Here is a 70,092-nt window from a genome sequence, read left to right as displayed (position 1 = left end):
CGTAGTAAAAGCTCTTACAGAGCTTATGTTTGTTGTTGACAATTGAACACGACGTTAAATAAAGAGTATTTAGTATTATTATATTATTTATTATAGAGTTTAGACTTAATGACAAAGTAATAAGTAGAAAGACTTACAAGATTGTCCTTTCTTTGGTCCATCTGTGAACAAAGACAAGAGAAATTTAAGGAAGTAACAAAACTGAAATATTTGTTCTGCACCTTTTGGTTACTTCTAGCTATATATTAATTTGAGGTTCTTATATACTGCTTTATCACAACCTAGTTCATAGGTTGTCTCAAAGCAGTTTATAAATTATTATCCATGGTTAATTATAGGGCCTTTGCAACCAGCCAATATCTTTCTCAACTCCCTGGGGGAGCATGCAGCTGGTGCTGCCATTTTGGCACTCACAGCTAGCATTCAATAATTCTAGCACTGCCCAATCATGCACTCATTTACAGCTGAATAGACTGAAATAAGCTGAGTAAAGAATCTTGCTCAAAGATACAACACAGTGCTGTGACTTAATTGACTCAAACCGGCAACCCTTCGGTCATGAGCCCGGTGCCCTACCACTAAACTACCATGCCTCCAAATTTTATCATTGCAAACTGTCAGATCAGGTTGGTCTGGTGGTGCAGTGGATAGCGCACTCGTCTTTCACCTTTTTAAGTTGAAATATAACTACCTTTAGTGCAAAATGTCTTTGTCTTTTGACTTGTAACCAACTGAACATCAGAACAGAGAAACCAGATACATATTTAACAAAAATATCTCTAGCTACTATACATATTGTCTGTATTTCTGGTGATTCTTTTGTGCTATATACAAATGATCGTATAATATATAAGATTTTTGGGATATATCCCTTTTTGTTAAACAACTCTCTATCTAAGGAAATTCTTAACACCTTTGACAAGTTACATTTCTGTTCTAAATATTGTATATTTGAAAAAGACAAATAAGATGTGTAAAAAATTACACAAATTTATCAATACACTACTCCAGTAGATATAATATAAGAGAAATACTGTTTGTCAGTTTCGTTTGAAGACTAGACTTTAAAACATTGTCACAATCAAACAATATTGGTTCACATTATTGTAACAGTTATACATCATAGGCTTGAACCCTTTCACCTCTATGTAACTTTCATAAACTCTACCATGCATTGATCTGGATGAGTTCATTATGGTCTACAGTGGTGAAAGGGATAAGACCAAGAAGTTCTTACTACAAAATATTAACCATTGCATGGCATTGCCACTACAATATATATAACCCTACCAAATTCAGTTGGCATTCATATAGGCTATGAATACCAGGGACCGATTTTTGACGTCATCATTATTATGACGTCATAATTGTTACTTTTGATACCACTGACCCTCTCCGGGCGATGGCTGTTCTATTCATTGAACAAACATATGTACATTATTTGAACTAAATGCTGTATAATAAGTTTTTATGAGATGAGATGAACAGATTCCAAAAATGGTAAATATAGGTATTGAACTGCTTTCAGTTGGCATTCATAGGCAATATGAATGCTGCCTATGAATGCCAACTGGACAAAGATAAATCCATCATGAATCGCTAGCTAGCATACATCATGTTGGATTTGCCTTTGTCCAGTTGGCATTCATATTACCTAAGCAGTTCAATGCTTAAAGAAAGAGGAAAATGCAATAGTTGTGTTGTTTTACTCCTCCCATCCCTTCCCTAACTTTTTTGTGGGGAGTATAAAAATTCCTATAAAACTTATATAATTATGGTGAGTGTATTACCTGTGGTATACTGAAGATTAGTGTCGACAGGGAAGACAACCTCCAGGCTAAGATCATCTGCTATCATGCAAGGGACTCGTGTTGAGGAGTATAAAAATATACTAAAAGCAAAACAAAACATTTATTAAACCAGACAAGTTAAATTGAAAGCTACATTTCTTGTACTCATTATTTCTTCCGTTTTCTTAGCTCTTCATTGACGTACAATAAACTGACAAATACTTTTGTATATAATGATGTAACACATTGCAAGCATCTTCATAGGTTGATGTATAATTGACCTACATCAAATGGTAAAGAAGAAATGCAAATGCAAAAAAATAATTCCTTAATTAAGGTTAGAGGTCAAAATTGGGAAAAAATATTAAAGGACTGTAACTCTGCATATAGCAGGGTAAAGACTTGATATTCTACCATCCCAAGAGGTACTCACAAACATCATTGGCAACTTAAGGGGTGACAGGGCATTTTAAGATAGTAACTGGGAAACAGATGCACGTTAAGGGACATAACTCTGTCTATAAGTAAAAACAAGACCCAATTTCAATATGAGGCAGCATGCCCTCCCAAGAGGCACTCACATAAAAAAAATCTGACAATAACATGTGATGACAGTATGTGATATATCTCAAAGTTATGCAAAGATGGACAGACATGCAAATGGATTGAGTGAAAACCTATAGCACTGCCCGTAGTATCAGTTATAGGGATGAATAAACAGGATAAAACCTAATTACTACACACCAATTATTGTTTTGTTATCGTTTTTTGTTGCTTAAGACCTTTGCATTACCTTCCAGGTTGTAAATAATGTCACTCTATTTTGACAGAGCAAGTGCTATATTAGAAATCCACACACACAAAATATTATACAAACCTATTCAATTAATTATTGATAAAGGATCAATAACTGTATTGATTAAATAATGGTTACCTTATTTAGCTAGTTAAATGAATTTTATTCATATGTCTATAGATACTTACGCATGATCTCCTTTTCTTTCTATCAGGCAAATATAACGGTCTAATTTGCCTTCTGAATTTCCAAGTAACATCTTCCCTCGTAGGCAGTGATCCAGTTAAGGTATTAAAATGGAAATGTAAGTGTGCATGCATGCAGCATATAATAGATATACATATCAATTAAAGTGAAATGGATTTATTTTTATTTTCTTATTAGCAATGTTAAAACTATATAATTATTCAAGTTTCAGATCGGGCACTAGTAAGAACTATAAACCCCACTACAATTGTTTTAGTCAAGAGTTCTGACTTATGTAATTTAACACATCTGCATTATATATAATTAACATTACTTGGGCATGTTATGTACATGCATGTATGAATTATATAAATATGATCAAGTTAGTTGATAATCAATGTATGGTCATATTAAATAGGGATAATTTAAGCTCTGAGTGTGTAAATAACACAATGACTATCACAACATAAAACTTTCTAAAATCTGCCACAAGGGATACGTTTTTTACGTATCTAGCCCGAGTGTCAAAAGTCACACCGAAATTAAAATCTTTTCCTGACATTTGTTGTGTAAATCTTCAAAAGGATATAAATACACATTTTTCATTCGAGTCCAGTTTCTTCTGAACAAGAGATAAAGCTGTATCTGATGACATTGTTTTTTTGTTTTTAAATCCTCTTCTTAGTTTTCAATTCTTATCTAAGGTTGTTGAAAGGGACATGACACAGAATCGAACAGAACACGCTGCTTGACTGACCATGAATAAAGCTAGCTACATGTCATTACAACCGAGTTTCTCTCCCGCCCACTTTAGCGCATAAAGAAACAGCTGTCACAACAGCAACACACTTCTAAGACTCAGCTCCTGTTGACGTGACCGTGATGAGAAAATCCTTTTTTCTGCTATCTGATAAACTATATATAGACATTTAAATATTTCGAAAACATGTAGATTTTTGTTATTACGTGTGGACACAGCATACTATAAATCCTTCGATCGATAGATTTGAGACGTGAGATTAAAACGAAACACCCAGCGAGTGTATCGTTATGTTGATGTTGTGATAGACAAACTACCCCTAACTCATTTGTTTAAACCAGGCTCGAAATTTTAACTGGCATATAGTTAAAGGAAATCGTGTGACATAAAGTCTGTATCTGGCTACACTCTTGCCTTGGTATGCACTATGCAGTTTGTGAAATATGTCTCTCCTCTGCAACCATGAAAACCGTCTGCACCAAAACGGAAACAGGAAGCGGATTCTTTCGTTGAAAGCGGACTTTTTGTTTTCGAATATTACTATGTCAATTCCTTAATATCTCATGTTTGGTGTTTTAATTTAAAGTTTAACGCTATTTTGAATGAGTTGTATTACTAAACTTATTTATTCGGTTAATTAAAAAAAGGTCCAGCCGAAATACGAAAATACGAAAACAAAAATATTAGCTCCGTTATTATTGTCAAATGCGTCCAAGGCGACAGACTCTCGCGGATTTACAGATGACATGTGCCGGGATATTTGTTCTCTCCTACAGGATATTTTGATAAGACGGTAAGGAATACAAACCTCATGATATTGATAAAGTTTTACAAGATGAGTGCCATCGTGACATTAAAAGATATGAAAGTTGAAAAACATTTAATTTGAAAACTTCAAGACAAAGGCATTTGGCTGTTATCCAAAGGATAAGCCTACCACTACCAGAACAGCAGCACAATAGCATGCTAGTCTACCAACAGAGACAAAGGGAAACTTGAAACTTTGTATACTGATCCGTATACATTATTGATACTTTACAGGACAAATTCGGTGATATTCCTTCACTTACTTATAAAAAAAATGTTTGTCTGGAGCATTTAAAGAAAACTGGACATAAATAACACATCGTCACATGTACACACAAATACTATTCTGATTATATTGAAGTTTTGATTAATATCGTCAAGATCTTATAATTCTTTTTTTGTTAAATATTGTTATCGTCAGTGCAAAAGTAAGGTTTAATGAGAAAGAAGTCAGGTTGATGGAGCTCCTGCACCCTAAAGAAGAAAAAGAAGATCGAGGTTCACTCATTCTACTCCTAAGGCTGCAGAATGAAATTGTGTTCAGCCAAATAGGCAAAGAGCCATGCTTGGATCCAGTAAAGTGTTAGGGCTCTAAGCCCCTGCCTTAGAAACTTCTGAATTTTCTTTATAAACTTATTGCTGTATTTTTCCCATTCCCCCCACCCCAATCCGGGTGTTAATAATTAACCTGTCCAACTTATAAAAATCATGGTAGAAAATTTAGGATAAGTTTTCACCTAAATGTCTTAGAATTTATCATGATAAGACTGTGACCAAAATATTCATTACACAAAGTTTTACATTTATGTTGTGACATATCTTGTACTCTATTATAATCACTAGTTATTTTTTTAAAAAGGATTATTTCTTGTTAAAAAGTGACAAAAATTAATGTACACAAACCGAAATACTGTATTTGCCATAATTAGCACCCAGGGTGCTTACCTATTGGCTGAAGGTCTGGGTTGGGGGAAGGGGGCGATTTTTAAGATAACATAGGTTATGGCAGTTGCTTGTGTCAAGGCAACATAACTGTCTGACATAATCCAAGTGAAAATTTCAAAACTACTCTCTATCCCTTTTAAAAAAAAACGTTTGACTGGAGAACAGTCTTGTTAGCGAGACAGTAATTTCATGCAGATGTTAATTGTACATACTGTAGTAAGTATGTTTTGTCAATGAGAAAGAGCCAGATGGAGGGTGTTTTGGAAAGGGGCGCTTATTATAACAGCATTTCAGTAGGACATTGCCAAAAAGGGGAGGGGTGTTAATTACAGCGATTACAGTAATGATACTGTATGTATCTATAAGGTATATTGTTATAATTCTGGTATAGATCTAATATAATATTTTCATCTTATCTTCCAGAAAGATCCTCAGTCCAGAAATCTAGGGTGAACAATAGCACAGGGTGTGCTCCCTACAAGGCTGTACCATCATTTCGTTGCCATAAATTTGTATCCAGCTTTACATAACTATGGCAAGAGAAACGGCAAACTCTCGGGAACAGGCAAAACACTACTTGTCAGCACACAAAATCCCACAGATGTTTGAAAGCCTTCTGAGCTGCCTCATGTTGGAGAGACCCGACGACCCAGTCATTTATATTGAGAAAAAGATGGCCGAGATTAAGGAAGTTGGACTCGAAAATGTCAACTGGGAAACATTTGTATACCATCTCCATCCCTACAGGGACATTGTAAGGCGTAGGCATGTTCATGATGGAAGTAAATTTGATAAGGAACGTGAGATTGAAGAAACGTCAAAATTGGAAATAGAAAGATCAAAAGCCGTTAGCCGAGGCAGTGACTACAAGCCTGAAGTTTTCCAGCTCACAGAGGCGGCTCAATAACCAAATGTACCAATTAGTCATATCCTATTGGCTTTTATCTGTAAAGTATGAGGAAACAAGATTGTTTTTTATTATATATATATAAAAAAAGTATTCATGTTTATTTAATAGTCCGTTTTCAACTCAGGCTATCAACACAATCCGTATATTTTATCATAACCTAAAATGTATGTGAAGAATGGTTTTGCTATTATTTAAGAGTGCATGATTTAATTTCTAGTACACACAAGGATGTATATTGGTAAACCAGTTTGACAGTGCGGATCCATAGTAAGAGAAATCTGGTAATTTATAAAGACGTCTGGTTTTGTTTTTATATCCACACTGGTTGAGAACTTTTTTTCCAGATAAAATATCTTATGTCCATATTGTTTACTGTTTATACTGAGGTACCAGCATAGCTGCTATATGATATGGTCTTGCGTTCTGACTGCTAGCTGTTAATTGTGATATTGCGAGTCAAAATTGAGAAAACGTGCTATTTTTCTCAAACAATGTGATATCTGTAATATTTCTTGGCGTCATTTGCAAAATACAGAAGATCTAGAGTCGAGATTGGTTTTGCTGTGTCTTTTCTTTTACTTTTGTAGCAAGTATTCATTATCACAACAACTTTACACAAATTGCTGAACCATCTTGCTGCGTTATCATTACTTGTTTTTCAGTCATGTAATATGTAAAAAAAACATCTCTTTACTAAAAAAAAGACCACCTTTTAACTCATTCACCCCTGAAATTTCATTATGAACTTTTACAACCTTTGAACTGGAAGAGTCCAAATGTGTCTTCAGGGGTGAATGAGTTAAGCATTTAAATCATATTGGATATATGTTTAGTGAGAGATTTCAACTTTTTGTAGCCTAGAAATTATACTATAGTCAATAGGTTGGTTGGTTGGTTGACAGGTTTATCGCCTACATGACTCCATCCATGCAGGTTTCGTCTCACTGACGGAGGTCGGTGTTCTGTCGGCTTATAGTCAATATTTTCAGTGGGACATTTATACTGCTATTAGCTTAGAAAATAACATCACAGTCAAAAATTCAGTGGGGCATTTCTTAATAGAAATAGAACTTCAAACTTTACGAATTGGCGAAGAACGCCAAAAGAGTTCACAATTGTCTAAATATGCATTTATTGGGTAGTTTACAAATATGAAGGAAATTCAGTATTAAGTATATCGGTACATTATGAATGTAGATACATGTAGGTAGGTTATTATTATATAATTGTAGATGGGTACGGATCGCATATAAGTATATTATTATATAAGTAGTAACTGTTTATATTAGAATCTGTAAAATATTATTCAAAATTTTGTGATATTGAGTAATAATTAAGAAGAAAACGCAGATTATTGGCACTGATTTAAATTTATTAGTCATAAATTATGAATGAATGGTAAAGGGTTTAAATTATTGCCAAATCTATGATGGAAAACATCTGTTCTTTTTCTAAATTAATTTCAGACATAATGGAGATAGCAGAATGTTTAATTGATTGATTTTTATCTTCATTCATGATGGCAATCTGAAATCAATTATCTTAACAAGTTGGCCAATTATCGGGATAAAACTAAGAAATGATTTAGCTATATGTAGTAATAACATTAGTTTAACGTAGCTTGTAGACCCAACATTATGATTTTAGCATATTATTTGTATGAAAGCATTTGATACACAAGATTATATGGAATGGGATGTTAAGATTTGATCAGTAAAACAGAATGTCACTTAGTGATTGGAGCGATGTTGGTGTCAATCATTATTTTTTTTATCTATTTGACAATCTTTGTATGATATCTTAAGAAATAAACTAGTCTTTCATTATTGAATTCGGAATTACATGAATTAAATTTGAAATCTTGAATTCAATAGGTATGAGAAAGCAGAGATTCTTGCCAAGGTTGTTGTACACTAAATCTTATAATTAGGGTAATTGTGATCTCTGGGACGTATGGCTTTTTAGGGGAAACAATATGTTTAATATATTTAACTTAGAACCATCTTTTTTTTTTTGGCAGTTGACATATAAATATATTCAGAATTTTGAGCTTTGATGAGCCCCAAGTTGATTGTACAAACAGGTTTGCACTTAGTTTTTCTGTTTTTGAATTTATTTTAAAGTGTCAAACAATTCATGGACTAAAATTCAGAAGTTTATGATTTATCTCTTTTGCATTCGGTTAAAATGTCCCATCTCAACAGAAAATGTTATTGTGTGTCGCTTGCGATCGGCAATTTCAGGATTATCTCCCCTTATCAATAACTGCCTGTCGTTGAACCGTCTGTGGCTGGTAAACATGTTAGTTATGCTATGATTTGGCAACGACAAGTTTATCAAATGTCAGTGTATTGTTAATAATAATTCAGATTTCATAAAAGGAATTCCTAAAATCATTGAATTTTACAATAATATTGAACGAATGAGCCTGGATTTTAAATTCCTATCTTGCATTGAGTTTGTGAAATACACTCATAATTTTCAAAAATATCAAATCATGTATTGTTCATATTTAATTCAGTTTAGAAAGTTTTATACTTTTCTTTCTTACCTTTCAGAATTCAATTTTTGAATGGATTTTTTAAAAGTCAATGTATGTACATACTGAACTTTTTACCGAGGAGGGTTTTAGTTGTATATATTGGTTAATAAACTGATAATGATTGGAACAATAAATGCCAAAAAGTATACTGGAGGCTTCAGCTTCAACTGGAGGATGCTTCAAATAAGTGTGATATCATTTTTTTAGTATACATGATGTATATATGTGTTATGAATTGTTAACACTTTAGGGAACCATTAGTTCACATTATTGATGACAATAACACATTCAGTGAACTATAAATAGATTTTGTTGTAAAAGAGGATCCTTAATTTATGGACATGCAGTTTTTATTACAATTTATTTTTCATTTAAGCATGGGTTTTTTTTAATTGATTTTTTTTCCGACTTGGATAAATGTGTTGAGCTGTTGGATAGAGTTTTACCTCAAAATGTGTGTAATTGTTCGCCAATTTGCTTTGTAAAAATAGGATATGTTGTTTTCAATATGACTATCAAACCATCATGGATTGGTTTCTAAATATACACTTTGATAAAAAAAAATTAAATCATTTTTAAAATGATAAAAAGTGGTGTTAATTTTGTATCTGTCAATGTTTATTTTCATGTTGCTTTCCTTGTGATCTTCTAGACCTTAGCTTTTATAATATTTTTTTTACGAACTTTTGACCTCTCTGTGATAAACCAAGGGGAGATAATTCTTCACTGTGATAAAACCAAAGGAAATATGTTTTTCTTTTGTGATAAATCAAGGGAGGTAATTCTATACTGTATCAAATCAGGGGAGATAATTAATCACACTGCATAAAGTGCTTGTGAGTGTTTTTGACGTGCACAGAATTCTTCTTTTTCTACAAGAGTTTATTGTTTATTCAACATTGCCACTAGGTTTTAATAATACAGAGTGTGCAATATCCATCACCCATGCACATCATAAGATTTGCCTTTCAGTCATTTATGATCAGGTGATTTTAGAAATTTTTATTCATCCCCTGAATTCTCTATCAGAATCAACATTGAAGCAGTCAGAAACATCTTTTTATTCTATGTCTCTTTTTCTTTTGCAATATTTGTTTTTGATTTATGCATCAATGATGAGCCTGTATTTGTATACGTGTTTACTTCATATATTTTTCTTAATTCTAAGTTTAAACCAGTGAATCATGTTTCTTGATTTATAAAATAAATATTTTTGAAAATGAAAGTTTTATTTGATTATTGCTCCATTAAACATAGCTTCAGATATTGTCAGTTTTATATGTAAACACGGATTTGTGATAACAAATTACACAACGTAACAGATTGTTAGAGGAGATTCCTTAAGGCTGTATGCTACCCTATTTGATAGGTCCATGAGAATGCATGTATTTAGAAGTGTTGGGTAATTATGAATAAGATAATGTAAATTAAAAAGTTGTACAAGGGAGATAACTCTAGCAAAAGTTGTAGCTAATGTAGCATACATCCTTAAATCAATTTGCAAAAATTTCAAAGATGCTGGAGTAAAAAAAACTATTTGCATCTTTCTAGTTATTCCAAACAATGCTTCCAAAAATTATGATGAATGATAAATTTTGATAGAATCATGGTCAGTGCTTCAAAGGTCAAGTTCAAGAAAATCCAAGAATTACAAAATTTAGATGAATTAACGTTTTTGTCATGACAAACGTCATGAGCAAGTGGTTTCTATATCTGTGATACCCAGATACATGTATATTACACAATATCTGTACCTGTTTACGTGACATTATCCGACGCTATATCAAAGTAAAAGCATTTCTCTTCCTGTTTCCTCATTCATAATGATAAAGGACAATGTTAAGATCAGTAGTGATAGTATCCATGTGAAGTCAAAACAAGAGGCCCAATGAGCCTGCTTTTCTCGCCTGGTATTTATCTCACACCTGTAACTTTAACAGCTGACCAATCAAACAACTTTAAATGGACTTGATTATACTACAGGTTGAATATCAATTTGTTACAACAGTTGATAATTCAGATGAAGTCATTCAAAGGTTTTAAAAACAAATGACCTCTATGACCTTGAAAGTAGGTCAAGTTCATTTATCCCTGCATGCTACTGGCCAAATAGCATCACATTAGGTCTTTTGATGATTCAGAAGTTCTTAAAACATTTAACCCCTGTGACTTTAAATATCAGTGAAGGACTTTCATTTGAACAAACCTCAAACCTTCATCCCAGCATGCTACCTGCCAAATATCATCACCTTAGGCCTTTTGGATATTCAGAAATAGTCATTTAATATTTTTAGCTCACCTGGCCCTAAGGGCCAAGTGAGCTAATTATGCTGTGGTGCAGCGTCTGTTGTCAACTTTTTACTTTAAACAACTTCTTCTGAATAACCAAGAGGTCCAGGCTGATGATATTTGGCTAGTAGCATGCTGGGATGAAGGGCTCCAAAGTTTGTTCAAATGAATGACCTTTGCCCATTTTCAAGATCACAGGGGGGTCAAATATGTTAAAACCTTTAAACAACTTCTTCTAAATAACTAAGAGGCCTAGGGTGTTGATATTTGGCCAGTAGCATATGCTTGGATAAAGGGCTACCAAGTTTGTTCAAATGAATGACCATCGCCTATATTCAAGGTCACAGGGGTCAAATAGGATGAAATCTTTAAAAACTCCTTATGAATAACCAAAAAGCTTCAGGGTGATGATATTTGGCCAGTAGAATGCGTGGATGAAGGGCTACGAAGTTTGTTCAAATGAATGACATACACCAATATTCAAGGTCACAGGGGTAGATTGTCTTAAAAACCCTTAAACAACTTCTTCTGAATAAACAAAAGGACCAGGTTGATGATATTTGGCCAGTAGCATGCAGGAATGAAGGGCTACAAAGTTTGTTCAAATAAATGACCTTTGCCCGTATTCATGGTCACAGGGGTCAAATATGTTGAAATCTTTAAACGACTTCTTCTGAATAACTTAAGCATCTAAGTCAAAACACTAATATTTTGCCTGTATTTTCACTGAACAAGCTTTATAGACCTTCATCCTGGCATGCTGCTGGTGAAATATTATTACCTTTGACCTTTATGTTATTCAGAAGAAATTGTTTCAAACATTTTTTTGAACATTTGATCCTTGTGACCTCGATAGTAGGTCAAAGTGCTTCGTTTTAACAAACTGATAAAAATTTCATACCAGCATGCTTTTGGCCAAATATCATCACCTTGGGACTTTCGGTTATTTAGAAGAATTTAGTCGTTTAAAGATTTTAACACATACATGTGACCTTTGACCTTGAAAGTGGGTCAAAGTCATTCATTTGCACAAACTTGGTAGCCCTTCATGCAAGCAAGCTATTGGACAAATTTCATTTTTTCAATAGGATTTAATAGGATATTAGAGGACACAGGCATTGCTGCCTTTATATCCACATCAATATAATTTGAAATGCATTTGAAATCTGATCACCCTGGACATGTTGATGGTTGAGAAGGAGTTGTTTAAATTAAAAGTTAATGCCACAGAATAAGCTCACTTTGGACCAAATAAGCTAAAAAAAAAACACAAAGAAAGATTGCATTTGTGAAATTTTTTAATTTCATCATCATTAATTTATATTTGAGATTTTGTAATACTTCTGGTGTATGCTCAGCAGTAAAATTCAACTAAAACATCATCTCAGGATTCTTTTGAAAGACCATCTCCATCAAGTAATAAATCTGCATGTTTTATAAAATGTGTGGCATGCACAAATTGCATAATATTGCAGTTGTTTTTCTGGTAATGTCAAAATAATTATGTGCAGCCATATCATAGAAAATATATCTTTTGAAATATATTTTTCAAACAATGACAAATTTATTACATGGATTGTACAAGTTTTTTGAATAATGATATATCTTATACATTATGTTGTACGTTAAAATTGTAGAATGTAATACTTGAAATTTATTCAGCAGTAAATTTGACTAAAACATCATCTCGGGCCCTTGTAATGACTATCTTAATTGTGTTATGTAAAATTTTGTAACATCTACACAGCTTATTTGACAGTGGTACAACAAAAACTATTTTATATATTTCAAATACTGATGATAAATTCAGCAGTACTGTTTGGCCTAGTACGCCAGCAATCAATGGACTAAGAAATCTGGTTTAAAAAGTAAACAGTAAATTTCAATACTACATGACATTCAGCAGCAATTGTTTGGGAATGTACAAATTCACGCTTTTTATAATCATAGGTTTTAATTATTTAAACACATCACATCAATTCATAGTAAAAAGTTACATAATTCATGATTTACAACATTTAAGAAAGCTTGAAATGAATTTAATTTTTCAACCTGTAAAGGTTTCAATTCGCATACACCGTTGAGAAGAACCATATGAAAATGCATATCTTCATTTTACATGAGATTTATGAAATAAGTTTTTCATTTTAGAGGGCTTATGCTGTTCGAAAAAAAAGGGCAAGTGCCATCAATTTCATATTGAAATTCATGATTTTTTTTATCACAGTACCAAGAAAGATACATGCAATAAAAACAAAAATCCCATGAAATATAGCGCACCAGGCAGGCACTTTTGTAATATTGCAATACAAGAACTTTTGACTTTAATTGTATGAAGCAGTCCTATGAATGGTGCCATCACGAATGTAAACTACCGAAATGAAAATATCACAACTTTAGATGTTATATCATGGAGAAACTGAATCAGATTTATTTTCAGACCGAAGGTTCTGTTCCAGGTCCATTTCGCTAGCAGAGATCAGTCGTGTGCACACGTATTCAGAGAAAAGTACATACAAGTAAATGTGGATGATGCAAATTTAATTTTCATCTGAAGATGAAAGAAAATCTGAATTGAGTTTTTAAACTGTGAAGGAATTGACTTTATGGTATAAATTGATGTACAATTTTTGTCCTGTTGTAATGTATATTACACTGTGGTATCAGAGATTGGATTTGGATAGAAAGATCAATATAAGATGTTATTGCTGTGTGTTAATGAAAGTGTGTCAGAGCTACAATTTTATTCAACAGACTTAAACAAATTGCGATTCAGAATGAAAGCAAATCACTTCAAACAATTAAATCAACTCCTATTCAAACAATTAACTACCACACAAATCATGAAATTGTTTTATCGATTGTTTGCATGTGATTGAAAGTGAAAATGTTAAAAAAAAATGTTCAAATATTTCTATCATAAGGTCCTTTCTCATTAAAAAAAAAAAACGAAATAAAAAAAATATATTGAACATTCCATTTTTCACAACACATTTACTGTCAATAGTAAATCGGATGTTCATTTAAAATCAAACATCACAGTCTTAGATTGTCACCAGCTATTAGAAAGATGCAAAAAATATCTTTAAAAAAACACCTCAAATGATGAATAAAAAATATAAATCTTTACTTGGTATTTCAATTTATGGATATTGCAAACTTCTGCCTGTTTTGAAATACATATATTGCTTATGGTTTAAATTCCAAACTCTTTGTGTACATATAAGCAATTGTGAAGTGCATACCAAGAAAAAAAAAGAACATTTAGATATTCAATTGGTTTTGTAAACTGGTGACTTGCAAAAATAAAACCAAGCGCAGCAGCTGTATATGACATCAACCATCCTGACAGCGTCAACCACATCAAGAAAAATTTACTTCATGCAGATTTGGAAATTCCGAAAAACTGTTCAAAGACTTTGACATCTGTTTCTGAGATTTCACGAACTAAAATGAGTAGTATGTATACAACTAAAATAGTACATCATGTTGATAAACATTTCTTTAACAAGTTTACGATCAAACTAAACACTTCAAAAATCTTTGAACTCAGAAAAATTATTTATTGAAATTCGGCTTCTTTTTCTGAACAGGTACGTAATACATGCTGAAATGATTCGAAATAGGAACAATGGATATATCTAATACTATAAAAGTTGAAATGTTCGTGTGTGGGAAATCGTCATGTTTTTCGCATTGAGTAAAATAAGCATGAAAATATCCACATGCGAATATTGATTTATAGATTATAAAGATCACAGATTAATAGAATACATAGATTGCAGAACTATTGTTAGCGCAAAAATTTCCACAATGGTATTATACAAAATTCTGTAACAAGTAACAAAACATGGAAAGACATTTTAATACTTTGGTTTACAAAAGCAATGTGTACATTGAAGTAAAATTAAGATTTGAAGACTGAAGAGAACGATGCAACAAAACAAATTAAAAGTCTGAATATCTCCAAAAAAGGATGTAATTTTTCTGTCAAATTTTTAAAATGACTTGGAACTGACAGAAAATTGTTGAGAAAAAAAAATCAGCCTTTTAAAAACTTAATTGTCTTAGACTAACAAGACAGCACTGCTTGTAAGTATTTATTTATCTGAGAAGTATAACAATTTAAAGTTTGTCTGCCCCTAATACTTATAAAGCACTGAGGAGACAAGACATTATCACAGACAGCAGAAATATATACAATGTACATGTAAAAAGTCATATATTTAAAAAAATGTAAATATAATTTGTAAAATTAAAACTCTCTTAAAACAATTATATCCTTCTGATACAAAACATATACATCTTAAACATTAGCAACAATTATTGACGATCTTTAACAATCACACAAATTGTTTGTACAAGTCTTATATCAAATACACTACAATACATATGGAAGAAATTACAACAAATTGAATGTGTTTATATATGGATAGTTTGTAGAAAAAGTTTCATAACATTGGCATTTAGAAGTCGACTTAAATATTGTGGCTTAAAATACATTAATATCAAACTTTTGCAAAAAAAGTTTAAAACTGATATACATTCATGTCTGTGATTTTTGCATTAAATGCAGGTTTTATAAAATATTGTGTGTTATTTGACATTGCCTGTATACCTTTATAAAATGTAAATACAATATTGATAAAACAATATTTTACACAGGTCTGGAAAAAGTCGAAAATTAAATTTTGTAAAAATTGATAGATCTCTAATATAAATTTGATAGAGGAAATTTCTGTGAAAATAAGTCCCGCCATTGTTAAGCTAAATGATTTTTGAATCAATCGTTTAGATGGAATTTGTTTTTAAAAAAAAAAGACAACATTAATTATCTTTACTATTCAACAGACAAAATTCTACGTATCAAAATTGTAGACCTATCGACCATATTTTAGGCCACATATTTTGTTTACAGTGTAGCACATGTATTTATTTACATAGTACTGACATTTCAAGCAAGTTTTAAACCAGGAATACAAACACCAAACATTTGTTGCCACATTTATTTTCTTAGGGCAACTGATCTGTTCATGCTTACATGTCTAACATGCTTAGTACAATGTATATATACCCTGGTATTCCGCTTGGTGTATCAATTTTTCCTATCACATTTAAAATCAAATCTAAATATATTTTACAATATTTACAACAACATTTAGCTTTTGATTACCTAACAGTTTTCTTTAAAGAGAATTCGGGCAATAGTATGAAAAAATATATCAAAATTAATGATATATAATTCTGTACAAAAATAATTACTGCATTGTATTTCTGACATAGTTGATGCTTATGACTAGCAGGCTAATAACGAAATCTGCTAAATAATTATTAAAGTCTGAGAAAAGAAATTCTAAGAACACTCAAGCAAATGAAAATGCAAGTTTAAGCCAATAATACTAATCGCAGCTTCCTGTCAAACATTCGAGGGAGACTGATCATGAATATTGTAGGTATGCTCTGATAAAGTCATTGTAATTGACAGTCCCTTCTAAGCTCTTGTCGTAATACGACACCAGGTGATAGAATTCTTCCTCCGAGAGATTCATGTTAAATTGTCGCAAAACTCTACGGAAGTCCACAGCTTCTACGTTTCCGGAATTTCCAGGATCTATAGAACGGAAATTGCGTCTCATTTCTTTCCAATTCTGCATCACACAATCCCGAACCCTGACCATTGCCTCGTAAAACTGGTTAGATGTTGGGCCGGTTTCAGTCTGGAAACAAAAAGACCATAATCGAAAATAATTAAGTGTAAATATAAAATGGAATATACAACAATTCAGACTGTTTCACATATAGATACATAACGATGAAAAAAAACATATCAATAGAAAAAATAAAAAAAATAACAAGTGTTAGCTTTTGCTTTTGAAAATATTTTTTCCATAGATTCCCCAGTCATTAAGTTTTCTTTAAATATAAAACATTTTTAGTATAAATGAGATAAACATCCAGTGCATTATGCAAAAACATATAGATTTTTTGAAATTTGCTTTTAATATGTATTATGATCTTTTCAGGACAAAAAATAACGTTCAGTTCATACATGTATTTACATATATATATATATATATATATATATTTTTTTTTAAATATTTCTGTATTTTTTTATGCACCTAAAACAAACAAAAATTCATGCCTTAGGATGAATTTTGATATTTCACTTACTTTTTGTATTAAACCGTGATTTTTTTTGTTATTTACATTCGTTTTTTAATTGAAATTGCACAATACCGAAAACGTATCAGTACTCACCGTCACTCGAGTCTGTGGTATCTGTTTCCGTGACATAGATGACCCGACTTGCTCTCCGGGTTTGAGGTTGATGATGAAATGTCTAAGGAAGTCCACATAGGAGAAAGTCCCATCTTCCTGGATATCGTACTTTGTTAGCAGATCGCTAAGGTCATGCTGAGGAATCTGGACTCCAAACTTGTCAAAGATTTCTGCAAGTTTGAAAAATTTCAGAAATGATATTTATTTTTACATTATATTATTTAAAATTTGTTTGTATATATACATGCGTATATATGCGTATATATACGCATTTTATTTTTTAATTCTGCTTTCTGCTAAGTCTGACATGATTCAGTTTGATAAAATGTCACTGTAAAATTGCAGTGATCATCTTTGTGATGTCTTTCATACGTGAACATTTATTATAAACAAGGCCTAGAAACTAAAATGATTCATGTGACAGTATTTCTTCAAAGGAAAGGTTGAACCAAAATATATGGAGTAACATTAATTTTAATTTCATTTGTATTTTTTCCTATAAATTTGTAAGTTTCATTAACACTTTTTGATGCCATTGATTTTCTTATCTTTATTTTTTGAATCTCAAGGCCTGATATTCTTTTAAAAATTTCAACACTAAATATTTACCCTCATATGTGGCATTGCCACTATATATAACTCCTACCAAATTCAGTTGGCATTCATATAGGCTATGAATGCCATGGACTGATTGCTGACGTCATCATTATTATGACATCATAATTGTTACATTGGATACCACTGACCCGCTTAAACGAACACAGTTATTTATTAACTTTGTCTGCGATTTCATGTGCTTTACACATTTTCGATCTCACATTGTAAGAATTGTAGTTCACATTTGTTAATTCTGGGGAAAAAATAATTACAAAAATATTTTCCAGACCATGTAGTTTTCCTTATGGTATTTAACACTATGAACTGATATGTAATTTCCCCCAGACTGCCTCTTGTTTTACCCAGTATATCGTTGTTGGGGATGGTGCCGGTGTTGTTACGATCCTGATTCCGACACAACCGCTGGACCTCCTTCCAGTGGCGGAAGATGACGTCCTTGAGCTGCTGCTCCCCTGACTCCGCATTGATCATGGGCGTGGCCATGCGAGATGGTCCTCGGGACATTCTAGTGCCTGTCTTCCTCATATCAAGCTATTAAACAATATGATTTAATTCTTTCACAAACAGAAAATCCTAAACAGTTAACGTTTTTTCATTATGCACATGTTAGTACATGTAATGCAAGTTTAACTGCGGGAACTGTAGCTTCTAGGCCCGATTTTTATTTTTTATTTTTTATTGTATAACAATAAGAAGATACGGTTCCCGCAGCTAATGAAAGTTCAGGTATACATATACAGGTTTGTCTTCGGAACATTAAAATCATTCTAGAATCAACCTATTTATGAGATTTCCATTTGGATTTATTACGAACTTAATTTACCCAGTACAGTATGCTGGGAAATTTTCGCCAGTCAAATGCCTATAAAATCAATTTTTGTCTTTTGTTACCTTCGCCCTTCACATTTAATTACTTTGTATATTATGCTGTTTTTTAAGATTTGCTGTAAAGATAAATTTTCCTTCATTTCGTAGGGCGAAAAAGACCAAAATTAAACTGCAGCGAAAAATTCCGGGTATTCAGTAATTCACAATAATCCCCTTTCTGTTACCTGTATGTGATACTTTCCCATTCCAAGAGGTATTCACATTACAAAATTTAGTAATTGTAGATGACACTGGTGTATATGCGATTTGCCTAAGACAATGTGATTGCACTGATCAGGACAATAGGGTGCTCTCTTTCCATCAGTTCAGCAGTTTTTTTGTGACAAGAATTGACAGAAAGAGTGCAACCTATAGTCCCCTATGGTACAGGTGGTACTGGTGAAGGGCTTATAAACTAGTTAAAAGGACTCTTCAAGGATTCCAGGTGAATTAGATTTCTTGAAACATTTTCACAAAGATTTTGTCTTCAGTTGAATTTCTCAACAGGAACAGCTTCACTCATTAAAGTTACAGAAAAAATCTTAACTTACAATAAGTAGTGTTTATAAAACAGCAGTCAGCTGTCTGACTCCAAATTCCTTGACCCTTTCACCCCTAGGTAACTTTAGTAGACTCTACCATACATTCATCTGGATGATTCCATTATGGTCTACAGTGGTGAAAGGGTTAATTATTTCAAATTAGTCCTCACCTGAGTCATAGAGCGTGACATAGCCCTGGACTGTGGGCGTCGTCCCATTAAGGTGGAGGCGGGGCGCTGGGGGAGGGGCTGTAGCTTGTCCATTTCCTCTGGGCCGGTAGAGAACTGCTTCATGAACTGTTTGTAGTCAATATTCCCGAACTCATTGGTCGGGATGTAGGCCATCAGGTTGTCAAACTTCAACAGAAAAAGAAAGCGAAACTATAAAGTCAGAAAATGAGAAAAAACTTACACAACTCCAACTGCAATCTTGCCACAGCTGAAAATGAACTTTCTCAAATGGATCAATTTCAAATCAAACATAAACATTGAAATATTCAATCTCAGGTAAGCAAGACAAACTGTTATCAACGGTCTGTGTTAGTAACACTGTAGTAATTTAAACCAAAATGCCAACCCTGTTTTTATGTTAATGTTTTACGATAAATTCTGATGATACCATACATGCAGTATTTCTGAGACAAAATCTTATACAGACACCCCTAATGCTCCCTATCCAATCTCCATCAAAACATATTAGAAACATCAAAAGCATTGCAAACAACCAATGGTCCCCTACCCCAAAACAAACTTTGGTATAAAACTAAAAAAACTAAAAAAATAGTAAGGTACAACACCAAATTTCAGCATGCTACCCTCCTCCATCCCAAGAAGTACTCACATGCAAAATTTGGTAGCTGTAGGTGGCCCCGGACAATGTGATGAATGGTAAACAAAGGGCCATAACTCTGTATATATTGACATAACATTCTGTTACCCAAAGAGATAAACATTTAAAATGGTAGTTGTAGGTGATATGAGATATGTTCCAGACAAAGTGACACTAGGCCTGACTAACTACTGTATACTGAGCAATGTTCACTGCAGTTTAATTCTCGCCTTTTTCGCCCATCGTTATGAGAGCAAATTTATAATTACGGCAAACATCGAAATTAAATCAAAAGGGCTAATTAATTATAGGGCGAAAAAAGATTTTATCGTCGAAGGGCGAAAAATTTGACCAGGCAAAAATTTCCCTGTTTACAGTATTCCGTCTTTTCGTATTGCAGAGTTATCTGCTCTTGTGAGCAGCAATTGATTGATTACGTCATTTTCTCAAAAATGTATGACGTTACTCCCACAAACAAATGAGCAGATAACTCTGCAATACGAAAAGATGGAATAATATATTTTCTTGTAGTTCTATGGTATTGGTTTGGAACTAATATAATCATTTTCTCTGAGCCATCCTTCATTATACCCCTTGTAGACATATACCTACTTCTCCCTTCCAACCCTGAATTCCCACAAAAACGAATTGACGTTTCTCCTACTCCTAAAGCTTTAAATGTTGTACCTGCTCCTCGGTGATCCTAAAGGCCGTCTTATTGATGACTTCTTTAAAGTCTTCCTTGGTGACGACCCCGATTCCAGCGTAGTCGAGGTCGCTAAAGGCTCTAGCCAGTGTGTTAAAATGGCCAGCCACAGTTTCCTTCAAGCGAGTCTGTATTTCTTCCATAGAGTTGAGACTAGGTGTCTGGGCGTTGATGGTCTTTGTTAGATTGGTGAGCCATCTCTCAGCATCCTGGGAGGAAATATAAATATACGATAGGATAATTATAAAAACTTCTTAACTCTATACATGTATATATAATTCCCTCCTGTATTGAGAGATTGTCAGACAATCCAACTGTAATTATCCTGTAATAAGTGTTAAATAACCCTACAGGGCCAACGTCGAATATCTGACTTAAAATAGTGGGTTAGATTTATTACAGGGTAATGAAATATCATTTATTTTGTAAAAATTTTTGCATTTTTACTGAACTGGAATAGATATGGGTGGGCTTATTGCCAATAGTTAAATGAGTAATGGAGTAGAATATGCTTTGTGGAAATTAGAACAAATGTTTGCCGTCATGATAATATCACTCACATTGCGGTTGGCGAAAAAGGGGATTCAGTTTTATGAAAATTTCCCTGTATACACTTTCATTTAAATATCATAGATTAATGTTTTTGACACAATTTTGATGTTAGAGAGTACACATAAATTTTGCATATTATCAACATTGAAATTTTCTCCTATCATTTCACAGGATGATGACTTGGTCACTTTTAAAATCATCCTCTGCATAAAAAAATTATACTAATTACTGATTTGTATTAAGGTGGCTTTAAGCCAATTGCAAATTCACCTCCACTATAAGCAAACTCTTTACAAGCACTTGAACTAAGTTAAAAAAAAAGACAGATTGCATTCCAGGTAAGGGAGACTACTCTCCCTTTGACTGACCTCGGAGCCGCTGAGGGTGTTATTATCCAGGAACATGAGATAGTTGACCTGGTCCTCCGTGATCTGTAGTCGACTCTTCAGGTATTTCCACTGAGCATCCGTCAGCTTGAACATAAAGATGTCCAGTGTTCTCCGGAAGTCCGCAAGGGGTATCAGTTGTGTGCTATGTTTATCAAACGCTGCAAATGCCTGAAATGAACATGAAAATGCATAAAAAAAAAATGCCATTATATAACCCTCATGTTCAACAGTGACTTGACTATGATATTTCTTTTCCCATTCATTTTCAATTCTGTCTGTAAATGAATTTTTTTATGGACACTCCCACAGAAAAAAAAATCCCTCCACATGTGATGTACTGGGTATCCAGACTTAAAATTCCTGCTGCGAAATAACCTTTTCTTACACTAGGGTTGAGACAAGGGGATTACACAGTCATAATGAATTACAAACACAAGGTCATGTCCACAATGTATTGATTGAACATTAACAATGCATATGTGACAACAGGGTAAAAGTTAAGATGATCCTCTGGCCTCCTCTCCCCAGGGGTGAAATTTGCAGATCTCAATGCCCAGCAGAAGATTCTTAAGTTGCCACAAACATTTAGCAAGAAAGCCTCATGTTCGGCAACTGAAGAGTCTTCCCCTTCGGGTTGAAAGCCCTTATTCCCCATCCCATCTCACCCTAAGGGAGTTAATTACCGGAACATATTCTAATAATCCCCCCCCCCCTCAAACTTTTAAAATTTTCATCCCCACCCAATTTTAAAAAAAACCCACAAACAAACAAGAGTACCGCGGGGCAGAACAATATACGCCCGTCGAATGCCATATAGTGTTATAAACTTTCTTACATTGAAATAAGATCTGCATCATTCTAAGAGTGGTTAGCTGACATGCTATAAAAAACGTAGGAGAAAATCTCAGGACCAAAAAATCAAATACTGAAATAATCAAAAGGCAATAACTTTTGAAAATACTGTTGAACCAAAATTCTTCTCAAGGAAACACAACAACATATTATGATTATTTAGCCTACTAAGTTTCAAAGAAATCCCTCAAAAAATGTAGGAGGAGATCTCCGGACAAAAAACCAAATACTGAAATGAACAAAGGGCAAGAACTTTTGCAAAAATTGTCGAATCAAAATTCTTTTAAGGGAGACACAACTTCATATCATGATCATAATGTATATGAAGTTTCAAAGAGATCAGTCGAAAAATGTAGGAGGAGATTGCCAGACAAACAAAAGTTTATGCCGACCGGACGGACGGACAACCCCATACCATAATACTTCCGTCAAATTTGACAGGCGTATAAAAAGAAAACATCAACAAAATGCCAACAAGAGGGGTCACAAACCCATTCTGCTTACCCTGCTAAGAAGGTCATAATTTTTGGACACCATCTCCCTGAGACGTCCTTCAGCTTCCTGGGGCGTGATACCCATATATTGCGAGACTTGGAACTCGGGTGTTCTGTTACCGTAAGCAGACTTTCGCCCATCCTCGAATGCCCTCAGGAAGGCGTCGTAGTTCAGACGACTTCTGTTCGTGGGTAAACCAATCCTACAGGAAAATATCTAGAATTAGCTTTGGCCTAGTAAAGCATAAATATGAGCATCTGGTATAAATGTCTTGGAATTTTTGTTTGCACCATGACAACTTATATATATAGATTATGAAATAACAAATACGTGAGACTGACTGCTAGGTCTTTCAGCCTTCTTGCACTTCTGAAGGTGGATTCCATAAATAAACATATCAAAATCTTGATCATAAGCCCGATTTAAAAATATACCTTGTATTCCTTGCAGTCAATTTACTCTCAAAACTAAACTCATTCACCCCTGAAGACGCATTTGAACTCTTCCAATTCAAAAGTTGGAACAGTTAATTATGCAATTTCAGGGGTGAATGAGTTAAGCCACCTATGTATTTGTCATGTTCGCACATACCAGGTACCTTGTATATGACATTAGGGTATATTCTGTTTCTAAAAAATTCAACGAAACCATTCACCCTTTCACCACTGTAGACCATAATGGACTCATCCAGACGAATGTATGGTAAAGTCTACTCAAATTACCTAGGGGTGAAAGGGTTAATAACTATTTTTTTTAACTGAAGGATATCTATAAATTGTGCATGTTTAACTGTTCTCAGAGTTCATACTATAGAGTACAGGTGAACTGAAAACACATGATTTTTTTCACAGAAAACAAGAATAAATTAAAAGCTATTAACCTGTCAAGAAGGAGGAAAAACTCTTCATCATTCATAAAGAAGTTTAAGTCTGTGAGAACTTTCTGGACGTCTTTGACGGAAAGCGAACCTTTCTTTTCTGTGTCATACTGCATGAAGGCAGCATAGAAATCCTTGTAGTGGTCCCTGATCTTATCTCTGTAAATTAACAACAAAACTTTAAGCATAAACTTTGTAAATATAAAACAATGGAACTATATTAGTATATCAAAACTGTGAATATCAATTATTTTCTGGAAACATTCATTCACATTTTTATAAGATAATTACAACTGGCATTATATTTAAAGATCTATTGTGTATCAATTAATTTTGTCAGTATGGCAGTTTGCATAGTTGTATTCAGAAATTAAAGCTTTAACTTTCCAAAATTGAATCACTTAAAAAGTAAAATTCTGAGTATATTTAAAACTAATTTATTGATTTCAATAAAGGGTTAGGCTTTTATTACTTATTTGTATTTTATGTTTCAATTATCAATTAATTCAACTTTTTCATACATAAAGATCAAGCATAACACTATTTATCAACCTCGATCTTCAACAGTTGTACACAGTACGGGGGGGTTAAGTTTTCTTCCAATGTTTTTCAAAGTGTGTATATATTTTACATTTCATCTTTCTCTGACAAATGTGCAAACATTTGCAAGGGTACCTGAATTTATGGATCTTACTGCCTCCTTGTTAATCAACAACTGTTTTTTTTTAGATGCTGGTAGTCCATTGATATCAATAAAAAAATATTTTACTATTTAAGGCATTTTATGTGCAGTTCTTAAAGCGCATACCTCAGCTGTCGCTCCACCTCCTCCGCTGACATAAACATCACACGCTCCGCCTGGTGTTGCGTGATCCTCTGGTGTTTGCCCAGCTGTTGCTTGTTGTGATCAATAATGTATTGTTTACTGTCATTTATGATTTTACTGCTGGTACCGATGATATCCGTGGGTGTGAACTCTGAGGTGCCCAACTTCGCCAGGAAGTCTTTGTGTGAGAGGAAACCTTTTCCAGCACTATCATACCTGATATAATAAAAAATAATTTATTCACATAACTATTTAAAAAAGATATACACACTATACCTAAATTAAAATAAAAAAATAAAAAACATTTTATTTTTTTATTTTTTTTAAAAATAAGAATTAAACTTAGGTGTTTGCATGAGTACGTTATAAGATATTTTGTAATACAAAAGTTGAACCCCTCTACACAATCGTTTGTTTTCCTTTAAATTCAAGATACTAAAATCTAAAGGAAATATTGTGATTACAATAAGCAGTGTTATAAGTGTGTTAGATGTTTCATCAAATGCTATTAAATCGGATCCACTTTTTTTAAAGTTTTCCCTTTCCTACGGTATCATCAGCGTAAAAGTAACCAGCTTCATCCCAAAAACCGCAGATATAACATGATAACACTCAGAGAATGTGTTCGGACAATCAAGTTTATATCAAAAATATGTTTCGGTCTGACTTTTAAAAAATGTGCTTAAAAGTTGTTTCAGAATGAAATCTAGAGGAAAGATTGTTATAATAGCACAAAACGAGTTCAGACAATCAAGCGTAACCTTAAAAATCTATCAAAAAATGTTTCCGAAAAAGATTGTACTTTCACTTTATACATACATTGCCCACAGACTCTTGAATTCCTCCGGTGACATGGGTAGGACAAACCTAAACAGTAAGTCTCTCAGGTCTCGTTTTGTAATGATTCCTTTTCCTCGCGAATCAATACTGATAAATGCCTGAAAAACAGCACAAAAATTTGTGATTAGTCAGACACCTTTGATCAAATCAGCTACATCGATGGATTTTTTTATTAGAGCAAGCTCTGCTTCCTTAATACTGGAAAAAGACATCTATACAATTATATCTGTTCAGTATGTGTGGATTTTTTTTTATACAAGACAGGTGCATTTATATGTTTATATTGCCTGCAACTACAATACAGAATATCGTAATTCATGTGATGTACTTTGGAACGATGAATTGAATTTTCAAAAATATGAAATTTAAAATTATATTGACAAAACCTTATTTAAGCCGAGCATCTGTACCTGGGTATATACTGATAAGATTCAACTGATTTCTCAANCCCACCTTCCATAATAATCCCTATAGATTGATGAAGTGACACAAGGTGTTTAAATTGGCATAATAAACCTTCATACCAACTTTAGCAAACAAAGCTGACAAAACCTTAATTTCGACCAATCAGAAGACAGATTTATGTTACAGCACCACCGTTATAATGATCAGGGTGATAAAGGGAGGTAATAGGTACTGACCCCTGCTATGTCCTTCCATTGCTGGTGGACCTTCCGTTTCAGTTCTCCGTGGACCTCCGTGGCGGTCAACTCGGAGGTCGGCTGTGTATCATTATACCTAGAATCAAAGTCGGGACATAATTGATTAATAGCTTACTTGACCTCTAGAGGGTTGTGAAAATAAATTGATTTCCTTACTAAATTAATAGATTAAAAATTGTTAAAAGAATTAGTACTAATTTCATAAAGTATTTTGTCAAGTCAATTTTTTTCCCCATTCATTTTCATATAAAATTATGAAAATACTTTCCAATACATTGCATCTGTTTTTATTTTCTGAGTTATATATATATATATATATATATATAGTTATTTAGCCAAATTCTATTTTTATGATTATTCATTTACAAAATTGTATATATAGTTTTGAAAAAGATCTAAATATTGATCTTTTATATACTTTTGGTAATTTTTTCTAATAGTACATAAATGTGTCATTTTATCTTAAAGTAAAGATTTGTTAATATGTTTTAAATATCTTTTATTGGTGATCTTGATATTGTTTTGTAAATCCATAAGTTTTTTAAGACTCGTATATGGTATTACAGCCCAAATAATACACTGAAACTAAAATAAGGCACACATATCTTGTTATACTAGATACCAGTAGATATATTCAAGAAAAAATATCTGGAATATTTAGTTTTTGAATTTTAATTGCTAGAATAGCAAAACAAGCCATGGAAAATCTGCTGGATTAGCCCTTTCACCACTGTAGACCAAAATGGACTCATCCAGATCAATGCATGGTAGAGTCTACTAAAGTTACATAGGGGTGAAAGGGTTAAGTACACAAACAAAAACATATACTTCTCACTTTTTTTTTTTTTTTTTTAAATAACCAAACTTTTAAGTACCTGGTAAGTACACTTTAGCACTTGAAATGTGAAAATGTCACCATGTAATTGCATCAGTTCTTTAAACAATAACTTGCCAACTCATCAAATCATACAGAAGCAGTAATATTTTTTTTTATTAATTCTACTGACCTATGAACCGAGTTAAGCCACTTGTGACCTTCAGCGGTGTCCCTGATCTCGAACCTCCGTAGGAAGTCTTCGTACGTTATCCGTGACTTGGTGTCTATGCCCATTCGTTTACACAGTACTTCATACTCATTGTCCGACATTATACACATAAACGAATCCAAAAGTCTACGGAAATTACTTTTTGTTAGAATTCCATTGTGATCATCATCAAATTTATAAAAAGCCGCACGTAAATTCTGAAAAAAACAAATAAAAAAATATTAAATAAGAAATTTGAAACAAAGAAAATATCTCACATAAATTGTTTGCTAATCAATGATATAATATTTAATAATATTTTTGGGTATGATCATTTCTAATAATATTTTTGATTACATTTCTGAAAAATTATGAATACTGTTATGCCTGGAAACTTCCACTCAGTGAAATATTCGCTCTTTACCAGTAAATCCTATTTTCGTCAAGTATCAATTTCGCCTTTCACATACACTTACTAACAATGATATTCTGTAAGTACTCTAGGCATTAGCTGATTTGATAAATTCAAACCTTTTTATGAAAGGCAAAATAGACGAAAGTTAAACTTGGGCGAAACCAATATATAAAAGAAATTTACTTTATATAAGGAAATTTCTGCCCAGACGAATTTTCGCCCTTTGACAGTAAAACCCATTTTCGCCCAGTATTAAATTTGCCTTTCACATTTAATTACTATATATATTATGTTGTTTACATATCATACTTGCCAACAATTTGAAAGTTCCATTTGGGAGGAGATTCTGCATGGTCAAAATTAAAACATAAATATTATGTGTGTATCACCCCCTAGAGACAAAATAACCCTTGAGAATGACATATTTTGAGTTGTTCTTTCAGATGAAATCAAAAGGTCTTAGAATATAGGAATAGTAAATTTAAGGGTCCAAAATCGGGAGTCTCCATCCTAAGTAGGAAGAGTTGGCAAATGTGACGCATGTTCGCTGTGAGGATAAATTAACCCTCATAACAGAGGGCGAAAAAGGCGAAAATAAAACTGCAGCATATTCAGTTATCCCGTTTTTAAGTCTGATTCTCATTTTTTTTTATTTTTTTTTTATAATGACAACTTACAGCGAAATTCTCCCGAAGCTTGCCAAGAAGCCTTTTCTCAACCTCATCAGCTGACATCCCATACTCGTCTCCCCTGATGGGGTTGACATGGTGATTTCCAGAACGCTGGACATCATCACCTGGTCCATGGTTCCGCGGGTCCTCAAACGCCTGGACAAAGTCACTGTACATCATGGACCCATTCCGGAACCCGATCTGGGAAACAAGATCCTGGAAATGGTCGTCCGCCATTGGCATTCCCATGCCCGCCAGTACCTGTTACAAAAGGGGAAAATGGGATGAAGACTTTTGTATCACTCGGCTTCTTCATTAGGCATTCAATAGGCTCATCCAATATCTACAGAACCTTAATCAAGATTCCACTTCATTTTAAAACAATAAATGAAATTCATAAGAAATTCTAGCCATTAGTTGGAAAGAAAACTTTAAGCTGAGTTTCTTTAATCTATTATGAATAAATAGAACATAACTTGAGACCTTGATAGACAATGAATTATTTGTTTCATGGTATTTTCAGTATAAAATATATCTACAAAACCGTATCGTATTTCTGCTTCATTTCTATTAAAAAAAAATCCACAAGAAAATCTAGCAGTCAGTTGGAAAGAAAACTTTAAGCTGAGTTTCATAAATCTCTTACGAATAGAAAATAACTTGAGAACCTGACAGACAATAAATTGCCTGTTTTGCAGGTTGTTGATAGTATTTTCAGTTCTTACAATGACACACCATTGTCGTCATAGTTCCATGATTGCCACATGAAGTTGGGAGGTTTATATCATTATACTTTTGGTAGCAAATTGCCAAGCTGATATATATTTTCCTAGATAAAACAAATCTGTCAAAATTAGACAATCAATGCTCTCTTTTATTTTCTTCCTCATAGCTATGTTACTTGAAGTTAGTTTCCAGTACAGGACCTCTCTCTATAGGTCCTCTTCACTTGACTCGACATTGTATCGCACCGAACTTTGAGTTCCCTTTCAATCGGTGTTGTAAAGTTAGATTTATGATTTTCTTTAAAAAGTTAAAGGCAAAGTTGAACTGAAAAACCTGCCAGTGGTTCCTAATGGATGACACTTTTAGTCATAAATGTGGGTGGATCATCAACTCTTAAAATGACAAGTTGGTACCCCATTGATATGTTTTCCCAACATAAGTTATTACTTGGCTGAATGTGTTCATTTAGTTAACCTTCAACAGTGACCTACCTGGTTGGTGCTATTAGTCCAGCTTGACANCTTGAATTTTTTTCAAAAAAAAAAAAAAAAAAAAAGAAGAAGAAAAGAAATCACTCAAAAAGTACCTGTGCACTATACACGAGTGCGCACAATACACAAATATTTACAGAAACTGATTTGTGATCATTGTGACCATGTGTATCTTACCTCTCTGAAATTGCGTTTGTTCACCTTGCCCTTGCCACTCTTATCAAAGGAGAGGAAGGCCTGGCGGATCTGCATCTTGTGTTGGGACATCCGATCCTTTAGACGAGCCATCACTTCATCCGCCGTCATGTTGTCCGTTTTGTGTTTTGCCCTCCGTATGTTTCGAATTTGTCTACATGTGTAGAAAAAGCATAATGACCAAAATGTATTCACAAGAAAATGAAGTAGATATCTGTCTAGTTTTCTGAACAATGATAAATAGCACTGGCTAAGAGGAAAATCCTGGTTGAATCAGTTACAAAAGGCTTAAATTGTCCATTGAGCCTCAAAAATCTAGTTCAGTATACTGTAGAGGTCTTTAGTTTCAATGGGGGTCTAATTTTCTTGACATTGACATTAACAGTTATATGTAAAAATTGAATCACACAAAAATTATCAGAAATTCATTATGACTGACCTCACCAAAACACAGCTAACATAATAAACAATAGAGTATACTGGTTTTAATGAACACAAATCACTGCAACAATTATTACAATCATTTAAGTGTGGAAGCTCAATGGCATGGAAATTAGCAAGGTCAGAGTTCACATTAGACCAACCGCTATGATGCAAAGTTTTTGCGACAAAAAATATCCTGCAATTATTCACTCTGATTACTTTTTCACCAAATTTTTAACACACACAAACAAAGAACATTACAGTACTTGATTACTCTAGTCAAATATTTACTAGGTGTAAAAGATGTGCATTGATTAGGTTGCCTTACAAGCATCAGCTGTAGGGAATTTCCCTTTAGCTCAGCGGTAGAGCATTGGGCTGGAGAGCCAAGGGTCATGGGCTCGAACCCCAGCAACAGCACTATCTTTATCACTATTCCTCGTCCTACTACACCAGGTAATAAAATCTCTTAGACACTACAATGAGATTGCATCCGTTGTAAAATACTCATATTACCGTACTCACCTATCTAGCTGGTCTCTACACCGGAAGTTTTCCCGGACGTGACTTTCGTCGTGTATTTGTGTACTGAGTCCGAGAAGATCTCCCGGCGTTACGTCAACGTGGAGTTTCTCCAGGAATTCTACGTAGTTCACTTTACTGTTCCCACAATCCTCACATCTCTGTAGCATACTGAAAATAAACAGTAACGAGTTCTGATCAGTTACATCAAAAAATGTAAAGATGTTCCATTCACATCTCATAATCAGTTGAGGGTAACCTTTTTTTTATATGTGCAAACTTTTGTAATGTCCATCAGTTACTGTTAAAGTATGATCAGACCAAATTTCTGCAAAATTACTGATTCATTAGTCTGTCAGATTCTAAATTAGATCAATTCATGATATTTCTTTGTTCTATTAAACCCCTCCCCCCATTATAATTACCATATAATCTAAACCCATTTTTTTCTTGGGCCAGCTGTGCTAAGACACCAAGCAAGCTGAACTGTTTTTTTTTTAAGATCAACTGATCCACAAAGACTCGCAAAAATTGACATGCAGTTCCCGAAGAGCTGTCAGAGTCTAGATTAAAATAATTCATTGTATTTCTTAATTAGTTCCAGTAATTTTACTCCCATACTGATCTGTACAACTATTTTTCTGCCGCCTGTGCCCAAAATGAGATTTTCAAGACAACTGGTCCTAACAGTCAAGAATTATTACCATTTTTCAAGACCAAAATCTAACTAGAAACCAATATTCTATCAGCAGGACAGGCAAACACCTCTAAAAATTAATATGAAAATCTAATAAGGGACTTCGAAGTCCATGATTTTTTTTTACAATAAATGTCCACAGTTTTATATGTTTAATACTTACTGACTAAAATGCTGGTCAGAGATGGGTAATACATAATCGTCAATGACCTTTTTCATTTGTTGTTGGGTAATATAACCTTTATCTTTATGATCAAAATCCACGATAGCACCAGAAACTGATTTCCAATTCTCTGTGATCTTTTCACGTAAGATTTCTTCCACCTGGAAAAAGGCACAATATTCATTTATTCATTATACCAATATACATATATATATATACCTTAGTATACCAATATAACAGTCTTTTATTCTGCAGTAAGCCAACATGTGACCTCTGACTAAAAGTTTGGGGTGGGCTTATTACAGAGCAATTTTATTTATTTGAATTTCTACTACACTGCAATATATATGGGTGGGCTTATTACCAGGCATGGGCTTATTACTAGGCATGGGCTTATTACCAGGCATGGGCTTATTACTAGCTATGGGCTTATTACCAGACATATATGTTCTACTGAACTGCAATAGATATGTGTGGGCTTATTACCAGGCATGGGCTTATCACCAGACATATATGTTCTACTGAACTACAATAGATATGGGTGGGCTTATTTCCAGACATTAATGTTCTACTGAACTACAATAGGTATGGGTGGGCTTATTTCCAGACATTAATGTTCTACTGAACTGCAATAGGTATGGGTGGGCTTATTACCAGGCATGGACTTATTTCCAGACATTAATGTTCTACTGAACTGCAATAGATATGGGTGGGCTTATTACCAGACTTGGGCTTATTACCACACTTATACGTTCTACTGAACTGCAATAGATATGTGTGGGCTTATTACCAGGCATGGACTTATTTCCAGACATTAATGTTATACTGAACTACAATAGGTATGGGTGGGCTTATTGCCAGGCATGGGCTTATTTCCAGACACTAATGTTCTACGGAACTGCAATAGATATGGGTGGGCTTATTACCAGACTTGGGCTTATTACCAGACTTATATGTTCTACTGAACTGCAATAGATATAGGTGGGCTTATTAAAAGACAATTTATATGTTTCTACTCAATTCTGAACAATAAATTTCTTTAGCGTAACATGTCACCTAAAGTGATTTTCACATTCTATAGTTTTAGAAATAGAATCTTGAAGCTGCAAGTGTGATATTGAATTAATAACATCAATGAGAAACTTAAATGTAAGGTAAAACAATAAAATCTTGATTAAAAATGTCAGAAAGAGTGACTAATAATACACCAGACATTCAGTTGTGACTTGTTAAATCATCAATCACTCAATCCCATTCTCCCATTATTTTCTGAATGTTTCTTAGAACAAATTTAAGCTTTTCTGTTCAATCTTGTCACCGAATATATTGTCAATTTAGAGTTTATATATCAAACTTACTGTTTCCCATGCCATGATAGCAGGTTTGGGATTTTCATTAAATCTATGTACAGAGTTAAGCCACTTGTGTCCCTCCGCCTGTAAAATAAAAATAAAATAAATTTATTAAAGTTCATCAAAATTTTAGAAATATATAGAACAGTGAGTGGCAACCATAGGAAAATCAATAGTAAATCAATCAAAGGCTGTCATAACAAAATAAACAATACCTATATAACTATTTATCTTGATTAGAGAGCCAACACCAAATGTCTCCAATACCATGAGATAAACCTGCACCAATCCGCACACCAGGATTTAGCTGATGTCAACTCCAACCTCATAGTCCACTTATATTTTTTAAGGGCAGGTAATTTTCTACTTAATTCCTCAGAACAATTGTTTTCCTCAATCATTTGCTAATATTCGTGTTTTTTTTTTTTTACATCCTATTAACAGCGTTGGTCATTTAAGGACGTGCCAGGTTTTCGTGGCATTTGCTAATAAGAAAATTTAGTTTTGAAATTTTAAATTATCAATATAAAAAAATATATTTTATATTGATATAAAAAAAATAATTCTCAGATGAGCATGAGATCTAGAACATTTGAATTTAATTTGTAAAGATATTTTTTTATCACAGGGAATAACCATTTTTTTTTTTTAGTACTAGTTGGCAAATTTTAAATAAACATTCTACTAGCCTCAACAAAGGTTGAAACCTAAAACCAGAAAATATCATTTTTTTTACGAGCCAAGTCACAGAATATACTTGCTCCAACATCAATCAATTGCAAATGTACACCCTAACTATCTCTATAAGGCACCCCTAGCCTTACTTGGTTGCTATTTAGATGTTCTTCACTCATTCACCCCTGAAGTTTCATATTGAACTATTCCAACCTTTGAGTTCAAATGTGTCTTCGGGGGTGAATGAGTTAAAACAAATCATACAGAAATGACACTTTGACTTATCTAATGTTTAGGGAAGGAAAGATATACCTACCAGCGATTCAGTTTCCTCAAACAGCCCCAGGAACTGATGGTAGGAAATATTGTTCGTATGTTCAGGGTCCAGCTTCAGCATCAACTGTTTGAACTGCTGGTCGTCCAGGCGGAACGTGAACTTTTCAATTATGTTTCTTAATTCTTTCCTTGTCACTCGCCCTTTACGACTCTGAATATGAAGAGAGAACATTTTGATAAATGTTTTCATTAGAAACAGCTTGGAACATAATGAAGCAAAATTTTCTACTATAACTTAATTAATCAACGTTGGCTTTGATTGATAAAAACTGCAGATTAATTATTTGACAACCTTCTTGGGTAACTTGGATATTTGTTAGAGTTAGATATTTCAATGTTACCAAACACATTGAGATATCTTAAAATTTACAATACAGGATACAAAAACAAAAAAAATGAAAAAACAAAAATTTGACACAAGTTCATTGGCACTGGTAATATAATTATATAAAAATTAAAAATATGAACTCAACAATTTCTTTTTTAATTTAAAATCATCAAAACCTTGTTGGCTGACATTTTGAAATGTGAATTTTTTACAATAAAAATTAAAACATGAAATCATTAAATGTGAATTTTTGTTAAATTTAAAAAAAAAAGAAGTTATAAGCAATTATGGAATAAAGTTGTTGTGAAGACTGAAGACTGCTTTACTTTTAATTTTAATTTAAATTTTTAAGTTTTGGTTCTCACCATAATTTTTCACCCTCCGATAAAATTTCTATATCCCCTATTCCTACAAGATCATATGATAGGCTTGTTTAAAAAACAAATCTGTGTGATGGCATCATTTTTTTATTTTAACACTCGTCAATTCTCTGAGTGCAGTGTCTCAATTTACGAAAACATCACAGATGCAAAATTTGAGTGAATGAGTCTGATGGTTAACAAATGCATCGAAAAATCAAGACTAGAATGTAGATCTGGGCCCACTTGTATAAAACATCACAACTCTTGAGATTTCCTCAAGTCCAAGATTTCCCATAGACAATACATTGCTTGAGATTTTCCTTAACTTTGAAATGTTTTATACAAGTGGGCCCAGGTTATGTTTGGAGCTTGCTACAGATTTTAGTGAAGAAGGATGTTACAATAATCCAACTTACGATATCAAACTGTAGGAACGCTTGCTTGATAGAGTGGTAGTGATTGTGTACATGTTTATACAACAGTCGCCATATATCTTCCACCTCGAACTTCTGCATCTCTTCGCGTATGGGAAAAAATCTGTAAAAAATCAAGAAATGTTTTTTGAATATCTCAAAATTTTAAGTTTCCTTTGTGGACGAGAAAATAACGTATATAACATCAATAACTGTTAATTCAACTGCGGTATTGACAACAACATATTCTGTCTTTTGTTTTTGCAGAGTTATCTGCTCTTGTGAGCAGGTATCGATTGTTATGTCATTTAGTTTGTGAGAGTAACGTCATACATTTTTGAGAAAATGACATAATTTTCTCACACAAACTAATGACGTAGCAATCTATACCTGCTCTCAAGAGCAGATAACTCTGCAATACGAAAAGACGGAATATAAACACAGTGATAATACTGGTAAGTCTCAAAAACATTTCTTTCAAAATAAAAAATTGTGTTTGTCCTTTTTGAAAAACTTCATAAAATGTATAACAGATTTACTTGAAATAACTGGCCTTTTTTTTTAGAAAACTTTTGACAAAGATGCATAGGTTTCAACCCCTGAAACCTCCAATGAGGGAGATCTCCCTCATTCCACATTTCCAATGAGGGAGAAAGTATGTGAAACTGCTTTGCTCAATTTATCTTTCCCTTTTTATGTATCAAAATAACTCCAAAAAGCATTCATTTGATTCAGACACACCACCTGTTATGGTCATTACACACACCCTGCAGTAACTAGGAGATCATTTGACCACAGGATATAGATTTTGAACTTGTGTGAGTTTGGACTAGAATAACAGAGAGAGTTTCGAGGGAGATTGGTAATTTTTTGTCAAATCAGGGAGGCTCCCTCCTAATGAGAGAGGTTTGACAGCTATGACGATGGATTAACCATTAATTAATGCAAATCTTTTAAATATGACCTTATTTGGGGTTTGTCGCTGATACTAAATTTTCACTTAACCCTTTGAGCCCTATGTAACTTTAGTAAACCTACCATGCATTGATCTGGATGTGTTCATTATGGTGTACAGTGGTGAAAGGGTTAAAGGATTTGTTTTAAAGAATTACGACAAAAATTGGTGTACTTACTTGTGACCAGGTTTTATGGGTAGGGTTTGACCATTTCCTGGTGCTTGAGCGTCCTGGAACTTCTCCAAAAATGCCTCCCACGATATCTTTCCGGTGCCCCGGACATTACATCTGTAGTAACAATAGATAGGCATTATTTTTAGCTATAGATTATTATTTTTAGCTATAGATTATTAATTTAAAGATATTGTTCTAAAATATCTTAATTTTTCATTGTTTTTTAAAATATCTTAATTTTTCTTCGTTTTTTAAAAATATATATATTTTTTCTAAATACTTTAAAAATATACAAAACCAAAAAATGCCTGAAACTTTCACAGGTATGGATAGCAAGGACATAGTGATACTTAAAATAAAATATTAAGCACATTGTATTTTCAGTACGAACCACCTTCAGTAAAATTTTGGAAATGAAATTATTTCATATTTTTACTATAAACATAAAAGAAAATCACTAATATCATAATTCTGGTAAATATCTTTGGTAATATTCCTTAAATAAAATTGTTAACTTCCCCCCACCCCCACCCCCATTTTTATTATGATTGACAGCTAACCTTTCCATGAGCTGTTTAAAGAGTGGGTCTGACATTGGAAGGGTGAACTGAATGAGGATGGACTTAAGATCATCCAACTGTATAAACCCGTCCAGGTTACGATCAAATGAAATAAACATCTTCTTCAGGTTCAGGTAGTTCCGTCTCATCTGTAAAATGTTTTTAAAAAATCATTCAATAATGATATTTTTTATAAGATTTTATCATTGATTGAAACCAAATCTTAATACAGTTTTGCCATCTCACTTACTGGTACATCTATATTGACATTAAATACAATACAATAAAACCTGTATTATGAGACCACCTATGGGAAGTCCAATAAGTGGTCTCTTAATACAGGCAGTCTCTTAATACAGGTGATCTATTAACACATGTGGTCTCTTAATACAGGTGGTCTCTTAACACAGATGGTCTCTTAATACAGGTGATCTCTTAATACAGGTGGTCTCTTAACACAGGTGGTCTATAAATACTGGTGATCTCTTAACACAGGTGATCTCTTTATACAGGTGGTCACTTAACACAAGTGGTCTCTTAATACAGGTGGTTGCATGAGCAGGTTTGACTGTATAAGCATTTAAATCACTGAATAGGTACCTACCCTCAGTCTGAATTCTGCCTCGATCTGGTCGAAGCCCATTTTCTGTATAGCCTGTTCATCCTCTTTCCTTTGTTTCAGGACCACGCCCCCCATGGCTGGAGGGACAGGTTTCTGGGGCCATAGCAAGGCTGGTGAAAAAAAATGATATTGATTCATAAATTATACAAGTTTGTATTGATTTTGAGATGAAACATATGCCTTATGGTCAGGATGTGGAGTGTTTTCAATCTGTACGGAAATTTCAAAAATAATTTAGAATATCACTGTGAATGTTACGTACAGGTTGCAATAGGTTTCTTTATAATAAAATGTGAATTTTCCAAAGAAAATAATAAGAAGAAAATGTGAGAATTTTTATTCTATTGTTGATTAATGACAAAAATGTTTGTTTTTTGTAAACAAAACATAATTTTGATATTTCATGAAAAAGTGAAAATTCTGGATTCACAACTAAAATACAAATACAAATACCTAGAAATTAACATATTGTAAATAATTTATATAATATAGAAATCTAGATATATAGGACATAAATAAATAAATTTTATAAACAACAATATTGATCGCAAAGAAGTTCATAAAAATAATAACAGTAACCATAATTCAGATAAATTGCCTGAAGATACATGTATTTCAATTTTTACCTCAACACCGACAAATTAAATATTATATGTACTCATAACACTGCAATAGATGTTTTTTTTCTATATAATGACTAGCCAATAGTTCCAAAACAGTTTATCAGAGAAAACTTTACAATGTGAACATTGTTTGTATTTTTAAGGAAACGTCAATAAATGTTCTGATATGTAACAGAACTGGTTTGCGTAGATTGAATGAGAAACATATCGATAATAAATATTTAAAGGCAAAAGAAAAATAAAAAGTTTTGAATGAACAATATGATTAAAGAAATTATTTCAAAGCTAGAGTTATCCAACACTGTGGTGTCAATACAAGAAAAATAAATACAAGCTTAGGAATAAACAGTCAACATGCAAAGCTCATAAATAACAGTCAACAAACAAGGAAAGCACAACATCACAACATGAAGCAATATACTATTTCTAGGATTTTTCTTCAAATCAATTTTCACTCTGATGGATGAATAAAAATATTACAAAGAAGCCATGCAAATTTGATGCAGACATTACACTAACATATAACATAAAAGCTCAATTTTTTTCTTTTTTCTTTTTAGATTTTGTTTTTATTACCCAGTACATGTAATAGAATCATTCAATACTCAATACAGTATTAGATCGATCCTAAATTCATGATGGTAAAAAAAATTATACTATATTCATAACAGTAATAGATACTAATGTGCTAGAAAATAGAAACTAGTCCATGTTTTGAAAAATAAATCTTCAAAATTTACATAAAATACTGAACAGAAATGTTAACTTTTTAAAATATGATTTCGTGTTTTTGTAAAAAAAATCATGTTTTTAATCACATATTTTTAAAAAAAATACGTTTTCTTCTATCACAAAAATGTGAACAAAAAAGAGAGGAAAATTTGAATTTTATGAACCACACAGAGAAAAAAAAATGCAAATATATACAACATTATACATGTGTTCAGCCATTTTTAATTATTGTGAATCAATGTTCTTCTAAATTCAAATTGCTTGATATTGTACATGCATACTTGTGCAATAAGATAAAATGTTCAGGTTATACCTCATTCTCGAGTAAAAAGTTATTTGATGTTTTATCAAATATTTTCATTCTGAAACTGAATTGTGATTTACAAAACCAATTAATCTTAATATTAAGTTCATCAATGTTCATCATTAGGTTTGAATAATAAATAAATAAATTCTTTTGAATATTCGTAGAATATTGGAAATTTAAAGAAAAAAGGGAAAGCAAAACGGTTAACAGCTAGGTACACAAGATCTCTTCCATTGTATTAGTGTTTCAAAATTGGGATATTTGGCAGGAATTTAATACTGAGGAAAAGGATGTTATTTTAATCAAGGCAAAAATTCTAGCATTGCAATTTTACTGCAAAATATTTTATGTATTACCTCCCTTGGCCCCATCCTGTGGTGGTGGTCGGGACTGGTGAGCCACGCTGACTCCCATACGCTCCAGAAACTGTTTGTAATTACACTGTCCTGTGTGATGGAAATCGTACCGCATCCAAAGCCTATGAAAATAAAATTGTTTAAAATTCAATCGTTAGGGGTTATTACATGGCTGTTTTCATATCAGACCCCAGATTGGCCCGAGCTACCTATATCAGGTCCAAGGACAGATGCGGGCTGAGTATCGATAGGATATTACACGGGCGGGCAATATCGACAATTGGAATGATACAGTATCACATCTGCAATTTGGTCGATATTTCAAGCAAGTTTATGATAATATACCGGTATGAACCTGCCAATAAAACACCATAAAATTCAAATATAGTGATCTACTGATAATTTTCTTTGGAAAGATAACATATCGTTAAGCTAGAAAATTCCCTGATTATAATTTTGAGCATTTTTACGCTGGAACTTGTATACAAAAGTGAAAGGAATCTCCATACAACTGCTAAATGAGCTGAAAATTGTGTACTATTCTGACTTATGTTAAATATAGGCTTCAAGTAAAGAGCAAGTTAGCATAGAGTAGATTTATTTTTTTCTCCAAAGAGTTTTTTTCTCCAAAGACCTAAGGGTGAAAAAGACATAACACTTTTAATAATATGGTTCAGAAAAATCACATATTCAGGGTAACTTGCAAGTTAGCATTGACTAGATTTTTTTTCAAAGACCGAAGTGTGAAAAAAAACCATAAGATTATTCAGGATAACTTTTCATGATGCATACAGGTAAATTTATTGTACCTGTAAACCATACATAAGATTTTCTGGTCTGTTTCATGACGCACACAAAAGTTACTGGCACCGGTAAATGAACCTTATGTGCTATGGAATTGGGTACCTTATTCAGACAAGCCATATATGTAGAATTGACTTTCTAAAGTAAAATGTAACTTGACTCCTAGACTTACTTGTCAAATTGTGAATCCGAGAGCTTGAAGCAGTAGTTGTCCAAGACTCGACGTAGTTCGTGACGCTGGACTTTCCCGTCCCTGTTGTAGTCAAACAGTTGTAGAGCCTTGACGACCGCCTTCATATTGTTTGCAATCTGTAACAAAGAAAAAAAAGATTCTTTAAAATCCTTGACTAAAGGAAGATTTCTTCAGATTTCACAATGAGAATTCAAGATATTTACCAATGTGGAATTCAAGATATTTACCAATGTAATTTTACAGAAGAGTTTTTTTCTATTGTCTTTATCAAAATGTTCACTCCCAACTGTATGCTACCTGAGGTTTGCTATAAATATTGTTAGTTAGATATTTCTAAACATTTTTCTTAGGGTTGGTAAGAATGAATGGTAGAAAGGGTTCCTGATATGTCACTGGTCATTTGTCGGTTGAAGGTTTTCTTAGGGTTGGTAAGAATGGATGGTAGAAAGGGTTCCTGATATGTCACTGGTCATTTGTCGGTTGAAGGTAACAGAGTACATGTACATACCGTACTAGTCATAGAAACATCACACATAAACATGTACACTTAACTGGTTGTGCTATATGAACCTTTTCACAATAAGGCCTTTAAAAGTGTGTCTGAAGATGTTAGACAAAATTACATTCATTTTTGTATTGTACTCTGACAGTAAATGCTTGGAACCAATTACTCTTTCTTTTGTTGATTTTATGAAAAAATCAAACTTTTCTGATTTGGATAGAACCACATTACTCTTGTAATACTTAATACCTGGGAATTTGATTTATGACCTTGAGAAGTAGAGGTCAAGGTTATGCCCAGCTCTGGTATACAGTACTTACCCGGTCTTTCAGCATTTTCTCTATCATATCTATGTTGATTTCCCGGGCAGACGTCGGTGGCATAAACCTGGAAAAAATAAAAAAAATAAAAATGTGTTTCTAGAGTTTAATAACTAAGGAACTGTTAATAGAATTGTGTTTCTATGGTAAAACATATAACATACTCAGGAACATTCTTGTGAAAACTTTTATGGCAAGAATTGAAAAAAGTAAAACTATGTTCAATGGGATCAGTATGAACCCTAATTGGGAAGCATGCTTTTGAATGCTCAGTGTATTATGGGATGAAAGGGAATCTCATATCATATCTTTGCATAATAACTTTATCAATAAGGAAAATAAGAAAAAATAAAAAAATAAAAAAAAATAAAGTACAATTTTTGAAACAAATTCAAATTTAAAACAAATTTTAAGATGTGATTTGTGATATTCGTTATTTTTTCTTTTTGACTTAAAATAATGTAAAAACCTGTATATTACAATAAGCCTTTAATATGAATGTGAAAAGTTAACAAAGACGGTCTAGAACACTCCATAATTACTTTGAAATTCAACTATTCTGATGTAAAATTTTAAATGCAAAAATCATTTTTCATAAAATATTGAACTCAAAACTGATCCACACCCATATATATTATCAATATATCATTGAAAAAAAAAGTCCCATGCATTATAAATTTACCTCATAGGGCCATTGACACGTTTTTCTGGACTGGAGATTCTGGCATCTTGACCGTAGAACTTGTCCAAGAAGTCCGAGTATTTGACAGTTCCATTAGGATTTTTATCAACCTAAAGTAACAGTGCATCAATTTTTTCAAGAAACTGAATTCCAGTGAATTCTTTGTAATGAATTTTAAAGCATCCTTTTAATTAATGAACAATCTTTGAATTTGTTAAATTTTTAATCTGGTAAGTGTTTAAGTATAAAATTTGAAGGGTATACATGAAAGAAATTACCTAGAAAATCATACATACTTAACATATTTAGTCTCAAACCAATTTTTTTAATTTTAGGTATTTAACCTTCTCATTGTCATGATTTTACTTTATTTCAAACTGGAAAATAAATTTTAAAATAACTGATAATACCTGGGAATTTGAATTATGACCTTGAGAAGTAGAGGTCAAGGTTATGCCCATAGGTATTTTGATCCAATTTTAAAATAACTGCAATTTGTTAACCTATTTTTTTTTTAATTTGTAAAAAAAAATACCTTAAATATTTAACTATGCATATTATTATTTTATAAGTCATTTTATTATTTGAAAAAGAAAATAAAAAAGAAATATATAGATGTTTGTGAAGGATAACAGGGTGTATGGTATAAAGATTTTTTTTTGAAATTGTGTTTTGTAAAGAATGACTAAGTATCCAGAAATTGAACAAAGTTATAAATAATAGGTTCTAAAGTGAATAAATCTACTTTTTGACATCAAATGTGAATATACAGCATAATATTGTGTGGGTTTCATATAATAATTTCTACAGTGTGTTGTTTAATAAAACAAACAAAAAGAAAATATGAAAATAATATTTCCCGAGAGTTATTGTTTTTAATAACATTTCACCAGTTCAATTATTTTCTTTTTTTTCTATTTTTAAAATATATATTATTATTTTTTTAATTGTTTTTTTTTAAATCTTCAAATATTATTTATACATTGCAATAGTATCTTTAAAAAGGTAAAAAAAAACCCAACAGAACAGACATGTATTTTAATATTTATTATTTTGTTAGCTTGTTTAAACAAAACCTAACTCTTATAAAATACTGCTTCCAATTAAAAATTTCAGCTAATTGAAAATTATTTTAAAAGGTAGCTTAAAATAATTAAGATAGTATTTAAAAAGTTATTTGAGTGAAAAAATAGATGTATTTATGCATTAGATTTTTTTATAAATATTTCAAATATTTAATTTATATCAATTCCAGATACAACGTATTATAGGAATAAGACAACAAGATGTGTCTTAGTATAAAAACATTGCACCAAATATTTTTAGAATGTTAAGCAAATTTTTTTTTAATACTTTCTACCTCAACATGGCTAACAAAAAGGAAATATCATTTTAAAATTTGATCACTAATAAATCAATGCTTCAACTTCATTATTATTTTTATATTCATATCATATTTATTTAATATTCATGTTCTAACAACTGCGAAAAAAACATGGGTTAAATTTTATTTTATTTTTTTTATTTTTTTTATTATCAAAGTTTTTTGAAAAGATGTATAAATTCTAGTGTCTAAGATACAATTCACAAGGTTGCAATTTTTAATAGAATACTACATTATTTTTTAAAAGGAATACTGATTTTGACTGAGTATCAAACGCAGGAAATCATGAAACAAACAACGACCATACATGTTCAATATCAAAACATTGCAGAGCAGTAGTCACCAATCTGGGGAGAATCCATTTACCACAGGAAATAAGAAGGGAGGGGTCATTATCTTTAGGGTGTGTGCTTCTGCAACTGAAAATATTGCATAGAGGACTGAAAATTGGATAGAGGATTGGGAAGAAATCTACTAGAAAGTGACACACAGCGCTTGGTGGTTCCTTAATATAGTTTTCAGAAGCAATGTTTCATTCAATATAATAGAAAAACTTTAAAAGTGATTTCAATCGTATCTCGATAACCATTTGATATAATTGCGTAAATATTTAATTGTACCCCATTAAAACATTCAGAGGCAAACATGCACAGAGGAAAATTAAATACCCTCATGAACTTGCAACGAGAGCGTTAAAAATTAGGCTACTCTCAAAACCTGGATATATAGTAAACATTTAAGCATTGAAACATCAAATTGCAAAAAAAAAAATTAGTTACAGTGTAAAAAGGCGAAAAACTAAATAATATACAAGCAATATGAATTATTAAAGCAGTAGATAATACATTACATAAAAAATCCAAGAAAACAATGAAAAAAATTAAATGATATATTTTTAAAAAGCTCAACAAAATTCTCACCAACGCATTGTATATAGGAAGAGCAATATTGGTTTTAGGGTGCAATATTAAGTAAGCTGTACGCACTGAACCGGAAAAGGCTGTTGTTGTTGTCTGACATTACGATGACAGGTACGCAAAGCCAACACATTTTACAGATACAGTTATAGTTAGTTTTTTTGTTTTTAATTTTTCATAAACTGTCACCTTTGTCAGTTGTCCCCGCCATTTCACACAGCTATTTTAAAATCTAGGTTCAACATAATCGTCATTCAGAGATGTAATGAAAGCTTCCTGTTTTACTCCAATGCCAACTGACCAGAATTGTATTTACAAAATATTGGAATTTATTTTCATTTTTCTTTTTTATACATTAGTCCGTTAAATAGCTATTTCACACTTTAATTTTAACTTTTTTGTGCTTAACCTCTAGAATAATTCACTTTGAATGTGGAATTCTGACATTTGTGATCAAAGCTTAACATGAGTTTGAGTAAAAAATAAATTTTGTGAGAATTATATTAAGCAATCTACGGTATACAAATTTACTGTAAGGTTGTATATATGTATTTATTTTTTAATTCTAAAGGAATAAATTGAAATACAGTACATACCCCCGTGGTATATATACATTTCTTTTCAAATGAAATTAATAAAAGAAATAAAAGAAAGAACTTCATTTCCATAAAGTTTGTGCTAAAATTTACGGTGTGAGTATTTATCAAAAAAGAAAATCTATATTTTTTTGTGTATTTTTTTTACAGTAAAAAAAAAGAGAAAAAATCATTTCATATCTACGAAATTTGTATTGAAATTAATGTGCTTGTGTTTAAAAACAAAAAATCAATTTGTATCATATTGTTTTCTTCAGTTACATCTCTGACGTTCCGTATTACATTTGCCCTGTCATAGCCTATAGTCAGGAAGGGTGAGTTATTTTTAGACAGACAGACACTACAGATGCCATCGTAGCACGGGATAAAATTGCACGCCACCACACGCCATGACGACATGAACACCACCATAGATCACAGGGAAAGCGCCATGTCATTCATGATACCTTTGCCAAAACTGCTTCAAACTGCTCTGTGGTGAGACGACAACAAAACGACTCGAGAACGCGGCGAAACTCGCCCTTAGTAACGCTCTGATTTTGTTCAATATCGTAAGTATGAAAGCCCTGGAATTAAACAATGAGTAAAAAGGATTAGTACCACAGCCCTATTAGCTTCTAACCTATTCTATCTGGAAATGGCGGCTTTTGCCTTCTTACCTTCCATCTGATCAATCTGGGTTTTTTTCTCTCAGTATTATTGTAAGTAAATGCAGAAAGTTTTTCTTATACCTAGCTCAACCTGATTACTTATCTCTTTATAGCTTATTATTCTTGCATTATTAAACGCAAAATTACTATATACTCTACAGCAACTTATTCTTGCAGATTTATAAAATTCGCAAAATTCTAACTAGAATATTTGGACAAAATTTTACATTCATTTATCCCTGATTTATATATTACATGTTTTTAAAAAGCTAGATTTATTTTAATTTTTAACCTATTTTTATATCAATTTTGTAAATTAACTTACTTGGTTCATACGTATAAATATGTGTTTAAACATTTTTTTTTTAAACTCGGAAGTACAAAATATTGTTGAATTGCTAATTATTGTGCACTTTCAAATTTTTATAAAATTAAATCCCTCTAAAAAATTGACAAATACACTATTCCGTATTGCAGAGTTATCTTCTCTTGGGAGCAGGTATTGATTGTTACGTCACTTGTTTGTGAGAGTAACGTCATCAATTTTTGAGAAAACGACATGATTTTCTCACACAAACCAATGACGTAACAATTAATACCTGCTCCCAAGAGAGGATAACTCTGCAATACGCAAAGACGGAATAGGTGATAAAAAAAATTAGGCTTCTAAAATAAAAAATAAATATGAAAGGAATAAGTTTTTTTTTTTTTTACTTTGTCTTTGTATCTATTTATCATCAGAGAAGCCCGACACTATGAGGACGGTAAATACAAATTGATGAAATGATTGCAGTAGCCAGACTCTAGACCTACAGCTGATTATCTGAGTTGAGCATCAAACAGCTTAGCAGCCGCATACAGTATCAAAATTAAGAGCAACTAGCTAAAGATATTGTATCAATGCAACTTTTTGCTAGATTCGTATATAACAGTGTAAAAATAATTATATCACAATTGCACTGATTTATAATTATTTTTATGAATTTATAAGTATGACATAAGTAAAGACTAAATTTTGACTGTATCTTGGGATGGAATTTTTTCATTAAAAAAATACGATTTTTTTTATACACATTTTTTTCCCAAAATTATATACGAGTACATGTATTTATAAATTACTTGATTTGTTTTTATTCTTATGAATTAAACATATTTTCTATTTCCACCTGGAATTCCTCATTTATTTATCTTTTTTTTTTAAATTTTATTTTCATAGTATTCGATTGTTTAAAATGATATATCTCCAATTTCATAATATGAAAAAAAGAAAGGAACTTAGATTAATTTAATAAAATTAAAACCACCAGAAAAAAAAAAGCATTGATAATCAAACTAATTGCTCTAATTTATTAAGACATATCATGCACAATTTTATCAAAGCATCTACATGGAGGTACACAGAGAAATACTAGTATAAGGCCACATTTAAAAAGTATCTGTTTCCAATCTCCCAACTCCACTTTGATATAAAGGTTAAGTGGGTGGGAATTTTCTTTTCTTTTTTTTCTTTCCTTTTTTTCTTTTTTTTTGGGGTTGGGGTAGGAGGGATATTAATTCAAATATGTATTTGTCTTTCTTTTTTGATTATTTTTAATACATTTATTACTCATCAGTTACTTGATATGGATGACAATAATTACTACATCAATAACAAAATTACTATTAAAATCTTTAAACAACTGTTAAAGATTATGGAAAAAAGTAAAAGGCTAATGGAAAAGAATTTTCTTTTCTTTTTTCATTTTGTACATCAATAAAATAATAATAAACAAAATTAGGCTACTTTAAGTGGCTTCAGGTAGGGAAACAGGAAACAAAGAACGTTTTTATTATAGCCTAATATTATATTGAATATTGATATGGTATATAGGATACATTATCTATCTAGAAGTAATATCTGGTTATATATTTTATACATTAATACATAATTCAGCTCTGGTTTGGCCTCGTTTGCATAATATGAGATATATAATTTTAGTATAATTTTTTATGATAACTATATACATGTTATTTATAAGAATATCATTGGAGAAGAAAATTATCATCAATAGCCATGATTCAAACCACTTAAAATGACACAGATTTAATATAAAAAAAAGAATTTTCATAAAGAATTTTAATTTGAATCTTGGTCATTGAAATGTTAAAAGAATTAAGGTATAAATGAATTTTCTTTCTTTTATACTGGCCTTATGAAATTATCCTATACATATTTCTTGTTCAGGTAATACAATACTAAATCATTTTATTACAAATACTAAATATGCATCCAACCACATATCAATAATAATTAATCAATAAATTGAGCATTTGAAATGTTTCATAGAAGTGAATTTGTAAATAGCATGCATATACAAGATTTTAATGAAAACAAATAATTACATTTAGTTTTTTTATTCAATGAAATCTTGCATCAATATGAAACTGTGCCGAGTAATCATTCAATTTAAATCCAAAACTACTACCACAAAGCCAAAACCTTTAAGAAAATCATTTCTACCGATACCCACAAAACACTACTTAACTACACCTTCAGATGCAATCATGCATGAATTTTAAAAGAACTTGAAGGAAAGCTTTAAAAATATTTACGTACCCATGCAGAGTTGAAAGCGATTAATTAAAGAGTTGAGTGTATACAATAAAAAATGACATACCTGTATAATGTTCTGGTCGTTGGCTCTCACCTTCTCCCTTAACAGAGCCTCAACTTCAATACTTGACATGCTACCATTTGGAGAAATAACTCCCATGTCTGAGGCTACAGGAGACCCTGCTAAAAACAAAAACATGATTTTTATAAATAACTTTCAAACAAGAATATTCTACAGTTTAAAATCTTCTGGTAATTAGAATCAGGCCAAAGAGACGATTGTGCTTCTCATTTTGGCTCTCAAAAAAATTAAGTCAGTAGGTAGGAATGCAAACGTTCTTAAGTTTACATGACAGCTCACCTCTATTAAGAGACCATCTCTAACAATATGAAAACTCCATTCAAAATATTTTCAAGTTAACTAAACCTGTATAAAGAGACCACCTGTCATAAGGGACCACCTTATGGATCTTCTGAAAGTGATCTCTGTATACAGGTTTGATAGTGCTAATCTAAAATTAGCCAAAATGAGTTCAGGGTGTAGGTAGGACTTGAACTAGGGTAGGTAATGAAAGATTGAATAGGGATTTATGTGCAGTTATATTTTAATCTTTCTTTCTTATTTTCTTTTAGGTTTAAATTTTAATTAATTCTAGACAACTTCATAGTAGGAATGTGTAAGAACATGGATACTTCAGTAAGCATTCCTTTACATTCCTTAAAACACAAGCTTATACAGATAAGAAAAGAAAGGATAGATTGGATGGTTGTATGGTGCAGTGGACGGCACACTCGCCTTACACCAAAAACGGCCAGGGTTCAATTCCCAAATTGGAAAAGGTATGGGGTCACCTGCCCAAAGCAGTGGGTTTTCTTCAGGTACTCAGGTTTCCTCCCACATTAAGAACTCTATTAAGAGTGATTAAAATATGATGATATAACTTATTCGAAATTTTTGTAAAATAAATAAAGTTTGATTGAAGGTTAAAAAGCAAAACATGTAGAAAGAGTGATCTATTGTTATAAATGAAAAGAAAGAAAGAAGAAAAGAATAGAAGAAAGTAATCAGCAAATGCTGTCTTTAAAACTAATGAGGTAATACATTTTGTCATTAAAACAGTTTATCACATAATATACTGTGTTATCCAGTGAATATACCCATGTCATATTTTTTGCGTATTAACCCATGTAATATGACCTTTCAGCCCTGTGATTGGTTGTAAGTTTCAATTGTTTCAATTGTGATGTCACGCCTGGGACAAGTACATGACGTCACAGACTTATGCACTAGAGTCAAAAGGGCGGCTTTTTACATTTCAAGGTTGCTTCAAAATTGTCGTTTTACACGAATAAATGCCACAAATCTTGATTATGTTGATAAAAAGGATCTTACACTCGTTTTCAATCCATATGAAATTTATAAAACTTGTCACAAATTTTTCATTTTAGCTCGCCACAGGCTCGCTAAATTGATAAATTCCTAGACTCGTTTCACAAATCTCATATGAAATGGAAACTCATGTAAGATCCTATATATTTTTAGCCAAATCTAATATTTTTGGAAAATACAGCAGCACAAAGACCAACATTTATAGCTTATTCATAGCAATATATACATGTACATTGATATCATTATAACTTATTTCCAAGCTTATCAAATTTTGATATGAGACCAGAGTTTCCAGCCTTGCTATGACAATTCTACACAGCTATATAACTTAGGTTAGGGATAAAATACTCACCATGAGAAGATGAAGAGCCGACATGTTTGAGTCTGGACTGGTCACGCAGTCTTGTGCTTGGTCTGGCGGTGAACTGCACGCCTGTGCTCGCTGGCAGCAGGCTAGGCATTGTGGTCGCCATGTTGACCTATGTAGTAAAGGATTTTTTGTTAAAGAACATGTAAAAAAAAAAATTATTATAAAATCTGTGAAGTCTTGACTTCCTTCAAAATAATTTATCTGTATCACACACTGGGATGTCCTACTGTTGCACTGGCCTATTGTAAAAATAACATGATAATGGTGAACCCTTTCATTACGAGTATCTACTGTCCAATCCCTTCAATTTTAAGTCCATTGTACCTTGGTCAAAGAAATTTCCTTCATTCAGTTTGGATAATTATAATTCTGAGGGCATGACAGGGGCTTAGCTAGCCCTTGTTTGGGGTGGATTCATTTAGGAGCGGGTCCAGGGCAGGACTTTGACAGGAGGACAAGGGGGTACAAAAAGCAGTGCTTTTGTTTTGTTGTATTTTTCTGTTTGAAAATTTGTTGGATTCACCTGCGTACCAGCATATAGGCAGCTACATACCTACATGACACTGCTCACTAGGACATGGTGTAGATCCCCAACCACATGGTCTGTATATATACCCGGGTATGTCCGTAGGATACGAATTACTTAAAATATTACATGGGGCAAAGAAGTAATTCCAACAGTGTGGACAAGTTTAGGTTGTCAAATTTTCGGAGCGATCCCCTCCTTTTTCAAGACACAGTGAAACAGAACAGTTACATGTACATATACATCATATTACAAGAAGATAGAATTGATATACTTTAATTGAAATATTGCTATTATATAAAACCAATAGTCCCCTCGGCTAAAGACAGCCGGAGGCAGCAATTAAGCTGAGAGCATCGCGGACAAGGAACGCTGATGTAGAGGACCTATTCTATATACCCGGGTATGTATACATAAGACAAAAAATACTATTTTGGGTGGTCGTGTGGCACATTGGATAACACACTCGCTTTTCACCAAGGCAGCCGGGGTTCAATTCCCCGATCGGACGTGAAAAGGTATGGCTGCACCTACCCAGCCACGTGGTTTTCTCCGAATACTCCGGTTTCCTCTCACATCAAGACCCCCAGCGTGCTAACATTCGAGCCAACAAGAGTGATTAATATAAATTGTATTGACTTGTTTCTTAATTGTGTAAAATAAAGAAAGTTTATACATATATTATATTTCTATATATACAGACCATGTGGTTGGGGATCTACACCATGTCCTAGTGAGTAGTGTCATACAGGTATGTAGCTGCCGATACGCTGGTATGCAGGTGAATTCACCAAATTTTCAAACAGAAAAATACAACTGTAGATGTTGACCATCTGTGCCAAAATCCTGTTCCTCTAAGTGACATTTTATGTCATATACAAATGTATTTCGATACAATGCACAAAGGGAGTAACAAAAGGAATATTACACTGTTACTCTGTGTTTCTTGTTTGCATTTTTTGTTGATGATGTAACAAAATTAATTAAACCAAAAATTAATTAATTGAAATATTTGAAATTAATTGTGATCTCATTTAAGATGGAACTATTTTGTTTATGCTGATTAGAAATTGTATGTATAAAGCCAATGGTATATTGTTGTCTGAAAATTAAACAATATGTAAAAACAATACTCAAGAAATAAATATATATAGATAATTAAATTTATATAAATGAAATGTTATGCTTGTCCATGTAGGGAGATATCATTAATTTAATATGCTACACTGTGATGACACAAATTTAATAAATTTGATGCGGACATTTTGTTACGTATCATCACAACCCAAAGAATTTCCCAATGGGGACTTCAGACTAGTTCCACAGGTCGATTTCCACAAGGACTAGAACAGCGGGTGGTTATTGTGAATCACCTAACCTAACTGATCCTTTGGACAAATATTTGATAGATTAATTATAAGATAAGAATATTCTTTTTGGTAAACTGCACAGATAGACTCAATTGTCAAAATTTTCCTAAAACTTTACTGCATCTTCATGGCAGTGATTAATTTAAGTCTCCTACAGTCAGTTACTTTTTATGTTTTATGTTAGAAATCTTAAAGAAATCTTGAACTACTTGAGTTAAGTTGACAAAGGACTAGAACTTAGAAGTTCACATACCAAGCAAACATAGTTAGTTTCTAACCCTCACCTGACTGATCTAAAATTCCTTCTAGCATGCCGCTAGAATAAAGGGCAACCATGATCATAACATACAATTAAAATCTGTCATATGTAAAGGATGGTTGCCAAGTTGTCAAACTGTCAGTGTAACATGGGAATACATTGTATTCTGTAAGCACCCTTTTGGTGTTGACTTAGCTAGAAGTAATTACAGGTTTAATTTTCACCGTTCATAGTCATAATCTGATGCCATTGAAATTTTAACTGAATACAATAAAGGGCCAAATCCTTAAAGCAAACAAGATTGTTGACATAAAGTGGGTTATTCAAGTATTCAAAAGCAACATTTGGCACACTTCATTGGACAGTCTTTGTCGGTGTGCAATATTTATGTAGTCATATACGTATTACACACATGTATGTACGTCTAATGATCAGTTTGCACATTACATGTTGATAATTTGATCACTTTAACCATTTTTTTTTTAACTTAATTTATTTTCCAATCAGTTCTGAGTCTCATTATGCATTGAATTTATTGATTATCCTAGATATATTTAAAGGTATATATCTTCCAAGTGAAACAGAATATATATTCATTAACCTGGATTTAAAAAAACTCTCATAGCGACAAGAAGAATCAGGCAAAATGTTTCACTGCCAAATTGAAGATGCAATGCAATACATATTGAAATGTTTCATTTTAATAAATTTTGAGATGATCAAATAAAAGCACCTCACTAGTTTCTAATAAACGTAGTAAATTATCAAAGACTTTCAATTTATGCACAGTTATTTTGGGCAGCACGTATCCCTGGATAGAACACTTTAATTACCTTTGTTGTTATCCCGGACTCTTATCGTGTTAGTCCTATTGGTGTCATAAACATATCCATACACCGTTTTTCTCCCACCACCTGTCGTTGTCACCACCGCGGCTTCCGTTGTCAGGAAGTTCTCTGGCGCCGCCTGTCGGTGAGAAATGGAACGATATTCTTTCGGAATCTCGCATTCGGTTTCTTATTAATAACTTCAGAAATTTTACCGGCATAACGTAAACAATGGCTGAAACTTTCTGTTTGTCCGATTTTGATGCTTATGGGTTTGATATGGATCATACGCTTGCTAAATACAAGCTTGTCAACTTAATGCAGGTACATCAAATGCAATGTTCCATATATTTGTTCGTCTTTGCCAGTGCTAAATTTACCCTCAGAGATGAGACCAGCACTTCACTAGGAAGAAGTCTGTTGAACGATGACGTCTGCACGTGGCCAAACAAGGCAAAGGCCTATGGAAGGCTTTTACAACCGACTATATAACAAATAAAAACGGAGGTAGCATTATATAAAACATAACAAGCATGCAAATCTATGACACTGTTAAACACACATTGATAAACATATAAATAGTGTGGTTCCAAAATGAAAATTTCAAGAGAATAACTTTTGGCACATACATTCGGGTTAAATTTTTTGGCAAACAGTCAAAACAAGTTGCCCCATCCTTGATGATCATGATTAATTATAAATTCCTAGATAACTTAAAACATTTTGGAAAGCCACACTTATCACACAATGCCTTCATCAAATTACATAATGACAGCACATATAAATAAATGCAAGCATATATATAAATAGCACAAATTGCATAGAAAATTTACAAACCAGATTTTAATTGAAATTGCAAGAAATAAAACGATGAATTATAAGCAGCACATATAAAGGCGTTTTAAAGTTAATGCGAATAAAGCAAAAAGATGAGGCATCGCAACAATCTCTATCGAGATTTCCAATAATGGAAGAATACTTTGAATGAATTTACACAAAATAAAAGCGAAGCAATACAAATAGCACATAAAGATTATATACACATACACTTACAAATTTGCAAGCATAATGACAAACTAAAAGCGTTTTTGAGACGCATGTCATCTGATGAACATGTGTACAAATGATAAGTATAAGTCTTCGTGATCGGCTGAAAGTTCCCACTTTTAAGCCACAAATGCAGTTGTATTGAAGTGTGCTTTTCGTATGAACAGGTTGGGGAAAAACCACAACTTGCGTATAATCAGGGACGTATAATGGAGTTCTATATACGGTCCCTGGTATAATACGCAAACTCGCCTATTATACGCCAGTTGGAGTATGGATTTGTTACTAAAAATAACCCAAATCGCTTTAACAGTAACTTTTGCAAGATGTTATTGAAAATCGCATTAATTTACGACAAGGTAAAGTAAATTATATTTTGCTAAAAGATGTTTACTGAAAGAAACTTGATGTAACTTTACTGGAAGTATTGCATCTATTTTTGGTACTTTCCCACATGCAAATAAAGTTTATTTTTGCATTTGTATTATGATTCATGACTGAATAAATGCGATTTGGGCAAACAATTTGAATAAGTTATGATTCAAGTGATTTTTGCTATTTTTAGTAACAAATCCATATCCCTATTGGAGTATAATAGGCGAGTTTGCATATTATACGCAAGTTAGTGGTTTTCCTCAACCTGATGAAGTACAGGGGTGGGGGTAGGATGATGAAGAACCACCACCGATACCCCTCCAAGGCTGCAACTCCCAACAAAAAAAATTCCCGTCATTCGTAACATATGGTGGTTGAAAGTTTAAACTACACAAACAATCTCACACACACACAAACGTACGTATAACACCCTTATTTTTTCAAATCCAGGTTAATGAATATATATTCTGTTTCACTTGGAAGATTGTATACCTTTAAATATATCTAGGGTAATCAATAAATTCAATGCATAATGAGACTCAGAACTGTGATTGGAAAATAAATTAAATTTAAAAAAAGAATGGTTAAAGTGATCAAATTATCAACATGTAATGTGCAAACTGATCATTAGACATACATACATGTACATGTGGGTAATACGTTGCATCTGGGGTACCTCAAGGAACCGTCCTTGGACCCATTTTATTCCTATGCCATATCAACGAGCTACCTGATTTTGTTGGAACCCCGACCCGCCTGTTCGCAGATGACTGCCTACTGTATCGCACCATAGCGCCTTTCCAAGACCATCTTATTCTCCAACAAGGCCTGGAGAATCTAGCACACTGGGCTGAAACGTGGGGTATGAAGTTCAACACCAAGAAGTGCTACATCCTAAGCATGCGTGGAAAGGGCAGCCATTTCTATACACTGGAGAATGCTATATCCTTCAGAGAGTACCCCAGAACCAATACCTGGGTGTGACAATATCTGAAGACCTTAAATGGGGTCCCCTTATCAGTAACGTGGCGAAGAAAGCAAATTCCTCACTTGGCTTTCTCAGACGGAACATTCAAAGCTGCCCAACAGCTAGTAAATGCACCACCTACATCTCCATGGTACGCCCCATTATGGAATGTGGGACCCACACCAGAAGGGAGATGTCAGCAAACTTGAACCCATCCAACACCGTGCTGCAAGATTTGTGTCGGGGGAACTATACCGCAACAGAATCGGGACGTGTGACACAAATACTCAAAGATCTCAACTTACCACCCCTTGAGAAGAGGCGGCAGCACATCAGGCTTACCTATCTATCTGTACAAAGTCGTTGAGGGGTCAGTGCCAGCACTACCCCCATCTCAGTACTTGAAACCGAGGAGACAAGGCCATAACATCAGAGCTACAAACTATAAAGACTTCAGTACAATCAACATCGTCGACAGGTCTGTGTGTAACAACAGGAGAGGATTCCAACCACCACCATATAAAACAGACCAATACAGAGAATCCTTCTTTATACGTACTGTAATAGACTGGAACCATCTACCAGACACCATAATCAAATGAAGTAGTGTTGAGGACTTTAATACAGCCCTCGAATCGCGTGACTAAGAACTATCAGCACTCTCTCTCTTGCTCGCTGTAACACACCAGTTTTGGTAGTCCGAATTATTCTGACGTTTTATCGACTTTTTTCATATCGGTCTGTCGTCGATTAACCGATTAACCGCCGATTACTCGACGACAGACCGATATGAAAAGTCAATAAAATGTCAGAATAATTCGGACTACAGTTTTGGTTACTTTACAGATACAGAACACAAATTAATCATGCATACATACACTGTATACATACCTGTATACATACCTGTATACATACCTGTATACATACACTGTATACATACCTGTATACATACACTGTATACATACCTGTATACATACACTGTATACATACCTGTATACATACACTGTATACATACACTGTATACATACCTGTATACATACACTGTATACATACCTGTATACATACCTGTATACATACCTGTATACATACACTGTATACATACCTGTATACATACACTGTATACATACCTGTATACATACACTGTATACATACCTGTATTATACAAACTGCTCCAATTGTCAGAAGTACATGTCTTTTACAGTCTTATCTTTCTTTTCAGCTGAGCTATGAGGCAATATGTGACTGTTTGATTCAGAAGTCTGGTTACAGTCCAAAACTAAAAGATGATATTCACCTACACAAGGATTTCATGTACGTACAACCATGCTTCAAGTTGTAGAACTAATTCCATTCATATTTAAGTTCTACAGGTACACACTGAACTTGCTGGTGTATTTGGTTTTGTGGGTTTGTGTTTTACGTCCTATTAGCAGCTATGGTCATTTAAGGATGTGCCAGGTTTTGGTGGTGGAGGAAAGCCGGAGTTCCCTGAGAAAAACTACAAACCTGGCTACAGCCCTTCGTATAAGGTCTTGAACCCGCTACCACTTAACCACTTGGCCACCGTGCAGCTCCTACTTGCTGGTGTAATTTGTAAATTTAAATGTAAAAAAAAAAATGTCATTTTTTCAGGGCCCCCCGTTTTTTCAGTGTTTGTTTTTTTACATTTACTTGCTGGTGTACTTTGTAAATTTAAAGATAAAAAAAAAAAATCGTCATTTATTCAGTGCTTTTGTTTACATTTCCTTGCTGGTGTAATTTGTAAATGTCAACAAAAGTACTGAAAAAGTGATGAAAAAAACAATTCTGCTTAATGCATGAATTTTCGGACAGAATTTTCCCTGAAAAATGTATTGTCCATATAGTACCCAGTGCGGTTTTGGCCATAATTTATGGGTACCTGTAACTTATTTACATGCACTGGTAACCTACGTGTACGTTGTGAAACGGACCAAAATATTATGTATTGTACCCTGAGCTTTAGACCCCAGGTATGTTTTAGATTCCACAAGATGAGCTTTGACTCTTTGTTAAAAAAGGAAATGTCTTTATTTGACAAACATTCTGGTCCCTTCAGATTTCAGGGAAAGGGTTATTTGACTTCTGATATTGCTTATCATATAAATGTCAGGGTCAACTGAAAGTCCTCTGGTATACTGGTATATCCCAGCAATAAAAAGAAAACAATCTCCTCTTTATTGTGTCATGGGATAGAAGACATAGCTAGTTGGTGATAGAATTCATGATTTAAGATTTTGGAAAGTGACACACCCTTTTTGTTTCACATACTGTACATGTATTGTACCTGATATTTGTGTTACCTCTGTCAACAATTATATACATGTAAACATTCTTTTTCAGATGTAAGGGCTTGTTTTTTGATGCTGCGCGAGGAAATATACTAAAACTGTCACATGATGGAAAGATCCTAAGGTATTGTGTTTCAATAAGTGTTGTGACCTGTTGCTGCATAATGAATCTGCTGAAACTAACAATGTAATAATTAACATAAGTAGTTGATCCCAATCTTTAACATCCACTTTAGATTTTCATTTCCAAAGTTAATCATTTTACATAATTTTACATATATTTCAACCAGAAACTTGGGTGATGGCCAAAAGCTTAAAAAAAACAGACAAAAAAAGATAAATAATAAAAACAAAATTCTTAACTTAAATTTTCAAAGTATATTACAGAAAACATATTTTGTATTGCCTTTCTTCAGTACCAGTTTTAACCTACTAATAGACTAAATCCTTGTGTGATATGTAGAGCGAGTCATGGGACACGGATGATGTCGGAAGATGAAATGATATCTGTGTATGGTACAGATCTCCATTGGGAACACTTTCATGAAGCCCAGCGGGACGTGAAATGTACAGGAGGTTTGTATTATTGGCTGGGTATCTAATGTTATCTCGGTTCTCAGGTCTGAGACCTATATTTTGGTTTGGTTGTTCATGTTTTACATCTTATTTAAAATAACCGCGATGGTCATTTAATGACGTGCTAGGTTTTGGTGGTGGAGGAAAACAGGAGTGCCCAGAGAAAACCACCGACCTACGGCCAGTACCTGGCAACTGCCCCACGTAGGCCTCGAACCCGTGACCCAGTGGTGGAGGGTTAGTGACCACAGGTGTTCAGTCACTCGGTAACCGTGGCCCATTTGGGGTCTACATGCATCAATTTTAAATGTGCGAGATTAATCTATTTTACAAAAATACAAAAAAAAATGTGACCACAATACAAATATTGAAAACATTCTGGTTTCTGGTTCCCTTTCAAAATTGCAGTCACCTCAGAAAAAGTGAAATCTTAGTCATGAAGATGCTTCATTCTGTCATATTCTGCTCTAGAGACGTGTAAACATCTAGATGAGGGAGATCACAATATCCTGCATTGCAGACAATTGATGTAGATAATGAATTGCTAACTTTTGCTGCTCGGTACATCTAGAGGAAAATTTTCACATTTTTTGTTTCTATGAATAAAGCTGTTTTTTTTTGTTTTTTGTTTTCTTTTAACAGCTGGATTTAAATTTCGGTTCTTTGAGAATTACTTTGACATACCTGGAGCAGTCATATGTGCACATATCGTGGATACACTGGATGAGGAGGTTGGTGTTTTTCCGTCCTGTTTGTAATGTTTGTATGTAAAGTTAGAGCTGAAATGCTTATTAATTCAACACTTGATAGATAAATAATTATATTTATAAATATATAGATAAATAGAAAAAATGAAATAAACGAAATATGAATTATTGGCTTGTTCTCGGGTTTATCACTTTTATTTTATTTTCAAGGTGAAGGTCACCCTTACTTTCTTTGTCAGATATTACTTTAGCGACTTTATTTCTGAAACTTCATACGAACTTCAAACAACTGTCAAATATGAAAATAAGCCAGATAAATTTGTGTTTGAGGACGCCAATATCAAGGTCACTGTCAATATTTAAAGCAAATCTTTTAAGTAACTCTCGCGACTTCATTTCTAAATATATTTTGCACTTTATGGAATGTTTAAGCATGAAAATAACTCCAATAGCACGGTTTCACGGAACACCAAGGTTAAGTCAACTGTCAAGGTCACCACTACTATTTATAGAAAATCTTTTTCATCACTTTAGCAACTTCCTTTACTGGATTCACCTTTTATTAATCATTTTCAGGAAGGTAAACCTCTTGAGCAATACACATTTTGGGAAGATGTCCTGGTTGCCATGCACACCAATTTTATCCCATCTGCCTTTACAGGTAAGACTTACAGGGACATCACGTGAAGAACCATATCTTTTTTAATGAATGTATGTATTGTATGCACTTCCACTTATGTTACCTCGCTATCCCCATACTCTTAGTCCGTTCCAAATGTACAGTTTGACCACTTGAATTGTTCGGGAAAGCCCTGCTAAAAATAGCTCCGAAAACGTCACCTGACTAGGCAAGTAAACACAAGTGGTCTGAGCGAGATGAAACGGTTTCCAAAGAGGCCCCCAGAGAGGGGCCGTCAGGCAACTGCAACTGCTTACCGCACTATGAGACCAAGTAATATGATTTCTAAGTCCATATTCAAACTTATTGAACAGTAACTATTCATCATCATAAGTTAATTGCACACTTTCCAATATTCAGAATTTAAATTTATTTAACTTTAAACAAATTTGCTGCCAATAAAATTGAACAAGGCATGGGGCACAAGTTTTTACAATTTATCACAGCCTTCTCCCGTCATACATTTACAATTAAATGTCAACAATAATAAAAGGCATAAACATAAAGTAGATGTATATAAATATATATTGAATTTAGTACCGGAATGTGACCGGTACAGATGGTATGGGGCTTAACACCTTCCCTCAACCATGGGACAAACCTTTCTGTAAAAATGAATATTCACGAGACGAATATCCCTTTTCAAATGTTTTCATAAAGTGCATATATGCAAAGACAAACTACACGCGTATAAAAAAGAGAAACGTTTGAGATTTTTTTTATTACATTGTACAACTCAATGTCTTTGGCCATTTTTTTTTCTAGACCATGCATATACATTTATGTATACTCTCTTTCCCACTTTCACTGTCTCCATACGCTAACACTTAGTAAGTCATATTATCCAATCCCATCACACACACTAAACTGTATGGCAATACCACTACGTGTATATGTAGAATATGTGTCAAATATGGAACGTGTTGAGATACTTGATAATTATATTTTTTCAATACTTTACATAGATTAAAGCATTCTTGTAAATGGACCCTTTTATGTTGAGACAACTTTTCTTTAATCATTTCATTTTTGTCCGAAACAGAAGCCGTAGTTATCGGCAGCATGCGTCATTTTTACAACGTAAACAAACGTTTTTTCCCCTGTTTTCAATACGTATTCCAATTCTATCTGAAGCCGAAAATTAATTCTTTATAGAGAAGTTTTTCATACTGGTCCGTCATTTGGACATTTTTAATCTAGCTGCGATAACGGAGCTTTATGTCGAAGAGCGATTTTTATATATTGCGTCGTCGCGCCAGAGGAGGCCGGGTATTCATATTAGTACTAATTTAAATCTTGCATGTAAAAACAAAAAAAATCATTTAATTCAGCAATATAATTAAATCATACCATTTTACTGAACCCGGTAATATTAAAAATTATGTAAATCTAATAGCGCACGTATCTCATTTGACCCGAGTACTGACAGAGGAGAGAACAGAATACGCCATTACAACAATTATCCCTTTGAGGGCCTCATGGCAAAATCAAACTAACCAGTCACTTATCCCGTCCTTTTGCATAAACCACTGTATAATTATAGAAACACAAATTACACAGGGTAAACTCTCTCCGATACATGCCCTTTAAGATATTAAACTAAGTTCATCTGCGTTCAAACTCGGACAAAGATACTAGTGAGGTTAATAGTTTTAGATATTTATTCATAACATAAACAGTGCTAGTATTTCTGTTGATTCCATTTCAGCTTAACCGGCTATCTGGAAGAATACATGTACAGTACTAACTGCTAGGGCAGTTATTTTATCCTTTGAATACTTCCCACCTGCAATAAGGATTCCGTAACGTACTCCTTGCGCTATCTTTTGACCATTTGCCAACTTTTCGCTTCATAGCTGACACGGTACAACACTTTTATTTCGCTTACTTCACATGGCCGGTCATTTTGTTTACAAAGAAATGGTGTGCTATGCGCATGCGCTAGTAAAGGGAAATCCCTGAACAAAACGTTGGTCAGACAGGTAGAAATACCGATGATTATCTTAGATTTAATCATTTTTATGAATCTACTTCAGCCAAATACGATCGTTATTTTCCATAAGGAGTCTCACTTGATATGTTTATGTAGTATTTGAAAAAAAGACACAAAAAAAGTTACTTCATTGTGATGCCCCTTTAAGTGAATGTCTAACAATGTTGTAACTTCTTTATTAGACAATATTAGATATTTTATGTGACATAATTTAAGTAAAATGATGTAAAATTAAGTATTTAAATTAGAATATATAAAATACAAGTGTATTTAAAATCGAATAAAAATAAATTAAATTAAAATAATTTAAAGTAATTAAATTTAAAATTAATAAAATATATAAAATATAAGTTCATTTGTATTTAAATTGAAATTCGGTCAAATTAAGTGAAGTAATGTGACAAATTTAAGTAAAACGTATAGGTAATGTTTAAATATCATCCTACAGTATGTAGAAATTTCATGTTTTGCACATCAAACGAAAAAATGGGTCATGGAAATCACACCTGCAGGAGTAGAGTGGAATTTTTGTGTTTGATGGCACTTTGCTGAATATACAAGCAGATTTTGTTGCACTACAACGGGCCAATTTCCATCTAAAACTCTTACCTTATTTCCCCTCTTCCTTTGAACACATTGACTAAGCTAATTATATCACCATATGTCTCAAACCTGATCCAACAATTTCGGGTTATGACAATTTGTTTTCAGTCCATCTGAAGCCATATAACATGAACAACCATTCTGAGATTAAAAAAAAAAAAATTACCTTTCAGGAAATGCTGGATGGTTTTTCCCTAAATTGAAGGCAAACGCGAAAAACTATTTGCAGGAGTGTAGCCAAGGTGTCAAACAATGGCTCAAAGATCTCCGACAGAAAAATAAAATTGTTTTTTTAATGACTTCTTCGGGATATGACTTTGCAAGTCTGGTGATGAATGTGATACTTGGGTGAGTCAGTGTCTTTTAGAAGCTTTTACTATAATTGGGTGAGTCAGTGTCTTTTAGAAGCTTTTACTATAATTGTCAAAGTACGGAATCAAGGACATGCTCCGGCGAGTGGTGGAGGATGTAAAATTTTGGTAAAAAATTATCCTATATTTTAACATTGAACTGTGTTGATGTGACACAGCTTTGCAGGCAAACATCATAATGAGCACACACTTCTTATTTGTTTACCTGATGGCTGTGTCATTCATATCGACTGTAAATGCCCTATCAGCACAGTTCAATGCTTTTATTTACCATTTTGTAATATTTTGATATCGTAGAAATTAAAAGATTCTTTTTATCAATTTGAGGATAGAGTTCAAATTAGTGTATGATGTGTATGCATGTTGAGTAAATAGAACTACAAACATCTTCCATGGAGGGTCAGTGGTATCCGACGTAACAATGATGACATCATAATAATGATGACGTCAACATGTGGGCCATGGCATTTACAGTCTAATGAATGCCACCCAAATTCATATTGAACTATTCCAACCTTTCAATTGGAAGAGTTCAAATGCGCCTTCAAGGGTGAATGAGTTAACCTTAATTGTTTTCTTCCTATTTTTTCAGTGCAGATTGGCAGTCCTTTTTCGACATCTGTCTTTTCAATGCAAGAAAACCTGCGTTTTTTATGAACAAAACCTCATTTTTGAAAATAGGTAAGAAATTTATGTTCTTTAAAAGATGAATACACGTTTAACTTGCCATTAATTGAAAATACAATGTCCTTCATATTCAATGAAAGTCAAATCTGGTGTTAAAGTTATTGACATTAAAAATAACAAGTGCCAATAAAATTTGATGTTCAAAGCACAGTCGTTTACATTAGATCAAGGTCATTACAGGAGGTCAAGGTCACCCGTACCACCAGTCAAGTATGAATCGTTTACATTTAATGACATTTATTTTCCGCAGTATTTCTTGAAGAGTCATGTCTCGAATTCAGACGTCTATTTATTTTGTTCCCCTATCGTGGTCACCCCCAGTTTTCAAGCTAAGGGTTGTTACTTTCACCTTCAGCTTTGGGTTTGTATTCACAAGAATGTCAAAAATAAGATATTTTGTTCAAAGGATCATTCAGGGTTTCTTAAAATAGATTGTGCAATTCCATTAGATTTGTATGAAACTAACCATAGCCTACATGTAGTATGATACATACTTACCAACTGTTTGACATTTCCATGCGGGGAGATTCGGTATCCTCAAAATTAAAATTTAGATAAAATATGTGTACCGTAAAAACCTATGTAATTTGGGCAGGTACTTTTTGAGGCTGAAAATCCTCAAAAAAGCTTCTACTCGAATATTTTGCGCACCAATTTTTTTTGGAAAAAAAACGGTGCTCAATAATACTTTTCACACAAACTCAGGTAACAACACAGTATGTATCAATTGTATCTTTTATTGATGTTTGACATAAATAAATGTGTTGATCGTCGTTTGTCTTTGAGTTCCGTGTACCAAGTGAGATTATCTCGTGTCCAAGATGGCGGTCTGCCAGAATCGTCGATCTTTTCATGAAACAAAAATTGAAATTGCTTACACCTATATATGTTGCGCACCCCCCACTTTGGGCATTAAATTTCTCAAAAAAAAGTGCGCAAATTACATGGGTTTTTACGGTATATACAATGTAACCCCCCCGCCCCCTAAAGGGAAAATAATGCACTAAAATGACATATTCTGAGTTGTTCTTTCAGATGAAATCATTACATCTAAAAATATAGGAATTGTTTTTTTTAGCAAACTCACTTGTTGAAAATACTAAATTTAAGGTTCCAAAATCGGTAGTCTCCCTCCTAAATAGGGAGAGTTGGCAAGTATGGACTTATATACATATGAGAAAATGGTATTTCTATTGTCAAAAATATTAAAATTGAATAAGGTGCTCTCCCGGCCTACTTACCTATGTGTTTTGTAACCAAACAGGAAACATGACCAACTTTTGTTTCACCTTAAATGCTTCTGATGACTCTGTTTATTTGTTATGTTCACATGTACAGAAGGTGGTGTTGAAGATATGCCAGTTAAGACCCTCCGAAAGAATGGCTGTTATTCACAGGGCAACCTTGAGGATCTCACAGCATTTTTATCCTCGCAGACAGACACACAACAGCCAAAGGTAGACATTCCTACTGATATTGGTAGCAGTTAGGATTTTACCGTGAAACCTAAGTTACTGATATTTGTAGCAGTTAGGATGTTACCGCGGAAACCTAAGTTACTGATATTGGTAGCAGTGAGGATGTTACCGTGAAACCTAAGTTACTGATATTTGTAGCAGTTAGGATGTTACCGCGGAAACCTAAGTTACTGATATTGGTAGCAGTTAGGATGTTACCGTGAAACCTAAGTTACTGATATTTGTAGCAGTTAGGATGTTACCGCGAAAACCTAAGCTACTGATATTGGTAGCAGTTAGGATGTTACCGTGAAACCTATGTTAACGATATTTGTAGCAGTTAGGATGTTACAGTGAAAAAACTTAGCTACTGATATTGGTAGCAGTTAGGATGTTACCGTGAAACCTAAGTTACTGACACCTGATTTACCTGATGACACATTGTTCTTTCTGACCAAACAGTCACTCTCCTTGAGTGTCAGGTTTCGTTGCTTATAACATATCTTATTGTATCTCCGATACAGAACAGCCAAAGATAAGACTTCTAATAGTAATCAAGATTGTTAATACAAAGTGTTGAATATTAATTTTGGTAATGATAAGCTACAGTTGTTGTTATTTCATTGTTGGATTTTCAAGGTGATGGATTAACTCATTAACCCCTGAAGTTTCATAATGAACTATTACAACCTTTGAATTGGAAGAGTTCAAATGTCTTCAGGGGTGAATGAGTTAACAAGTTACTCAGTCAGCAGATTTTTCAAGTAGCTGTTCATTAAAATTTGACAGGTTTGACAACCCTAAAATGTATATTTCTCAGAGAAATTGTAGTTGTGATATCTAAGTTATACTTGCTGTGGAACAGCAAAGGTAGACAACTCTAATGACATTTCATCTTTCTTTCCCGTACCAGGTTGTATACTTCGGTGACAGTCTGTGTTCAGACAGCTACCCAGCCCGAACGTACGCAGGTTGGAGTGTGGTTCTCGTTTTGGAGGAGATGGAGGCGGAGGGCTATCACCTTACTCGACACGATCTGGACTGTGATGACGAACAGCCTGCCAGTAAAGTTAGGCAGAGACAGGTACTAATTTCATTTCACCTGTTGGAAGTGAGAGGAGGGGGGGTTCTGTTGATACATTCACCAACTAATTGTCCTCCTTGTCTTTACCTAATTCCAGTCTGGGGAGAGTTACGAAAAATACAAAAGGAAGGGGTCGATTTATCAATACACTCTCAATTAACTGTTTCTTGTGATACTCTTATATTTCTGGTTTCTATAATTTTCCTAAATTCTGATTATTTTCAGTCTCAGGAAGGTTGCGAACATACAAAAAGCTACATCAAACTATTTCTTCCGATACCGCTATATTTCTGATTTCTTCCATTTTCTTAGATAATGTGTTTTTTTTGGGGGGGGCGGGTGTTCAAGATAATTACAGGAAAACTCACTGATCATACACAGGAAAATAATTGTTGAGTAATTTGCATGTGTTGGAAAGAGAGTCGAGAATACGTAACAGCTGCCTACATGTTTTAGCAGTAATCTTATATAAGTACTTTTTGTGTTTAAAATATTGTGCTAAATTATGCTGATTGAAGTTTCTGCATATTGAATCTATTGCATGTATTAGGAAATTTGTCATTTCATCAATGTGCTGTCGGTCTATAAAAATTGAATACTGTGCTAAAATGTGAGTGTACTAAAACAGAATGTTTACCATAGTTTAACCATGTTGAAGGCAAGAAAATGTTGAAAAATATAAAAATGAAATCCATCATCTTAAAGCGAGACCTTTTTCTTCTAATGGTGAATTGCAAAAGTGGAATCCTGCGAACTAATTCCAGTTACAAATTTTATGGAATTTTATAGCCAAAAAAGTGTTCAAAAGTTAAAAAGCCATGATACAGCTTGAAATTTTATTCATTCAGGTAAACATAGAAATCGATCCAGAAGAGGAGTCGTTCCTACTGTCAAAAATGTGGGGGTCATTTTTCTACCACGAGAAGGAGGATACCAAGCATGACGGCTGTATGAACACGTTCTGGGGGCGTTTAGTAAGCCAGTATAACGCCATAGCCATACCCATCATCGAATATATTGCAGGTAAATTTATAAAGGTGAAGTGATGATGAATCACTTGGGGCCCGTTCTTTGATGTGGAAAAACGTGTTTGTCTTTTTTTAGATGTTATATTTCACGAATAAAGCCCGGTGGACCTGTAAATGTTTATGCAGACCTTGAATGTCTTTTTGCCAAGGCTTGCCAGAATACAACATCAGGTCGCTAGGTTTCCTATTTCATTGACAAACAACTCTAGTCCAACTGTTTGAGATGAAATACTCTACAAAAGATGAAGTACTGCCTAATTATATGACCTTAAATATTCTCCCTGAAATGTTTTCATAATGTTTTTGGTTTTTTTCATTATTCCCTGGCCAGCAAAAGGGTACCAGGATTGAGCTGTCGATATGATTTCTCAATCTATGTTTAAACAACCTGTATTCACAAAACATATCTAACATGACCAGGGACCACCAACTTATGAAATTCTACTAGAGTAGTATATACTGGCAGAGATGGAACAGATGAGATGACTTTGGATTTGTCGCAGTTCATAACAACATGAATTTCTTATCTGTTTTTAGGTATGCCTATAAGCCATGTATACACACGGTTCGGAAGGGAGGTGGGGAGTACATCTGGGTTCCATCCAGCCAAACCCAAGCCACTGATGCCAAGCAAAACACTAGAGATATCCAGCTAGGTCTCGGTATATTGTATTTTAGGAGTTTTCCATACATTACCCCAAAACCTGCCTAGCGCCTTCAGGGAACAAATGGCTTCATCTGCATTTACCTTTAGAATAATGCTATAAAGAAAAACCATGTATTAAAGTGAAAACAATCAAAACTAAATGTTATTTCATATGAAGGTAAGACGATAAAATATTTCCATCCATTTCTTACACTTTTATTTATAATATCAATACCTTGTATATAAAAAATGTTCACTGCTTCAGAACGTTTTTTGTTTTTGTCAATATGAGGCCTGTTATAGTACACAGTTTGGGTAATTGTATATTGATTTCAGTATCAAGGAACCAACATTTTAAATATGATGTCTTAGCCGTATTTATTTTTAAAGAATCATGCTATTGTAAAAGTTTAGTAAATTTGTAAACTTTAAAGAGTTATATTTGACAACTGTCATCATGATCGATATATATATACCCGAAGTTTATATACTGTTCGGAACTCTATAAAAACAGCGGAAATGTTCTGAGCCAAAAATAAACCTTGTTTTTTAAACACCGAACCTGTTTTCTATTATCACGCAAATGTTCAATTTTCTCAAAAACTGTGTTGTACATATTTTGTTTTGAGATTTAATGTAAGAAAAGTAAAATGACTGCAGGCAGCTGTTTCGGTTTTTGAGATTTCTTGCTTAGTTATAAGATCACCTGTATTTGACAGAACTTGAGTGTGTTTGTTTTTTTGTAAAAGTTATATGCAGAGCTGTATCTGTCAGACAGTTTTAAGCAGTTTTAATTTATTTGGTGACTTGCATTTTTGTTATTTAATACTTTTGGTGCTAGTTGCAAGATAAACACATATTAAGCAATACTGGGAAAGTTTCACCCTGCCATATATTCGCCATTTGGGCATGTTATACTGAAAGACAGAGGTTGCAAGCCTAGGTGAGCCATCCAAGTCTTTCTGTCCAGAGCCCAAAATAAACTTTTTTTTTTTTTTTTAAATCTATATTCACTGAGTGTTACTGTATAGGGGGATATTTTTCGTTGCAGTTTAATTTTTCGCGTTTTTCGTCCTCCCCAATGAGGGTGAATTTATCGTTACAGAGGACATTAGTAAACAACTTTGTATACGTAGTAATTAAACGTGAATGGACAATTTGATACTGGGCAAATATGGATTTTACTGGCGAAGGGCGGAAGTTTGACTGGGCGAAAAAAAAATCTGGTATACAGTAATTCTGCCCTTCACATATATTTACTATCATGATAAATGTGCCCTCATTGTTGAGGGTAAAACGGCGAAAGTGAAACTGGAGCGAATATTTCCCGTATACAGAACATTTACTTCCTGTTTTTATCTGACGTCACAGCCAACACAATGTTTTGTGTAAACGAACATGTAACAAAGCGCATGATTAATTAAATATAAATCACTGCCTCCGGTAGGGATCGAACCCGGGACCTCTGGCTTACTAGTCTTACGCTCAACCGATCGAGCTAAAGAGAAGTTCTCTATAGCCGAGCGATATATTGCGGCTATTATTTACCAGGGTTACAAACACATCCAGAAGTAGAGCACAAGTGGATGTGTACGTCCACCCGTTAAATTACATGTTTTGCTAACTTTGATGCCAGACAAATTGTAGGCTTAGCAATGCATTTATTACATACCTACATGTGTTTTTTGTATGTGTGTTACATTCTCTGTGACATACAATGTAATAATATATCTTACGAAATGTGTGACAAAAGTTGTATTTCACGAATGGACAGCAAACCTCCATTGAACTGCCTGTGTAAACAGTATTTTTCTCTGGTTGTGTCAAATGTTCTAGAATTTCGAATTTGATTCTGTTTAAAATGATGATTATGAAACATATTTCCTTTAAATTACCTCAAATGAACTACCTGAGTTAACAGTATTTTTTCTCAGGTTTAATACTAGAATATCCAAATTGATTCTATTTGAAATGGAACTTATTACCATGAAAGTATTATGGTAGAATAATGAATTTGTTTAGTAAACAGTGTCTTGTGTGAAAACAAAATTGAGATCTTCCATTTATGAGACATTATCTGAATTGTGTTGATTTATTTAATCTTGTATTGTAATGATGATGACACCTAAAAGGTATACAAAGTAGTGCTAGTTATTTTTTGTATAGAACCTCTCGTCATACTGCCAGTTTGTCCAGCAAACTATATATACACATTTTGTTGTTTGTCCAGCAAACTATATATACATGTTTTGTCGTTTGTCCAGCAAACTATATATACACGTTTTGTCGTTTGTCCAGCAAACTATATATACACGTTTTGTCGTTTGTCCTTCAAACTATATATACACACTTTGTTGTTTGTCCAGCAAACTATATATACATGTTTTGTCGTTTGTCCTTCAAACTATATATACACGTTTTGTTGTTTGTCCAGCAAACTATATATACATGTTTTGTTGTTTGTTCAGCAAACTATATTTTCACGTTTTGTCGTTTGTCCAGCAAACTATATATACACGTTTTGTTGTTTGTCCAGCAAACTATATATACATGTTTTGTCGTTTGTCCAGCAAACTATATATACACGTTTTGTCGTTTGTCCAGCAAACTATATATACACGTTTTGTCGTTTGTCCAGCAAACTATATATACATGTTTTGTCGTTTGTCCAGCAAACTATATATACATGTTTTGTCGT

General features: G+C 33.3%; 3 protein-coding genes across 5 annotated transcripts in view; 1 reads left to right on the top strand and 2 right to left on the bottom strand.

Annotated features, from left to right (window-relative positions):
- Positions 1-4,021, bottom strand: part of LOC110452975 (inositol polyphosphate 5-phosphatase OCRL-1-like) — a 61,960-nt gene extending 57,939 nt beyond the window's left edge. The window contains exons 1-4 of the mRNA XM_021501758.1: positions 3,362-4,021; positions 2,775-2,860; positions 1,791-1,891; positions 138-161 (exon numbers count right to left, since the gene is read on the bottom strand). Of these exons, the coding sequence (XP_021357433.1) occupies positions 138-161; positions 1,791-1,891; positions 2,775-2,860; positions 3,362-3,427 (277 nt within the window). The 5' untranslated portion in view covers positions 3,428-4,021. The remainder of the gene's footprint in view (positions 1-137; positions 162-1,790; positions 1,892-2,774; positions 2,861-3,361) is intronic.
- An 8,284-nt stretch (positions 4,022-12,305) lies between these two features.
- Positions 12,306-52,978, bottom strand: LOC110452974 (EF-hand calcium-binding domain-containing protein 6-like). Of its 3 annotated transcripts, XM_021501754.1 has the most exons (30): positions 52,872-52,978; positions 49,866-49,992; positions 48,188-48,306; positions 45,327-45,446; positions 41,984-42,093; positions 41,302-41,368; positions 40,459-40,595; positions 39,483-39,604; positions 37,447-37,574; positions 36,843-36,991; positions 36,286-36,396; positions 35,156-35,276; positions 34,030-34,200; positions 33,045-33,122; positions 31,687-31,847; positions 30,830-30,997; positions 29,864-30,035; positions 28,476-28,730; positions 27,366-27,601; positions 26,338-26,434; positions 25,676-25,794; positions 24,839-25,072; positions 24,034-24,189; positions 23,163-23,355; positions 21,786-21,974; positions 20,847-21,074; positions 19,502-19,687; positions 18,264-18,453; positions 17,284-17,474; positions 12,306-16,742 (listed from the first exon to the last, which is right to left on the bottom strand). In XM_021501754.1, exons 2-30 carry the CDS (start codon positions 49,984-49,986, stop codon positions 16,464-16,466), a joined length of 4,608 nt encoding a protein of 1,535 aa, XP_021357429.1. In that variant the 5' UTR covers positions 49,987-49,992; positions 52,872-52,978; the 3' UTR covers positions 12,306-16,463. The 3 variants fall into 3 exon arrangements, with proteins under 3 accessions (XP_021357429.1, XP_021357430.1, XP_021357432.1); XM_021501755.1 differs by lacking the exon at positions 45,327-45,446; XM_021501757.1 differs by lacking the exon at positions 45,327-45,446 and having other exon boundaries at positions 48,218-48,306.
- Positions 52,979-53,085: 107 nt separating this feature from the next.
- Positions 53,086-68,879, top strand: LOC110452987 (5'-nucleotidase domain-containing protein 1-like). Its single transcript, XM_021501775.1, has 12 exons — positions 53,086-53,189; positions 56,474-56,565; positions 57,616-57,687; positions 58,027-58,139; positions 58,782-58,870; positions 59,423-59,507; positions 62,295-62,469; positions 63,085-63,173; positions 64,518-64,636; positions 65,550-65,720; positions 66,569-66,743; positions 67,286-68,879. The coding sequence occupies exons 1-12, from the start codon at positions 53,097-53,099 to the stop codon at positions 67,402-67,404; spliced, it is 1,392 nt and encodes a 463-aa protein (XP_021357450.1). The 5' UTR covers positions 53,086-53,096; the 3' UTR covers positions 67,405-68,879.
- Positions 68,880-70,092: the final 1,213 nt, after the last annotated feature.

The sequence above is a fragment of the Mizuhopecten yessoensis genome, unplaced genomic scaffold (assembly GCF_002113885.1).
Source record: "Mizuhopecten yessoensis strain PY_sf001 unplaced genomic scaffold, ASM211388v2 scaffold7021, whole genome shotgun sequence".
Classification (NCBI taxonomy): domain Eukaryota; kingdom Metazoa; phylum Mollusca; class Bivalvia; order Pectinida; family Pectinidae; genus Mizuhopecten; species Mizuhopecten yessoensis.
The sequence above is the reverse complement of the archived record's forward strand: the minus strand, read 5'-3'. Positions and strand labels throughout refer to the sequence as shown.

Coding starts and splice junctions, on each gene's coding strand:
- LOC110452987 (XM_021501775.1), top strand. CDS start 53,097: ATGGCTGAAACTTTCTGTTTGTCCGATTTTGATGCTTATGGGTTTGAT. Junction 59,508..62,294: donor TATCCCATCTGCCTTTACAG/GTAAGACTTACA, acceptor ATTACCTTTCAG/GAAATGCTGGATGGTTTTTC. Junction 62,470..63,084: donor GTGATGAATGTGATACTTGG/GTGAGTCAGTGT, acceptor CTATTTTTTCAG/TGCAGATTGGCAGTCCTTTT.
- LOC110452974 (XM_021501754.1), bottom strand. CDS start 49,986: ATGGCGACCACAATGCCTAGCCTGCTGCCAGCGAGCACAGGCGTGCAG. Junction 40,596..41,301: donor AGAAAATGCTGAAAGACCGG/GTAAGTACTGTA, acceptor TCTTTGTTACAG/ATTGCAAACAATATGAAGGC. Junction 19,688..20,846: donor TTAGGATCACCGAGGAGCAG/GTACAACATTTA, acceptor TTTCTGTTGAAG/TTTGACAACCTGATGGCCTA.